We start from the raw sequence: 55724 nt of genomic DNA on the forward strand, positions 1-55724 counted from the left end.
TTACTTATTCTGACATCGGACCCGTACTTCTTTTGAACTACTGTGCACATTGTGTGTTTGTTCTTCCTACATTTGCTAGAGGTATAGGAGGAGGGTTGAGATCTCAAAAACATGTTTAACCCCGCAACATATTTGCGCCTGTCCAAAGTCATGAGCCTCTGGCCTTTGTTAGTCTTGTATGATTTTTAATTTCAGTTACTTGTGTATATTTGGAGTTAAAAATGACGTCAATTATCACTGAACTAGTATACATTTTTGTTAATGGACCAGCTGAAGCAAGTCTCCGGGTGCGTAGGTTTCTCGCTGCATTGAAGACCCATTGGTGGCCTTTGGCTGTTGTCTGCTCTTTAGTCGGGTTGTTTTCTCTTTGACATATTCCCCATTTTCATTCTCACTTTTATAACAATATATCGCTTCATTATTATAGTATAAAGGATATATAACAAAATAATATACTAAAATGGTATGTACAATATAATGACGATGAGACTATAATGCACTACATTTAGAAAACGAATTTGTTCAATATGCAGGTTGAAAAAATATAAAAGGAAACAAATTGAAGATTTACAAATATATATAGTTAATTCATCTTGTTAATCATCATCTATTGTTATTAAGAATTTTAAGAATAGTATAAAATGTAAAGTAAAGTGCACTTTGAGAAAGCTTCTAATCTCTATTCTAAACAAAACGAATCGCATTTAATTTACTGAACAAGTAGATTTGATAGGCATAGTATTGATTTCAGCCAGTTAGGTGTATATTGGCAATGTTAGTTAAGGCTAAAGAGACTATACTGATTAACTTTTTTTAAATGTGCTAAGTGATGTATTGTTTAAATATTAACAAAACTGCACTACACCACGCTAACGTAAGGCAAACACAGTCGATTTGCTCAATAATTCAACATAATATCCGTGATACATGCATTTTTAAATGAAGAATGAATGGAAAATGCAAAACTAAACATAAAAACGTAACTAAATCCATCAAATTGGATCAAGAAGACGATGCACGAACATGCTAAATAAAACTAAATCGACCACCAGGGATAAATTATTCCAAGCATAGAATTCTTAAAAGTGAAGTGATGAACGGGAAAATGTATTTATATAGTCAAGGAATGCGATACAACAAATAATTTAAAATATTTTCTTCAATCTTTCAGAGATACATATAATGGGTTTAGATTTTTGAATTGTATCTGTAGAATTCTTATAGAAACGGTATATCATATCCTTATCATTACGGTAACGCTGTTTATAGAGCCTGCAAATTTAGGTACAATTATTTTAAACTAATTGATCCTGAATAAACTTCTAAAAGTTATTAATTAAAACCCGTAGTAATCTTATATTAATATTTCCATTTCTATGAAGCAACATTCCAACATCGCCTACATAGGGAGTTTATATCTCCTATCATGATTTCCTTGATATAGGATTGCTGCTCACAAGGAAGCTATCAAACAAAGAGTTTCAAATGGTGAAGTTGAAATCATTCCTTCGTAAATTTAACGGACGCCATCACGAGTTGATTGACCGTAATGGAATAACCGTTTCACAGATGATATCGGTTATGTTCCTTGTGTTGTTCATACAATCGCGTTCTCTTTTCACCACGAATTTGACCTACCGAATTAGACTATTTACCGGGTTTGTAATAACATGAACAACACGACGGGCGCCACATGTGGAGCAGGATATGCTTACCCGTCCGGATCACCTGAGATCACCCCCAGTTTTTGTTTGGCTTCGTGTTGCTTAGTCCTTAGTTTTCTATGTTATGTCTTGTGTACTATTATTTGTCAGTTTGTGTTTTTTGTTTAGTCATGGCGTTGTCAGTTTATTGTCCATATATGAGATTGATTGTCACTCTGGTATCTTTTGTTCCTCTTTTATATATTTTATCGGTAATAAATCAAAGCGATAACAGTGTATACATGTTCAAATCCAGCAAATCTAGAGGAAAGAGACAAAATAAGGTTAAAAACACCAGATACAATCGCATCTACTCTAAAAGAGCGTGACTGATTGTGTAGATACACGGAACATTGATCACCATTGCCATGTAACTTCGCACCAAAGTAAAAACGTCACAATCGGAATAAGACAAAAGCGCTATACTTACAGATCAGTCAACTTTATTGCTATCTAGAAATTAAAGAGCGCGAAAATATGTCACTGATTTGAGACACCGACATGTCGTCTCGAGCAACCAGATCGTGATCTTGATCGTAACATTTATATCATGATGTTTTCAGTCATTTTCCCACTTTTTATGTTGAAGCAGTCTTTGTTAATGAAATAGTCCTGTTAATAGAGTACTACAGGAGTGTATCGTATTTACGAGATATGTTAACGGCAGACTATGAAGGAAAAGGAGAATTGGTAGTTTAAAATTAGAAAGATGGATCATCACACCAATCTGTGTAAATATCGCTATTGAGGTAAAAGGAAATATCAAATTAGTATCCTAACTCTCAAGTTTACTTTGATATTTGAGAGGTAAGCACTCAATCAAATGGGGGTTAATGAGTGACAGAATACCATCATTACATCTAATAGTGAAATTAAAGAACTTAGCGACTTATTCCCGAATGTGACTGTTTTGCTGAGTGTGAATTCGTATTGCTTTAAGACGTGGCACGGTACTCCTCCATCCCAAAATAATTTGTTGGGTTTTGATGTTGTGTTTGTTGTTGTCATCGGATTTTGTCAAATGTCTTAACGTTTGTATTTGTAAATCGTATTGTTTTATGTTGTATTCTTGTGTTGTGTTGGGGATAACTACTCATCCAGTTCATTTGGTAGATTTAATTTTGGATCAACGAAATTTACACTATATATTTGGTTTTCAGTTTGATCAAAGAAACACCCACAAAGCTAGATAATACATATAATTATCTAATTACTACTACAATTAAATATTAATTAGTATTTTAATTTTCACTGTTATTAATATAAATTAGATAAGTCATACAAATGTAATCTTGAATTTCATCCAAATTCTTTCTTAATTTTCGGAACACATTTTAGAAATTTAAATGTGACGTCACTTTGGGCGTTATATTGACTATGGCTAACAGGGCTGTGATTTTGCAATGTATTCGTTTTTATTCTATAGCTAGTCACCACTTCAGTTTAATCATGTATATCTATAATATAGTCATTTTATATAATTTACTGTTTGCAAAACTATTTATTATTCTTGATAATGATGTTTTTATCCCAGGCGGATAACCCTGGCCTCACAACTTTTTGGAATTTTTGGTCCTCGGCGATCTTCAACTTTGTAGTTGCTATGGCTTTCAAACTTTTTACATCTGAGCATAGTTTTGTGCGGTAAAGAGCGCGTCTTGCGTATAAAAATATTTTTTAACCTGTTACCTTTTGATGGCTATTATTCGTTTGTTTCTCTGTCCTATATTTTCTCCCATTTATCTGTTTATTTATTGTAACCCTGTCGTGTAATGTTGTCATTTTAATGTTATAATTAACACTGCCATTAAAGCGGGAGGTTTGGCATGCCACAAAACCAGGTTCAACCCACCATTTTTTCATAAAATGCCCTGTACCAAGTCAGGAAAATGGCCATTGTTACAATATGACATTGCTTTAGTTTAGAGAGATGTTTGCACACTTTCAAACATGTTTATATCCCTGTCATATTCTTTATGTGTGTCTATCCTTTAATTCAGTAAGTGTTTTAAAGTTTTTACTATCAAAATTGTTTTAGATCATGTTTTGTCAGGCCGTTGAGTTCTCCGTAATAAATAATTCACGTTTTTTTCTTTTATGATTGACTATACGTTACAGGGTTTGATTATTTATAAAGGCAATTCGAAGCCCTATAGTTGTTTTTACATCCAACTCATTAATACGTTATTTGATAGTTGTTGAATTGGCAATCATACCACGTCTCCGTATTTTTATATATTCTCGCAGCTATTCCTTACATATATGTATTCCATAACACATTCAGCAAAATCTAACATAATAAGATAAAACGGTTTGGCCATGATACAATAAATACATAAGAAAGATGTCGGAATAAAAAGGTAAATGAACGATGGATGGTTCATCGATGTAAATCTAAAACGTCTATTGGGGATGTCTGCATTGTGAATAAAGCTAACCTTTTTCATGGACAAAATTAGAAATGAATTATCCAGCTGAGAATAAACCGATCATTCAGATATAAACATTTATTTTTCTATGGTCGGGTTGTTGTCTCTTTGGCACATTCCCTATTTTTATTCTCAATTTTATTTTATTTTAATACATTTAATACATTTGAAGTACTATTCCTTAATCAGTGTATGTTATACGAGATAACAGCAGTTGATATTTAAAAACAAAATGCATTTGTATTATTTTCATAATTCTGAGAAATTGTTCTTGCAAGCTATAGAAATGATCCCCTTTTTATATTAGAAAATTAGCAAAATAGCAAGAGTGTTAAGTTCTGTATTTAACTATTCAAAATAAAGCCAATAAGAGTACCGACAAGGATCTAACCGCAATGCAAAATTGATAACATTGAAGATGGGCTTGATTCAAAAGAACAATAGGTTTTGACTTCACATAAGAATGATTTCTTTAAAATCTACAGAGAAATGTACTAATCATAATAAATTATTGAAGCATGCATTAAAGAAAACAAGATTATTATTTAAGATCACCAAAAGAAAAAGAATTTTATTTTTGAAATTCAAAATAATATCATGTCTATTGACAGCTTATATGTGTTTAATTTTGAAGACTGTATATATTGTCCTGTAGATGCATTTTAAATTTTGTTGTTGATGAAGTTCTGTCTCATAATCGTTTCTACATCACCTGCTTATATTCATAATAGCAAAAGACAGTTTCATAAAATATAAAAATAGCAAATCAAATCAGTAGACAACATATATCTATTAAGGAAGGCTTTAAATATAATTATACAAAGCTACCTGTTATTATAACATGATTCCTTTCATTTGTAACAAAAGTACATACAACTCTGTCTATCACTGACTTAAAGGCATCTGATGAATCCAGCTTGCCTTTAATTATTAACTCATTATGGAAACGATTGCAACATAAAACATAATGACTTAATATCCTTATTTCTGTTGTTGCCAGTTTAACAAATCTGTTAGTGACATGGCAAAGATGAACAATGCTAATACTGTTTAATTATTAAAGCTGAAGTGAAATTTAACATTCTATACATGTTGTTTGAATACAGATATAAACAGTCTGCTTACTCTTCCGGAACACCTGAGATCACCCCTAGTTTTTGGTGGGTTCGTGTTGCTTATTCTTAAGTTTTCTATGTTGTGTCATGTGTACTATTGTTTGTCTGTTTGTCTTATTAATTTTTAGCCATGGCGTTGTCAGTTTATTTTCAATTTATGAGTTTGACTGTCCCTCTGGTATCTTTCGACCCTCGTTTATACTGTTCAATTATTTAAGCTGAAATGACATTTGACATTCTATACATATCGTTTGAATACAGATATAATCAGTCTGGTCACCTTAAGCTTTTTTTCAACCACCTCCTATGATCTATGGTTGATAGCTGTCTCATTGGCAATCATAAAATCTCCTATTTCTTAAGTATACACGTACCGGAATGGCAATGGCAAAATGTAAAACAGAACTTAATGTTTCTGTAAAATATTGTGCAAAATCATTTTTATTTTTATTCATCTCATAGTTTTCTATATTTTAAAAAAGCACATTTGTATCATAGTATCGCAGAATTGAACGCAATTTTAATCAAGTATAGTCTTTGTTTTACGAATTCAAAGCTCAATTAAATCCTATTTTATATATACATTAATTGTATTTGATACAAACTGGGCTATTTTTACTTATATTACACCTGATCTTCCATCGTGTTGTATAATCTACTAGACTAATCCTGCCATAACGGAAGGTATAACTTGACACGGGTCAAAAGGTTAAAGGAGTAGGTCCGGTAAGGGCCGATTTTGGCCTCAAATTTCAGGTTCATCTGACGAAAGATTTTAGATACTTTTCAAACACTTAAGTGTCTATTTCAGCTGATTCAATTAGTTTATGTGTAATATTTTAACTGACTTACTAATTAAAAATGCTCAGATGCTAGTTTAAATATGAAAAATCATTCAAATATGCAAAAAATGTCACTTTTCAGATGGTTTTTGTAAAAAATGAAAGTGGCTGCATCCGTGTTCATCCTCAACCTTTATATTTGTTATGTATTATCATCAAACACAACTAACATTTCAATATTAAGAATGAACACTTTCATTTAAGACGGAAACCGTGTAACATTTAACTGAAATGCTAAAATTTTGAAGATTTAAGTAATTTAACATGACTTAATGATATTTGTGCATTGTATTGTCAAAAACAGCCAATATTTATTAAGCAGAAGCATTCTACTTTCCAATAAATAACTAACAGTTAACATTTTAACAATTTTGTAAAACTGCTATATTTCGGGCCCAAAAAGAGGTCTTACTGGACCTACTACTTTGTGATGTTTAAGAGATTAGATCAAATCGAAGTCGACCTCAGACAGAAGGAGAGCAGCAGATTAACCCGATAATTGCCGATAAGGAAATCGACAAGTAAATCAAAGATTTATTTTTGCTGTAAATATATTTTTTATACTAATTACTTTTCGAAAACAGTTCTCATTTATTCAAACCGATAAAATAATCGGATGAAAAACATCAAGTATATCTAAAAAGAATATTGTTCTATAACATCTCATTGAACCACGTTTTTGATATATAGGATAATTTAATGTTTCGAAGAATCACTAAAGTTCCATATATAGGAAAGAATAAATCTAAAAAATATTTCTTTCGTGTAAATTCTGGAACAGGACTCTTCCCAAATGGAATGTGACCCTGATATATTTATATAAATGTTAACATGAATAAAGAAACATTGATTCAGAAAAATGGAAGCTGACATTTTATACATATCGCTTTAATACAGAAACATACAGTCTCGTCACCTGAAGCTGTTTTCACCCACGACCTCCAATCTATGGTGGATATTTTTTCTCTTTTGAAATACTACAATCTCCAATAACACTTTCTGTTTCTATAAACTATGACATGTATGATGCAACAAGATTTTAAATTAATTGGAATATTATGTTTCTAATCTAGCACATTTACACTATAGAGCTTATGATATCGCATCAAACATTAAGGTGAATCGAACAATATTTTAATCAAGTTCAGTCTTTTATTTACACGAATTTAAAGCTAAATAAAATCCCTTTATATATTATTTACAGTGTTCTATACATTCCAGGTTGTCGTTCGGTGAATACTCCCAAAAGTTTCATGTGCTGTAAATAATGATACAAGTGTTAAACGACCTTGACTGGATTTACATCCCTCGCAGGACTGGTTATGCTGTAAATTCTTTGAGTGTAAGTATAATATGTACATTATTAATGAGGTTGAAAATTAACAAAACAATGCGAGCAAAAGTGTTGATATTTCTGAGAGAGTTGAACGTTTACAATAAAATTTGAACAACTACTTTTCGTTAAATCAATTCGGATCCGATTGCATTCTTTGTTAGATTAAAATATCACAAACGATCAGAATTAAGAACATTTGGCTTTTCGAAATTTTTTAATGCAAATGATGAAAGTTTCCCTTTTTCAAATGTAATGCAGTGCGTACAAAAAAAGTAAAATAATAAAAATACCGAATTCGAGGAAAAACATCAAAACGGAAAGTTCATAATCAAATGGCAAAATCAAAAGCTCAAACACATCAAACAAATGGATAACTGCATATTCCAAACTTGACACAAGCTCCCAAGTAGAAAATGGTGGATTAAACATGGCCCTATAGCTAGCCAAACTTCTCATTTGTATGACAGCCGAACAAAATTCCACTATATGACAACTATGTGTGAACAAAACAAACAGACACAAAAAGTCAAAATGTAAAAAAAAGGGTACAGCAGTCAGAATCTGTACTTCAAGACCATCATATAAAATATGTGAAATTAAACAAGGTCTTGGTACTTTTCGATGACCTTTTTTTTTCAGAAAAAGGACTAAACGTTCTTTGACATGACCCTGGTTCATAAACTTTCTACATAGACACTTTTTAGATTTTACAAAGTCTGAGTAGCAGCTGCAAGCTCTTGAATAACGAATAAGTTGGAAAATATTTATCCAATATGCGGGTGAAGTTGTTATATCGTTACTGAGGTTGGGAAAAAATGATAATTTCACTCAAATTAAAATCGTCTTGTTTATCTAACATTCTTGTACTGAGATGACCGCGTATGTCGAATTCGAGGTATAAGTTTTAAAATGAGACAGAGGAAGCCAAGTCTGTTTTTTCTTTAATTTCCTATTCTGTGGAGTACAATAATGGAATTCAATCAGAAAAGTTCGTGTTGTTAATGTAAAGCAAATCATCAATATATCTGAATGCAAAATGAGATGATCTGGTTTTTTTGATATTTTTGTTTTTGACAAATTGTCTGAATTTAACATTATATCAAATGTCTTCGTTAACGGCGTCTGCTACGAAAAAATCTGCAAAAAAAACATAGCAGTTCTTATTTTTACATAATAAAATATATAACGATTTTGCACAAAATAGTATATTGTTCACATTGCTAAGTTGTCAAAAACTGTATAATAGTATGACTGAATCTATTTAGAATTTGATACCATTGCGAATTCATGGTATTACTAAATCAACATCACTTTTATTTGTATTTGAAGGCTTTCATAATCGGTAATACAAATTTTACCAGCAAGAGTAATATTACCAACATAATACTTTATATATTTTAAAGACACTAACATTTTCAATTTTCTCAATTAAAAGTAGAACAAAAATCAGTTTTGAAATCATAGTGTATTTTTCTTCATCTTTTTTTCTTTATAAAGAGTAAGACTTATTTCGCTGAACTAGTATATGTTATTGTTTAAGGGCGAGCTGAAGTTGTTTGCTGCTCTATGTTCGAGTCATTGTTTCCTTGACTCCTTCCCAGTTTCCATTTTCTATTCTATTATAACTATGACAGTCTTTTTGACAGTTCTGTCTAGCCCTTTTTTATTTACGTTTAAATCATGCATGCGATAGATTTTATATAAACTAGTATACAAAATAATAGCAGATAGAAAACATCGAACTATTTTGCTAAAGAATCTAGTAATAATGCATTTCCTATAAGAGCACATGTTAAGAGATATATACTAACAGAATCAGATGTTAATGATGATTGATTGATTAATTGATGTTAAACGCAACTTTCAGCAAAAATTAGCTAGTTTGTGGCGGTCAGTTGTTATTCCTGGAGGAATCCAGAGTGCCAAGAGAGTCTAGCGGTGCGCGCACTTACCAGGAACGGGATTCGGAATCCGTACCTTAGTGTTGGCAGGCTAGTGTTACAGTTGTTGACTTGACTGATTGATTAGCGTTTGCTTTACACCGCTTTAGTGCACAAAAGCTAATTATCGCGGCGAGAGCTAATTTAAATATTTTAACAATGAACCACATAGATGACGCAGCAACCGAGGCCCCATCGGGTAAACAAACAGGTAAAATTTTACAATAATATCCTTCATATTTATTGTTTAAACAACAGAAAAAAATTCAAGTAAAATTAACTTTTACAATAAACAACAGATTTGTTAGCGATGTTAACAATTTTTATAATAATTACTTTATGAATACAGTTTCTATAAAGAGCCCATTTTTAATCGACAATTAATCAGATAAACATATCAAGTGTTGAAGGACGAAATATGAAATGCAATTAAATGACAAAAAAAAAAATATTCCCAAAAACGTCACAAACAACTATTAATTAGGTCAATTTGGCTTTGCAAGATAAATTAATTGCTGAATTTACTGTTTGAAGAACATAATAATATGAATAATAAAAAAACATAATTCAAAACAGTAAACAAAAAATCTAAGCTATAAGTATGTTATAATGTTACTAATTTGTGAATGAAAACTTTTAAAAGCAGTTCCTAGTTATACGGGTTATTTTAATATGACAAAGCGATTTGTTTTTAAGAGATCTCATACAAAACATTTGGACTTAAATTTGTGTAGGAAAATTTAAAATTTCAGTTCAATCTAGTCACAGAAGTAGGAAGACACACGACAAGATACGAAGACACTGTCAGTTTCATTCAAAAGGGCAGAAAAATACGACTATGCTTTTGAGAGAATTTTTTTGCATGCCATTTTTTTCTGTATGGGGTGGATGTGCTGAGTTTTTCATATGAAATGATCTTGTGATTAAATTTATAGAAAGCGTGGTGATTTCAAGTTTTTTTTGTTATTCCACGAAGTCTTCAGTAGCCATCTCTTTCATATTCCAACCTTGTCATCTCATTGTTAAAATTATTTGCTGCTCTGTTTCAAAGTAACAATATTTCTTAGACTTGTTAATTTACAAAATATAACTAACCGAACTAAAAAATGAAGAAAAAAAATTACCGGTCCCGGTTCTTGTATTTGAGATAAAAGCCATTGAAAGGAGTTGGGGCATTAAGGCGGAAAATGAATAGATTCGCTATATATTTTTCATACTTTTAACATTGGTAGCTTTTTTCTTAATAATAACCAGGATTTTTCAAAAATAACTTTTAAAAATACACGTTTATCATTAATAGGGTTATCAAATGACAAAAAGGGGTAAGTAGTGGTTTATACTACATGGCCTAAACAGAGTATTCCAAATATTTGACCTATCAGCGAAACCTGAAATAAAGTGCTTTCGTCTTTTTTATCCAACATAGCTCAAATGATTTTTAATAATATACCTTTATAACGACCAACAAAGATTTAAAATAAAATACATCGTTCTTTTGGTAATAACCCGATATACATAAGTATCTACAGTACAACAAGAACTACTTTTCAAACATACCAAGCTCATAATTTAGTATAATAGACGTAACAATATAAAAAGGAGAACTGGTAAAATGATAAAACTATCCAAAAGAGTTCAAATAACGAAGATAAAACCGTTTTAATCGAGAAAGTTACGTGACATCGAAGCAATGAATACAGACTGAAATATTGACATGCATTCCTTTTACGTGTTCAGTGTCATCTTTTAATTTAAAAGATTTGACGCCTTCTACAGAATCATTCATTACACCTGAACCTACTTTAATGTATTTAAAACAAAAAAGTTCTGACTATCGTCAATATAGCTGAATGATGCAGCATTTTATTGAAATTTTAAATAAATAGACTACAAAATCCGGCATGTAACTGACATAAAGAAACCATATTTTTTTCTAATTTGATACAAAAACCGGTTTCAACATTGAAACTAATATAAACAATTGTAAGCATTGTATAACAAAACGTTCCATCCGCCAAGCAAGCATAGATTTTATCTAAATTATATGGTCAGAATTATATAGAATTCATCAACAGTATCTAGTAATTTCGTTTGCTACTCGATATGGTTAAATGTTCTAACAGAACTCATAATCTTTTAGAACCAGAGAACTTCATTTATACCCACAAGCTTCTTACAATTACTCCCGAAGGTGGTGATCTTACATTTTACAGGGACCGATTTAAAATTTATACGGAACATAAATCTTTATCTACTCAGTTTAATATTATTATATATAGTAATTGCGATACAGGTACATAACCATAGTTATATATTCAAAAACAGCCATTATTTAGTTTGAGCTATCGGTAAATAAACTCATCATAGATACCAGGATTAAATTTTGTATGTATGCCAGACGCCCGTATCTTCTACAAAAGACGACACGTGCGTTTGGCGCAAATATTTAATTTCAATCCTGGTATATTTGATGAGTGTATTTACACCATCATAGTTGGTCAATGCAAAATGAAAGATTTCAATAATGAAAGCATGGTAACTTATAAATAATAAAACTGATCTAGTATATATATCAATCTCACGTTCAACGTAGAAAAGTACGGAATAAACAAGAATTATTTGCCAAAGGACGCAAATCTAGCAACAAACAAACAACCTTTTAATCAATTAACCAAACGGAGTATTGAGGTATCCCCAAGTATAGTAGAACAACATGCATATAGAATAGTTTTTTCCTAGTGAAATATAGACCATAAACTAATGACAATAAATGATTTTATTAAATTAAATGCTGACTTTGTTCTTTGATTTGCTTTGCATCATGATACAGAGCTAATATTTTCTTACGATTCTATTAGTTTCGTACGATGTACACGCAATCTTGAAATTATTACTTATCTATAGTAATTTCTTAAATTGGTTTCCGGGTAATGTAGTTCAGATTTCATTGATTTAAATGAGTTATATAGATTCGGGGACACGTTACGGAAAGGAAAAGAAAAATTATTTACGGAAAAAAAGGGTGGAATAAGATAATAATATGTGTATTCGATACCTGATCGATGAGTATATTTCGTCGGATACATAATTATCGAAAGCGATAATGGTCTAACTTAATAACTTAAAATCTATGTTCCTTTGGACTTTCAACCAAAGATGAAGAACTGGATCTTCCATCACTGTATTGGATGCCTAAACTACATCAGTATCCATACAAACAAATGTATGCTGCCGGGTCTTCCAAGTGCTCCACGAAACCTCTTCTAAATTATTAACATCTATTTTATCAGCAATCAAAGCCGGGCTTCAAAGTTATTGTGAACCTGCCTATTCTAGAGGTGGCGTGAATCAGATGTGGATACTTAAAAAGATCTTTTAGAGTACATATAATCTAAGTCTCTCTTATCTTGCAATAGTATTAACACATTTGACTTTTCTACACTTGACACAAGTATTCCCCATTCCAAACTAAAAGACAAATTGAAAGAGTTGGTAATGCTTTGTTTCATTAATAATAATGGCGAACGTATATACAAGTAATTTGTCTAAGGGTGGGATACATCCTACTTCGTAAAGCATCACTCTGATTCAACCAAAAATTCTCTGAAACTGACATTATCAAGATGCTTGATTTCTTGATTGACAATATATTTGTTACAGTTGGAGGACATGTTTTTCAACAGACTGTCGGAATTTCAATGGTAACCAATTGTGCCCCTCTTCTTGCCGACTTGTTTCTTTATTATTATGAAGCTGACTTCATACAGGAACTTCTTAAGACGAAAGAAAAGAAATAAGCAATATTTTTTAACTTTACGTTCCACTTTATAGATGATGTTCTCTCACTAAAAAATACAAAATTTGGTGACTATGTTGAACGAATCTATCCCATCGAACAACAGATGAAGGATACTACAGATACGGTTTAGTTTGCCTCATATCTTGATCCAAATCTAGCAATTGACAATGAGGATCGGTTGAAAACAAAACTTTACGACAAAAGGGATAATTTCAACTCCCCAATTGTGAACTTTCCATTTCTATGTAGCAACATTCCAGCAGCTCCTGCAAACGGAGTAAATATCTCCCAATTGAAACGATCTTCCCGGGCTTGTATTTCCTATCATGATTTCCTTGATAGAGGATTGCTGCTCACAAGGGAGTTAGTAAACCAAAAGTTCCAAATGGTGAAGTTGAAATCATTCCTTCGTAAATTTTACGGACGCCATCACGAGTTCGTAGACCGTTATGAAATAACCGTTTCCCAAGTGATATCGGATATGTTCCTTGTGTCGTAACTACAATAACCTTCCCTTTTCCCGAATGTGACCTACCGAATTAGACTATTTACCGGATTCGTAATAACATAACCAACACGATGCGTGCCACATGTTATTCAATATTAGAAATTCAATATCCAACCGGCTGCTAACAGTCGGTTCGATATTCAAAATTTAGTTGAAAATCATTAAAAGCATGATTTTCATAGTTAAGAAGACTGATAAGATACATTGGCAAGCGTTTAATGACCTCTTCAAGCTTTCGTATATTCTCGTTGTCCTAGAATATAAACCCTTTTCTAAGTTACATACATGTTTTTCTTTTTATGAAATATAGATTGTTATCAATAAAACACCTTCAAAGATGTTCTTTTATATATGAATTTTCTTAAAACAATAACTGATAGAAACATTTAGAAATATAAATAGAAATATTTATAGAAAAGCACACAAAAGAAATATATAGTGACTTTTTGGTGGGGTTCGTGTTGCTTAGTCTTTAGTTTTCTATGTTGTGTCCTCTGTACTATTGTTTTTCTGTTTTTCTTTTATTTTTTTGCCATCGAGTTGTCAGTTTATTTTCAATCTATGAGTTTGGCTATCCCTCTGGTATCTTTCGTCCTTCTTTTAATACCTTTACGTATTCCTGTTGCGAAATATGCATTATAATACACGATTCGTTTTATCGGTTTCTTTTTGACATATATGATCTGATATAAGTATATAACTGTCATATATCACTAGTCATAACTAATATTGAATAATATATAAGATGAGATACTTATAACTCTGTTCTCTTTACGAGTAATAAAAAAACTGATTATCAGGTTGTCTGTTTATTGACAATGTTGAACAATATGTTATTTACAATATAAAAATGTAGATAACTTATTAAAAATAAAAGTAAAATAACGAAAACACCCAATTCCAAACGAAACTGGTTACTGAAAATTCTTGATCAAATGGCGCAATCAAAAGATCAAATACGTCGAACTCATGGAAAACAACTGTCATATTGCTGACCTTTTGTTCGACAGAAACAAGTGGGTTTTGTTGTTTCACCTATAAACTGGAAGATAATATCTGATAAAGCCTTTCAGCGTCGTTTTGATCATTATGACGTCGGTAATATATCCAGGTCAAAGTTATTAAGATTGTCTACATTAAAATTCATAGAAGTTTTTTACTTGATTTGTCAAAATGTATGATGCAAGAAAAGAATAGGTCATCGGTATTTTTTCACGTAACAGGTTAAGCAAAATAGTTAAAATTTTAAATAAATTATGCACGGAAAACCAATGTTGAGTCGTAAAAAGAACACTACACCATATAATTTTCAGTCCCCGAGGGTATCATCAGCTCAGTAGTCGGTGCTTCGGTACTGACATGATTTAACAAACTTTACTAAAATTGTCTGTTTATAAATTTTGAAATTATTATGAAACTAAGGTTTCAACTCCCTCAGGCAAAGTTGGCTTTAGATGAATTTGGCTATTTATTTTAGTTTTTTTTTTACATAAAGCTCTTCAACGATTTTCGGTACTTATACATCTTCGGATTTCAAATGTTTGGCTTTAAGCGTTCCTGATGAAGGTAAATCCAGAAAGGCGCTTCGGACGCAATAAATTATAAAACGTGTTGTTTTCCATTTGTTTACATCACTGGGTCGATACCTCTGCTGGTGGACTATCAGTCCCCGAGGGTATCATCAGCTCAGTATTCGGTGCTTCGGTACTGACATGATTTAACAAACTTTACTAAAATTGTCTGTTTATAAATTTTGAAATTATTATGAAACTAAGGTTTCAACTCCCTCAGGCAAAGTTGGCTTTAGATGAATTTGGCTATTTATTTCAGGTTTTTTTTTACATAAAGCTCTTCAAAGATTTTCGGTACTCATACATCTTCGGATTTCAAATGTTTGGCTTTGGGCGTTCCTGATGAAGGTAAATCCAGAAAAGCGCTTCGAACGATATAAATTATAAAACGTGTTGTTTTCCATTTTTTTTCAGATAAAATATGAAAAAAATAGCTCTAATAATATGATTTTAAATAGGAAAACGAAAAAGATAGAGTCACCGCACACAAAAGTCTCGCACATGAACCACATACTACTCTCAAAATTTGCACATTTCACTATAATTCTGACCGATTGTTATCTATTTTAAAATCCAAGATGGAGGAAGACAGGTAAAATAAAGAGTGTCACTGTAGGTGGCACGGTAGTATTTCCTGGCCCATAAGGGATAATGATAGCCTTTTTAGAAATTTCACCACTTTCTAACACTGCAAAAAATTCTACATTCACAGTTAACTGAAGTACTTTCATTTTACTATTCAGAAATTAATTTAAATATGTATCATGACCGTTTACTTTTTTTTCTATTTTCAAAAACCTAAGGCCACTAGTACCTTTAGGTCTTTTATGGTGCAGTGAATACAAAATTAAAAAAAATTCTCAAAAATTCATTTTCATCTGTATGTAAAATTATTTCATATTTTTTTAAACCTGATTCATCCCTCAGTTTGGGAAGGTATGTTCAGTTGATACTGTATTTTTTGTCCAATCACATTGTTTAGATACATTTACCTAAGTAGGGTACACAAAAGAGCAACCTAAATTCTGGAATGCAAATACTACCGTCCCACCTTAACTAAGACATAACAAACTTGAAACCAGTCATGACACCTATGATGCATAGACTTCTTACTTTGGAACATATTACAATAAAGAATACTAGTCTGCACTCATTTCTTACCAACAAAAAATGAAACATTACACCCCTACCCCATCTGGCAGATTTTCACTTTTGTTTCATCTTACCATTTTTACTTAAGGATTGAACAAACCCCAAATATATGATGTTTCAAATCAACACAGAAGTCAAACATTGTGATTCAGGAGGAATTATTGGATTGCCAACTCTGTTTATGGTTAAGCTGACCGAAAGAAACAGTTTAAGCACCAAATCATGAAAACTGATATTAAAGTCCATTCCACATTTTACAGCATGCCTTATATTACTTTAAACATTTCCAGATTATGAGGGCAATACAACAAGAGTCTTTAGATTGCAGTTAACTATTATTCCAAAATCTGTTTGACAATACATGTACTAGAATACATCTCTAAGTTGACTGTTTGTCTATTTCTCATGTATGCATTAAGTTAAATTATGTCCCCTTACATAATCAATTTGCCTTTATTGTGCTTTTCACTGTCAGAAAATTTTAACAACTAATGGTATTTGAATGGAAAATGAATAAACCATTTAATCTTGCTGATATAACATCATAAATACATTCTTTGTCAAAAATAATGTCTAGTCAATGCATAGAAACACCTATTTCTATTTCTATTTTAGACAAATATGACAGCTAAACGAATAAGTAAGGACCACTTAACCACTTACTGATTCCCCAAAAGCTCCTACTGGTGTCATGTTACATCAGAACTACAAATTAAACCTCAAGAAAACTAGTATAGCTGTACTTGTGTTGAAAAAAATCAAAAATTATGCAATTTATTTATTTCGGTGAAAAAAATAGGATGTACATGCAACCAAAGAATGTCGCGTCTCAAATTTCAGTGGTTGCACACGTGTCAGACACTGCGAAAAGTTAACGCAAGCATTTATAATTAAAAATGTATTGCAAGTTACATAAAATTAATGAAGTTCTACTTTCTAGGTAAATTTTTACATTATTACCTACAGATCAGGCAAATACTACCGTGCCACCTGTATGTGACATCAGAAATCGGTGATGTGCAATTTCATCAAGAGCTGTGCAAAATGATACAGACAGTGGGCGACTGATAAAACCAATGAATACTCGTTAAAACAATGATAAAATGGTTTTTTCTCCCATAAATTTCTAGCACTTGTAATTGAAAAAAGTTGCCTTATATTCTATTGATTGTTATTTTCTAATATGAAGTAATATCGTGATGTTTTTAATTTTATGAGACATGTGAAAAAAAACCCAAGCGACGTAAGATGGATAAAATTACAGAGGCTAATCTGAAGGTCTTACAATAATCATCTTAAAGGATTTAGGTTCATTGGAAAGGTATATTATCGAAATAAATCATTTGTATAGCTGTTATACTTTCCAAAATATCATAATAATACACATGGCATATCAATAGAAATCCACAATGAAGGCCACCAGGAGATAATTATTTTATAATGCGATTTTAAAAGGGTATGCTATTTCCACTAAAATCCCACTTTTCGATGATAAAAAATGTAAAGTTTTCACCAACTCCATTTTGTCTGTATAAATAGATGAATATTCTACACAGTGTGTAGTGACCTTGAAAAAAGGATACGATAAATCTGACCTTGTGACTGCTATCTTATTTTTCAACATGTTAAGACATTACACACACAGTTAAAAAAATTGGCAAAAACGGAATCAATTCTTTTTTCAAGAAAACGATAAAATTTGATAGTAAAAAATAGTATATCCTTCTGAAAAAAAACCCAAACGTGAGTTTATTTCTCCACAAAATGCAATTTGAAGTCAAAACATTAAACACTTTAAAGGATATTTACGTGCAACTTATTCACAAGAAATACTTCTATCTAGATTGAGGGTAAAACATTTGCTTTATATTTTGAGTGTGCAAGGTTATATATATATATAATTTGCGATATATTTCAGTCTGATGTAAAATGTTAAACTAATTTCGTGATATTGCACCTTTACTTGCATGTAACCTTATACAGGCGTAATACAATGATCGAGTAACTACGATTGATACTTTTACAAACATAGCTTAAATATAATCTTAATGAGTATTGCAGCAGGTTAAGAAATTGTGCATGCATTTTGTGTGTGAATTGAAACTTGTACCAAATATGAAACTTTACCAACTCAACTTAACCATACGGATGATAATAATAAAAAAAAATCATTATTACATACAGTAATTGCGATAAATGTACATATTGATATCTATTTATACAAAAACAGCCGTTATCTAGTTTGTGATATCAGTATCCTTTGGAAAAAAGAACACCAATCATACTTAAACAGAATAAGTAAATCTACTTCTAATTAGTAGAAATTGGAAACCATTCTCCTTTTGCCCGTTCCAACCTTTTTCTTCACGGTCTTCTGTACTCCCTTTTACCACACTGTTTGATGTTTTCGCTATTTCTGTATCATTCATAGTACTTTCTTGAGTGTTTATTTCCCTCTGTATTGATCCCCTATATTCCTGTCAACACAAGACAAGCTGACCTTTAGTAGTTAATTGCTATGTTATTGGGTTTCTTGTGGAGATTTGTCCAAAAAATTAACAACATAGCTTTAATGGAAGCTTTTAAACTGTCTTCACAGTTAGTTTACTATAAAATATAATGCTGAAAGCTAAGTGACATTTAGTGTTAGAATGATGGGGCTTTAAACATCTCGATAACAAGAATGCTGATAACACAATGTTGATTGCTAAACTCCTATGTTTTTAACCTATTATGTTTGTTTGCAGTCAAGTCAGGATTATGACAATAACTTTTCATTTGTTTGTGTACATTGTATTTGATTTTCCTATATGATAAGAGACTTTCCGATTTGAATTAACCTTAGAGTTTGTTTTTTGTTTGTTTGTTATTTTCCTTTTTTTCGATCAAGATATTTCTGCAATATCAAAAATACAAAGATTTAAACACAAACCTTATACTTGTTCTTCACTTAGTGATACATTTTGAATTCGTTTATATATCATAGACTTAGATTTCAACAAACGCGTTTTAAATGAAAACAATTAGATCAGTTTGTCATTTTGAGTTTATAGTTTTATTATTTAAATGAATTCTTTTGGCGTATCAATACTTTTTAACTTTCCTTTTATGCAAATTTTCAAACTCAAATCCTTTCCAATAAAATTGCTCATATCATAGAAATAGAAAGATGTAGTATGAGTGCAAATGAGACAACTCTCCATCCAAGTCACAATTTGTTAAAGTAAACCATTATAGGTCAATGTACGAAAAGCAAGCTATATAAAGCCCCTCCCTCCCAAAAAAATAGATAAAATACTTGTGTAATACCATTCAAACGGGACAAACAACGTTCTAATCTATGTAAAAAAATGTTAAATTAATATAATTGTCTGATAAATAATCGTTAGTAATTTGTTTATAATTGCCAAACATATCCTTATTCCTATGTATCTTTATGATGATAGTTAAGCCAAGTGTTCATTGTCATCTTTTAACTAAATCCCAACCAAAGTATACTGACAAACAGACATGCAGATGCCGATATTAACTATCCACTTCTTCTCACAGTAAATAATGAATTCAAAATGTAAATTCAATATAGTTTTTCCCTATAAAATATAGAAAACGTAATGTATTATAAAAGTTTTATGTTATAATACAAACATAGACCACAGAAACCGATAGAACAGAGTTAGTGCGTCGCTTATAATTGTCCATAAATTTGTCAATGAAGCATTATCTAGTCAGAGTTTAAACAATCAAACCTGCTGATATATTGATTTATGTTACTTAGGATGAAACTTGACTATGATAGCTGACACAATTTTATGTACTACTTGACTTTCGCTTACCATAAAAGTTCATTATTCATTATTTCTCCATTCTCGTTTTTTTTAAAATAAAACAGACAGATAATTTTACACATGTCCAATTTCTCAACTCCTACAGCGTATAGTTTTTCACATCAATTAAAACAATCTATAACTATTTTCTTGTTTCGTTATATTAAGAATATAACACTTCAAATGCTGTCTCAATTAACTATTTCTAGTAAAACTATATTAACTGGTGTTTTTTAATTTCTGATGTTGAGTGAAATAGGATACTAAAAGTTGATTTAACGAACTCTGATAGCTTTTGGATGAAAAGCTTACGTAAAACTTGATAACAACGATTGCATATGGCAAATATGATCGATAAATGTGAATGACAAGGTCGTACAAACACTATTCCTCTTAAGAAATGGAGTATGCCGGATTCATATTCAGGACTGAAATTTTGTAGATTTTCTTGGTTTGAATGGATACCACTTTTTAATATGACATCTGTAATATGGAGTTATTCTTTAATAATACAAGCGATCTGCTTCCTCCTTCAGGTAAGAATTTACATCTAATACAAAATCGGATTTTATTTTTTTGGAATTGAAGAATAAGTTTATTGCAGTGAATGTACATTAAATATGTAAAAGGTAATTTTTTTGTTTTAAAATATTTATTTTCACAAAAATCAAAAAGTCATTAGATTATTAAATTTTATTATTATAAACGTTTTTGAATAAGAGAAAACGTTAATTGTAGTGAACATAGATTGTCTAGGCTACTTTTGTTTTCAGATATTCATATTATTAAAATGTACAAACCAGTGAGATTTCTATGAATTATTAAAAAATGTCACACTCGTTTCTTTATTGAAGTTCATGGAGATTCGTTACATATTTGCGTTATCTTTGAAGAAGAACAATATACATTTGATTAAGAATGGAAATGGGGAATGTGTCAAAGAGACAACAACCAGACCATATAACAGACAACAGCAAATGGTCACCAATAGGTCTTCAATGCAGCCAGAAATTTCCGCATCCGGAGGCGTACTTCAGCTGGCCCCTAAATACATATATATACTAGTTCAGTGATAATGAATGCCATACTAAACTCCAAATTATACACAAGAAACTAATGTTAAAAATAATACAAGACTAACAAAGGCCAGAAGCTCCTGACTTGGGACAGGCGCAAAAATGCGGCGGGGTTAAACATGTTATGAGATCTAAATCATCCCCCTATGCCTCTAGCCAATGTATAAAAGTAAACGCATAACAATACGCACATTAAAATTCAGTTCAAGAGAAGTCCGAGTCTGATGTCATTTAATTGTATGTTTGTCAAATGATTTACACTACATAAATAAACTCATCACAGATACCAAGATTGAAATTTAGTATATTCGCCAGACGCGCGTTTCGTCTACAAAAGACTCATCAGTGACGCTCGAATCAAAAGAAGTTAAAAAGGCCGAATTAGTACGAAGTTAATAAACTCATAATAGTTATAAATATAAACTGATTTCCGGTCTATCACAGTAAGTTTTCAGTTGTAATTGATTTGAATTTTTTAATATTCTTGAAAAAAAAGGTTCTCTTTCTTATTGCATTGATTATATTGCTGTTAGTTGCCTTTTAAAGTACTCAGTTGCATTATGTCAATTTGCTGAAAGCCAGAGTTAATCAAAAGTAATGCATTTGTTTTCCCACGTATCTAAAACCTTTTTCTCAATTTACGTTTCTGCTTAATTAATAATGAGTGTTACTTTCATTTTCAAATCTCAAGGTTGATATTTGTCTATTTAGAGTATTATCTGTTTTCTATGAGATGGAGATATTAGATAAAACAAATTTCTACTCGTAATGTTTAAAGCGTCTTACAATGTATATGGGGCGTTTGATATTAGAAAAAAGTAGAATCACAAAGAAATGAACTCCGAGGAAAATTCAAAACGGAAAGACTTTAATCAAATGGCAAAATCAAAGAATAAAACACACCAAACGAATGGGCAACAACTGTCATTTTCCTGACTTGGTACAGGCATTTGCAAATGTAGAAAATGGTTGATTGAACCTGGTTTTATAGCACTAAACCTCTCACTTTTATGAAAGAGGGACGAAAGATACCAAAGGGACAGTCAAACTCATAAATTAACTGACAACGCCATGGCTAAAAATGAAAAAGACAAACAGACAAACATAAGTACACATGACACAACATAGAAAACTAAAGAATAAACAACACAAACCCCACCAAAAACTAGGGGTGATCTCAGGTGCTCCGGAAGGGTAAGCATCAAATTGCGTTATTTTTACAACGATGCGTGAACAAAACAGACATAATCGGTAATCGGTAAGAAACAATCACAATCAAAACCAAGAGGTAAACAAAGACTCATAAAAACAAAGGACATTTACATCATCAGTTGTTAATAATAATTAAGAAACAACACGAACTCCACTAAAAACCGGGAGTGAAATCAGGTGCTCCGGAAGGGTAAGCATTTCCTGCACCGTATTCGGCACCCGTCGTGTTATTTCTTTGTTCAGTTCGGTAATGATGGAAGGTAATTATGACTGAGGAAGAATATCAGATATGATTTCTGACACACTTTTGTAATAATGGCCAATCAGCTCATGATGGCGAGCGTAAAATTTCTTGAGTGATGACCTTAATTTGATTGATTCATAGCCCTGTCTTAGCAAATTTTAAAAAGCAGTATTCCTCGTTCAACAAAATCAACGTACTTTGAGCTAGCTACAGAGTAACGTATCAATTGAGACAAATATACTCCATGTACTGGTGCCGCTGGGATGTTTCTACACAGAAATGGAAAGTTGACAATAGGAATATTAAAATTATCGCGTTTGTCATTAATTTTGGTATTCAACCTACCATCAGTAGTCATTTTGAGAAAAAGGTCTAAATATTAAGCAGATTTATCTGTGTCGGTAGTATCTTTGATTTCAAGTTCACTTGGATATATTAAAAGTGATCACTGAATCTATTATCATTAAGAGACATTAAATCATCATTATACCGAAAGGTGAAGGTAAAAGACTGGGCTAATTTCTCTTCTCCTTTCTGTACAAGACCTTGGATAAATTCGGCTTCATAGGAATATAAAAACAAATCTGCAAGTAGAGGAGCGCAATTGGTACCCATTGGGATTCCAATAGTCTGTTGGAAGACCAAACCTCCAAATGCAACAAATATATTGTAAATTAAAAAAAAAGTGCAGCATGGCAGTGATATCCTCGTCGGTATATTTTTTCCTTGACTCTGTATGATTTTTCACAAAGTAAGCTGAATTCCAGCCAAAAAAGATATGTAAAACGTCTAGTGCCCTTTCGGTAAAATAGTCAAAATATGGTGACAGCAGTATTGACTTATCATAATCAATTGACTACAATTTAGTTCATTTTTGTTGTTGAATAAAATAACAAAAAACAATAAAAATACAATTAATTTTTTCATCATTATAATTTTTGTTGCTGTTATATCATAGCAGACGCGTTGACATTTACAGTATGGTAAAAAGATTCAAATGACGTGAAATTGTCGTTTGAAAATACTGAACCTTCAATTATGTTGAGACAATAAAATTTATCTACAAACAATTATGGTAGAGTTTCGTACATATTTACAGAATATTCATGATGTTCATTGTTTTTAGATTAAAGATTTTTGATTATATTTTACCGTTTTCCCTTTACGATAGGATCAATATGCTTTTTAAAAAGATAGTTTTTAACCACATAAATGAATGGCTTGACAATTGCTATTAACGAAAGATATCAAAAGACAAGCAAAAACATATAAACTGAAATATCGGCGGTTGATTTCAGGTACACTGGAATGGTAAGCAGATCCTGGTTCATATGCACACGGTTGATTCTCATATAAGTATAAACCCTATGATAAGTCAAGAACATATCGGTCGTCATTTGTGAAACAGATATTCTCTAACGGTAAACTAACTTGTGACGGTTTCCGTAAATTTTACAAAGGGATAATTTCAACTTCACCGTTTGGGATTCTTGGTTCAATAGATTTGAGTGAGTGGTTAAAAGGAAATGTCTCATTGGCAATCATACCACATCTTCTTTTTTATATAATGATATATGTACGCATTTGAAGAAACAAATCTATTCAGTCAGCTCTTTGAAGTTATTGTTTCTTATATAGAAAGTAATCATGGATTGAACCAAAAAACTGATTGTTAACTAGTATCCAACGTGAATGTTTTGATCAGCAATCGCTGGTGCTGATAATACGTTAGGATTCGTATTAATTTTAATAAAAAAAAACACAGATGACTAAGTTTCGTTAATATATATATTTGCATGCATTGGTTCAATAATTTCTTTACATAATACTTAACACAAACTCTTGTTTGTATCTTCAACAAGTTAAGGGCTTCAGTGGCCGAGGCGGTTTTATAACTAGTGCTGCATACTTGTCGTTAATGAATTGACATTGCTTGAAAGATACAAACTAAGATGAAAAACTTATGATACCTATTTATCGACAAGCTCAATCCAGACTTTTTACAATCATGAATTTTACAGACCAAGTAAGGGAGTGGATCTTAAACATAACCTTTATATTTCTTGTATTCTGGTAGAATCCATTTATTACAAACAAATGTTTATATTGCGAATAACAACGCACAACATCCCAATAGTGAAAAATAAAATTTATATTCCTGGATTTAAAAAAAAAAGAATTTTTGAAAATTTAAACATATGTACAATCTTTTGTGTTCCGATCAACATAATCATAATTCTGTTGTGTTTTCCACATTTATGACACTGAATGCGTTTGTTAATTGGAAGGGTGATATTTTTTAACATCAATACAGTGACTGTTTACCATTTCAGAGCACATGACGAATTTTGCAATTCAATATATATTTTCTATATATAACTTTTGGACTAGTTTAAATCTCGGTCTATTTCTGAAATTTATTCTTACATACTTTTGATTTTTTAACCCTGTATGCTAACATTGCCTAGGTAAATTTTAATTTTTTTTTATGCACATTGAACGATAAATCTATGTGACGTATAAAATTTTCTGACGTCAGACACACAAATCAATGAATGTGTTTGTAGATACATGTTTTTGTGTTCTGTCAAATTGTTCCTTTTAAAATTGTTGTACAATGATGACTGATGTACCCATATTCTGACTTTTTATTTATTGTTTCTGTTTAGTTAACGAATCAATGTAAATATAACGGAAATTGATGAGACTGTCAAAGTGAGAGGGTTAACGCTATAAAACCAGGTTTAATCCACAATTTTCTACATTTAAAAATGCCTGTACCAAGTCAGGAATATGAGTTCTTATCCATTCGTTTTTGATACGTTTTGTTATTTGATTTTGCCATGTGATTATGGACTTTCCGAATTGATTTTCCTCTAAGTTCAGTATTTTTGTGATTTTACTTTTTATTTACTAGTATTCTGTTCTTTTCGACTTGCTCAGCTAATATACAGCTTCCAACAATCATAATATGATCCTAATTTTCCTTGAAAGCTTGGAGGTATCGGTCGGAATTCGGAATTCGATAATTGAATATTACATTACATATGTATATGATATCTAAACTTTTAAATTTTAAATTCGAGTTTCGAAAATACAATATTCAACTAGCCAATCGGAATACAGCTGTTAAATTTATCAAACTACTGCAGACAATAAAATATATTTTACTGATGAATAAATTTCCTTAACTAAACTTGTTAATGATCAATTGCAATTTTGCATCTCCTAAAGGAATAAGATAAATTAAAAAAAAATGTGTCTTTGTTTACACCACGACAAAGAATTAGTGGTAGTATTTCCTTGCAATTTGTTTTGTCATCAACATTTTCTGTTTTCAATGCATTGCACATTTCATGTAGTTTGTTTTCTAACATATGAAATTTGCGATTTCATCCTACTTTTAAAGATATAGTTGTATTAATAGCATTCCAATTTTCAAATTAAATCAAAATTCAATCTCCGTACTCGTCCATTTTTTATGCGTGGTCGCTTCATGGAAACCTTCAAACAGAAAAAAAAAACTAAAAAGGGAGTGTAGAGATTCGATTTTAATTCTATTGTACCACTATCTTAACACAATAATCTAATATCATCAATGTGTTTATTTTCTGGTGATCAATTATACTGATAAAGAATAACATTAAAATCGGACGTAGATTTTTTTTAAATAAAAAGGATTAGCATCAAAGCATGGTCTAAAAAATAACAAAGCTTGCACTGATAAGTTTAATGTGTTTGAAATTATAATTAAGAACCAAATTGTAAATGAATCTTGTATCTGAAGTGTTTGCTTTAAGGGGATTTGTCCAACCAAATATACTGATGAATGTCCCCCAATTTCACATCGCGGACAATGTGTGAACACTGGTGACCATTTGGTGGAGTGTTTGCCACCATTTGGTTTGACCACATCAGACTGTAATTTTATTTGAAAAATTTCAAGGAGAGTTCTAGAACTTTTGCCATCTAGTTTTAACTGTCCTGTCAGAATGGCATCGTATGCACAAGATTCCACTGAAACTGCAATCAAGATCACATACTTGCTCCGAGGTCTAAACATTATGTGTTATAGACAATATGGTACCTTTATTGTGATTTAGACTTTTGGTGGATAAAGTTAAACTGTGGCCGTTTAAGCGCCTGTTGTACCACAATGACACCATGTTCTGACTCTAGAATTACAGAATCAAAATTGAATAATCGAAACACACTTCGTTATGTAATAAATAAACTCATCTTAGACACAAGGATCAAATTCCGTATGTACGCCAGACGCGCGTCTCGTCCACAAGAGACACACCAGTGACGCTTGAATCAAAAATAGCCAAAAAGGCCATATAAGGTACGAAATTTAAGACCATTGCGGACCAAAATTTCAAAAGGTTTTGCCAAATACAACTAAGGTAATATATTCAAGTGGTAGAAAAGCCTTAGTAAATTTTAAAAATTCAAAAGTTTTGTAAACTGTTAATCTATTAATGTATGTTCCTGTTCTACAATTCGTTGTATAAATAGACAAAGCTAATTAAAGGAGTAGGTCCAGTAAGACCCCCTTTTCGCCCCAAAATATAGCAGTTTTACAAAATTGTTAAAATGTAAACTTTTAGTTATTCATTGGACTGTAGAATGCTTCTGCTACATAAGTATGGGCTGTTTTTGACAATACAATGCACATATATCGGGTACTAGCACCATTAAGTCATGCTGTATTACTGAAATCCTCACAATCCTAGCATTTCAGTTGAATTTTAGACGCTTTCCGTGTAAAACGAAAGTGACCACATTCGTGTTCATCCTTAATATTGAAATGTAAGTTGTATTTGATGATAATACATAACATATATAGAGGTTGAGGATGAAAACGGATGCGGCCACTTTCATTTTTGACAAAAAACATCTGAAAAGTGACATTTTTTGACATATTTGGTAGATTTTTCATATTTGAGCTTGAATCGGGCGTTTTTAATGACTAAATCAGTTTAAATCTTTCACATAAACTAACTGAATCAAATGAAATAGACACTTAAGTGTTTAAAAAGTGGTCAAAATCTTTCATCAGATAATCTTTAAATTTGAGGCCAAAATCGGTCTTTACCGGACATACTCCAAATTTATAACTGGGTTTTTACTATAAATATGAGCAACACTACGGGTGCCACATGTGAGCTATATCTGCTTACCCACTCCGGAGAATCTGAGCAGCCTCAGTTTTGTTGCGGTTCGTGTTTCTCAGTCTTCAGTTTTCTATGTTGTGTACTGTTGTTTTTCTGTTGGTCCTTTTAATCTTTAACTATGGCGCTGTCAATTTATTTTCGACTTATGAGTTTGAATGCCTCTTTGGTATCTTTCGACTTTTTTTTTCTGTACCGAACACACAATTTATTCGTCATTACATAGCGGGTTGGGACATTTACTACAGCGTAGCAGTTTTATTGTAAAAATATTGGTACCGTTATATCCTGTTGCTTGTCACAAACGATTATAAACAATCCAGCATATGATTTGTAATATGGCATTGTATCGATTAACATTTATAGACTGAATATAACAATATTTCAATTACCATTGTATTGTGAAAGAACTGTGCCTGTAATTTGTATTAAAGAAAAAATAATTGCGTTATAAATAAAATGATATTGTCATTGATCAAGATTTCCGACAGTTGGTATTTTTTATATGTTTTTTGACAAGTTGTGACATGGTAGCGCTAGATAAAGGATTTATATAGTTAGACTAGGTCTAAAACATTTTTGAAATCTGATATTAATTTTAGTTCACACTACACTTGTTCTAAATCAACCTCTGTAAAAGAAGGTTGTCTGTTTGTCTTTTCATTTTTAGCCATGGCGTTGTCAGTTTATTTTCGATCTCTGCCAATATATTCTGTAAATGAGACGGGATAGAAATTGCATAAGAATTAAATTCCATGATCTCTTAAGATTGTATTACCTCTTCCGATAAAGGAAAAAGTGATACTATCTAGACTTTTGTAATTCCTCTTCTATTGTTTGTCTGTTTGTCTGTTTTCTTCTTAGCTATGCCTTTGTCAGTTTATTTTCAATTAATGAGTTTAAATGTCCCTTTAGTATATATTTCATATTTCTTTCAGTTAACAGACAATTTGTTGTGGTGTTTCTATTTATATAATTGACATAAAAGCTCTTAGTGGTTTATAAGTTTGTAAAGTAGTTTTTCATCTTGATGTTTTCTATTAAGTTAAAAGGTATGTATGTATAGGTTGTTTGATCTTTTATCCTACTCTAAACTTAATATGATGAAAGTGAACTAGGTTTCTTTATGACATTGATTATACATGTATTGCTTAATAATCGCTTTTATGCATATAGTGGCATTATATAAATCTGCTGAGGACCAGTTATGTATTTATTTTTTCGAATCATTTAAAAACAAAAATCAGATTACGTTTGGTCTTTATTAATAAAGGGAGTGTTTTTTTGTTTTAGAAAACCTGATTATCAAAAGTTTGTTTATAAAGATTTTAGATTGATTTCCATAAGATATAGATATTGTGTCATAATATTAATGACTTTTGATATTATAATATAAAAAATTGAAAAAATCGTGCATAGGGACTTACAGATTTCAGAGAAATTGAAAAAAACAGTTCAAGAATTATCAATATCTTAAAGGAAAAATTTCGAATTTGATTTAAAAAAAAACACTATATAAATTGATCTTGAATTTTCATTGTCTCCAAAGCAAAGTTTGTTTTATTTAATATTAAGTTTTCTGTTTTTAGTAACGTAGACTAATGATTTTCTCTATATTGTCTATTTATATTATGTTTTCCCATGGTCCGTGTTTTATCGACAGTTGTTAATTATTATTTCATTTAATGTATCGATTTCAGCACTTATTTTTTAAACAATCGTTTGAATTGAAAACCGAGAACGATCATTCTTGATTCAATAGCGAAATTCGAGTTCTTGAGAAATATAACTAATAATTCGTTATCTCAACATATATCTATATTTACATGCCCATCAGAATGACATCTTGTGAATGAAACTATTCCTGTGTGACCCTTAGGCAGAAATACTCCATCCTTTGGCAGAATTGCACACCACCATGCGTAATTGGGGCATTTTGTACCCTAATTATCATTCAACAATTTTGTGGTAGAGATTGGACTTCGACCACTTTATCGACTCTTGTACCAAAAAGCCAACATATTGTATCAAATAACTGAAACACAATCAAAAGTTCGAAACACACTTTATTATATAATCAATGTTCCTGTTTCTGTTCTGCAATTCAATACTGTTCACACAGTATATGCATCATTACATAGCGTCGGGGACATTTAGCTACGGCGCAGCGATTTGTTTGTGAATATGATGATACTGTTGATTTTCTGTTGCATGTTACTAAATGTAAAATATATTCCGACATATTTATTCGATTTTTTAAATAATGATTATTATTATACATTGTGGAAGAACTATGCTAGTTAATAATTGCAGGGAAAAATTATTACAATAAATTTCAAATTAATATTTCAAAGGAGAAAATTTCCAAAAGCCATTAGTCTTTGACCTAGATTTCCAAGACTGGCGTATCCGGATTTAATAGAAATAATAGATATAAATATTTTATTGAAGTATGATAACGTTTTAAGGACGTACGACATTTGTTCTCTAGAGTAAAATTCATTATATAGACTGAGCTAACCTGATAAAGATTAATCCTTATATTCACACAAAACACAGTAAATCATCATCTAAACAACATTTTAATGAACTGTCTGATCCCAATGGTTTTACCATCACGTTTTGTAAAGTACAGATGTTAAGCTCGCACGTTCTGTTAAGGAAACGACATGATTAGAGGTTTTCTTCAAATTTCAAAAAAAGTTCAAAAGAATTTTCAATATCTTGCTATTTCTAATGACAAAGAAAATAGGTGATATAATCTAAACTGAGATGTTCCTATTGATATATTTGCAGAGAGGTTTTAGTTATATGTTTGTTTTATCCATATATACATCTTTAATTTCTATTATATTACAATTCGGTTGAAAACAAAACTTTACGACAACAGAGATGATTTCAGTTTTCCAATTGTGAACTTTCAATTTCTTAGTAGCAACATCCCAGCAGCACCTGCATACGGGGTATATATTTTCCAATAGAAACGCTATTCCTGTGCATGTATTTCCTATCCTTATTTTCTTGATAGAGGGTTACTGCTCACAAGGAAGCTATTAAACCAAGAGTTCCAAATGGTGAAGTTGAAATCATCCCTTCGTAAATTTTACGGACGCCATCACGAGTTTGTTGACCGTTATTGAATAACCGGTTTACAAATGATATCGGATATGATCGTTACGTCGTAATTACAATCCCCTTCCCTATCATAATTGTGACCTACCGAATTAGACTATTTACCGAATTGTTATAACATGAGCAACACGACAGAATCTGCTTACACTTCCGGAGCACCTGAGATCACCACCAGTATTTGGTGGAGTTCGTGTTCCTTATTCTTTAGTTTTCTATGTTGTGTCATGTGTACTATTGTTTGTCTGTTTGTCTTTTTTATTTTTAGCCATGGCGTTGTCAGTTTATTTTCGATTGATGAGTTTGAATGTCCCTCTGGTATCTTTCGTCCCTCTTTTATGTATGATTCTTTCTGATTTTTTAATAAAAAGGACCAACACGAATCGTGAGCATACCGTCTCCATTTACATACTATGGTTTCAAATTACTCACACTAGGTAAACACAGCTCTTGGCTTAACCCTCTCTAATGTCAGATTTGAAAAATAACTTTATGCGTTGCCAATAGATAATAACATTTAGACGTGGCCAGTGACAAAATCTTTTGACGTCGTCTCTTTGTATTATTTTTTTATATTGATTTAGCAAATTAGTTTCCTATGCGAACGACATTCATTGATAAAGAGAGTGACTAGATAAACAATTTGATGATGACATATTAATTTATTAAACTGTTAGTATTCAAATCTCAATCTTGTTGGAACAAGGAGGAATTTAAAGTTAACTGATAAAGTTTTAAAAATCTTTTGCATTTTTAAAACTATTAATGATACATTTACCCATTTACCTTTTCGTCTGTCGGCTCACGGGTTGATAAAGTGATATCATGACATAGCAGTCAGGATTCTACTTCGTCAAAATTATCTCCCCATTACGCCAGTTCATTTTCACAATCGAAGAAATGAAAGCCATTGTAAAGATGACGCGCTACCAATTTTGCTCTTGGAAACCGATAAATTTATCACATTGCACCATTACGATCCTTAAATGTCAGTTGTATTTTAAAAGACAAATGTATCAACTAGCCAATGAGCATCATGCAGTTAATGATCTTGTCTGCATTGATTCAACTTAAAAAACTATTGTCTGATCGGTTGTCAGGAGGAATTTTCGAAAATTTATAAACATTTAAAACAAATCTAATTAAATGTTTCAAGGAAGGGCATACTAGATTTGTTTAGTGGTTGAAGACTATAAAGCCTAGTTATCACACACAAAAAATAATAATTATTCGAAGATATGTATTTTCATCATCCAACTTGAAAGACTGTCGTCAAGTACTTTTAGTAAAAAAAAATAGCTAATCGAACACACCTACTCTGTTTTTGTGATTCATTAGATAGGTATTTCACTTGACCCATATATATATCATCTTTTAGAACTGTGATTTGTTTATGTTATAAAGTCAAGCTGTAGCTTTGATACATAAAAATGACAGAATCTGAAGCGAGACAATGTATGAAAAATTCTTGCTTTGTACGATAACAAGACAAAATATTCAATTCAAACACACCCTAACATAAAAAGGTGCACTCGATTTTCGCTTTTCGATACTATTGTTATCCATTTTTTGGAATTTTTTCTTGAGTCACATTATGGAAGGGCAGACACGAAAATTACTGAACTAATAGATTTTTATGTTTTCCGTCCGTGGTAAAAAAAATAAAAAAATCGGAGGTTATGCATTTTCTACATCCAACTTGAAAGATACCCATGTCGTCGACTTGATATCTAATTGTTCTGCTTAACTATGTACTAGATAAATTGAAAACTTATGAAAATGGTGTTTTTAAAATAAAACACTTCGTAATTGAGGAGAAAACTGTTAATTTGTTTGTTTCTATTAACTTTAAAAAAAAATGTCACTATAGTAAACATTACAGTACACATTTATCGCCTTCTCTGACAAAGAGCTTTGATTCTTTTGTTCTATTTCTACCGGGTTTTCGACTGATAGGGATGATAAAGGGTCTGATATGATAATGACATGTTACGCTCGTTTTGTCATATATTTCAGCAGGAAACATGCTAAACTTTTTAAAAAAAAGTTTGAAATGCACATTTATTTTATTTTATTTTTTTATAATATATATTTCTGTTTCTAATTATATTTGCCGGAATTTCTAGAATGACATTTAAACGCTTTGCGATAACTTTACAGAAAGCTATGCGATAATGACAGGATACAGTTGATATAAACCGGAAGCAGTTGATTAACCAGAAGCAGTTGATTAACCAGAAGCAGTTCATAACGAAAGTCATATCAAACGGCTAAGACAATTCATTTAATTTAATGAATAAATATATGTACAAACTAGTTTAAAGAGGGGGTAAATTATAACAGTATTTTCTATAAGTAAATGAAAAATGTATTTATTATATACTTCGTAGTAAAGACACGAATAAGGTATGCGCAATATATTCGTTGGAAATAATGCTGCATCAGCTAGCCATGATGATATTTGTGATTATATTGGTGTTTTAGATTAATGTGATATTGAAAAATCCATATGGTATTCTCTATAAGTATATCTGTTGATTTAGAAAATATGAGTTGAGTAAAAAGTTACAGTATATTGCTCAAAATAAAATTGAGTGTTGCTTTCAGAGAATTTTATAATATGCTTATCTTATAATGTGTAATTCATTACTAAGAATGTAAATAATAAACAAGAAACCGCATTTGAAACCGCATTTTAAGATGAAAGCAAAAATGATGCCAAAAGCATTTTCATATATATTTAAAAAAAAATACCGATAACAAACTTGTCATTATCATCGGCAGTATGACAGTCGCTGAAGAAGGGGAGGTAGAGCCAACTCCACAAGTGACAAGGAGAAAAGAAGAATGAATTGTGGAATATATCTGTGGTAAAAATATTTCAAAGGACAGAATTGATTTCGTCTATGTTGTTCTAATGCACACTGATGATGTGGTTATTGATATGAATAACATAGACAGACATCTCTAATATCATCAACTATATAGTTGAAAATAGTTCGTCAATAATATTTTATTTGAAAGAAACATCATCATTAATGCTTTACAATAGGTTCTATGTTGTTCAAATTACATACTAAATTTTATATAAAAGAAATGATTACTGTTTTTCAAGGTGCATGGGTATAATTGGTCCTCAATGCTATTCAACTTTGTACTCTATTTGGCTTTTTAAACATTTTATGATTCGAGCGTCACTGATGAGTCTTTTGTAGACAAAACGCGCGTCTGTCGTTATTATATAATTTTAATCCTAGTATATATGATGAGTTTATTTGCAACCATTGGGTCGATGCCACTGCTGGTGGAGATTTATTTCCCCGCGGGTATCACCAGCTCAGTAATCATTGATATGTTCATCATTATAAATGAACTGTTAACAAAGTTTGAATTTTTGAAAAAATCAGGCTTTTCTACCTCAGGAATAGATTACCTTAGCTGTATTTGGCAAAACTTTTAGGTATATTTGGTCCTCAATGCTCTTCAACCTCGTACTCTTTTTGGCCTTTTAAACATTTTTTGACTCGAGCGTCACTGATGAGTCTTTTGTAGATGAAACGCGCGTTTGAAGTAATGATAAAATTTTAATCCTAGCATCAATGTATTACAAGCTGGAAAATCTTCGTTAAATTTGTAATACTTATTCTATTTTATAAGTAACAAATATCAATTAAATCGCCCAAGGAGAACCCACTTCTTCAATATTTTCAATAATTATGTTAGATATTACTAAGATGACACATTTAATCCTTTCTCATTGATAGTTTTCTTTTCCTTGTTAGAAACATTCTGTTGACTAATTGATTTAAAGTTTATATTTATCAGTTTATGATAGTGATTTCAGTAAATACGGTTGCTTAATTGACAGCTTGGTTTATTTCCTGGTGACATTGGAACATTTTCATATTTTGCACATACTTAAATAAAGGCAACAGTAGTATACCGCTGTTCAAACTCATAAATCCATGGACAAAAAACAAAATCGGGGTAACAAAGTAAAACTGAGGGAAACGCATAAATATAAGAGGAGAACAACGACACAACACTACAATGTAACACACACAGAAACGGACCAAGCATCAGACAAAATCCCACGAGAATAACAAGTATAACATCAAAACCAAATACAAGAATTTGGGATAGACAAGTACCGTGACACGTCTTATCGCAATGTCAATTTACACTAAAAAAGAAGAGAAAAAAAAACCGACGCAACGTTAAATTGTAACACACACAGAAACGAACTATAATATAACAATGGCCATATTCCTGACTTGGTACAGGATATTTTTAAAGGAAAAAATGGTGGGTTGAACCTGGTTTTGTGGCATGCCAAACCTTGCTCTTTAATGACAATGCTAAATATAACATTGAAATGACAACATAATATTACAGTACTACCATACAAATAAATAGGATTATTTGTATCCATTTATTGATACTTATTCTTACGGCTTTGGTAAGGATGTGAAATGCTATATATTGACAACATCTTATTTTGAAGAGTTACAAGGAATAATTGCATTCGGAATTAAACGGACTAAAAAGCGTTTTTATTTTTATATCAGGCACTTGTACTCTGTAATACGGCAGTATATGTTTACATTATTTCCATTAAGATGATATTTTGGGCTCTTTAAACCCTTTAAAAAATTGAAAAGAGTATTTGTATGATTTTGTTTGGAGATCTTGATTTTTTATAATCTAATGTCTTCTTTTTTTCTTTGCCGGGTCTTTGCACTTCTTATAATAGTGTTCCCAAATATTCGTGCGTCGATAATTACTAAAATAATGTCGACGTAACACGTCTTTGCATCACATTAATATACCACATCATCTGCAGTCTTCCTCTGAGATATTAAACTGATATAAACAACATTATGAAATCTATATCTTATCAACATAGATGTTCTAGATAACCTTTTTAATACTTCTTTCTCATACAAATTTGTTTTTTTTAAACACTTATTATGTCATCACTCCCAAACACATCGTTTCATTCGTTTGAAAAAACTTAATGATAATCAGACATCAAGTAAAAGTATAGCTGAGTTATATAACAATATAGAATCATTAAGAAAAACCACAGCTTTATATAATTCAGATCTAATCTAAAAAATTTGCAGTTGATTTATTATGTTGGTTAAGTGTTGTCTTTGATTGTTTTTTTTCTCCCTTATAGTACAACACACATTATAACCATTTACAATTCTATCTTTTGGACAAAAAACAAAACATTTGTTTACATCATCAAAAGTTGCAGTGGTACGAACTTGATTTAAATTTCACCTGAAATTATTGCATGTTTTTTTGGTTGATTGAGCGCAAAAAAAACCTGTTTAACCCCGTCACATTCTTTAGTTCACTCCCATGAGCATGTAGTTTAGTTGGTTTACGTCTGTCATAATTGTATTTCATTTTTTTGTTATATATGAGACCGTAAAGATTCTCAATTGACTTGTTTCATATTTTTCATGTCAGGGCCTTTATAGGCGACTGTACGACATCGTTTTTTTCCAAATGTTGAAGTCTGTACGGCTGCCTATAATTGCGTACATCCTCTTTATTTAACTCTGGAGGATATTTGTCTCATAACCTATCATATCTCCTTATTTTTATATCATTGATGCTTGATTTGTCTTGAATTATTATCTATCTCACGTTTTTTTTTATCATGAAATTGCAAATGCGGGCGTATATCAGTCTGTCCACATTATACGAGCTGTAATGAATAGTACATTAAGTTGTTTATGGTATCTGTTTGTCTGGTCTTAAATATTCTTACTTTGAGAAGGTTTGAACATATTTCTGTCCTCGAGATTCTCGAAAAAGTAATACATATGATTGTTATCTTGGTGAACATTTTGAGGCATATGTTTAATGATGATCTAGACGAAAGGATCCGGTTTTCACTTTTCTGTTGTACATGTATAATGCTTCATTCTCAAAGCGTGCTCTTTAACTAATTTAAGGAGTAATTTTCATTGTAATGATATAGACACTAGTATCTTTTACAGCATTGTAGCGTACTGCCGGAAGTCTTTCAAAACCTCACGAACACTAATTAATATTATGTAATGGTATTAAAAGACCGTTAAATATTTTGTCTTCCTTCTTCAACTCCCGTCGCTTAAAATATCTAATCGATATGACTTGCTATAAAATGTGAAATGTATTGGAATTCTGAGGATATTTAAAACGATAACATGTATCAAACAATTACATTAGTAGTACAATGTTACTGTGAAATTATCTGATTTGTACTCTAATAAATTTATATCAACCTTTTAAAAGCCTTTTTATAACGTTATTGACTATGTTGTTCTGAATATTGCAACCATAACAAATATTCATCTTATTTATATATACGTCTTTCAATAAACACTTGTTAACATTGTTAGTAGAATATGATTGTATTCTTAAATTTTTCTGACCAAATATCATTTTCTGTTACATGTTCATATTAGTTTGTTGCGGGTCTACCCGTTGTCAGTTGTAAATACCCAGGGGTTTTCTGTATACACTATTCATATGAGAGTATATTTGGTAAATATGTATTATATTCCAATTTATAGTAAACGAAGAATTTATGAGGACTGTCGCACCAGCTGAATTTTATACTGTAAGCACATGTGTTTTTGAACCATTCTTAAGTAAAGAAGGTTTTTAGTTTTGGTACAATTTCTCCCAAACTAACAATGTCTAAAATTCAGTCATAGTTTTACATGGAATATGAATGAAATGTAGTGTATATGAAAATATTTTCTTGAAAACAACCGAGCCAATAGAGACAATAACACTATTATAACATAAGAGGTGAATTTTAAAGTGAACGTTCAGTAACATCTTCAAGAATCAGTATATGAGTTAAGACCAGATATAATTAGATAGCTCACGGTAAGTTGTGAGTCGGACGAAAAACTGGTCACTATAATATAGAAAATGGCGCTGAAAGTTGCTTTATGCACACACAAAGTAAAATCACAAAAATACTGAACTTAGAGGAAAATCAATTCGGAAAGTCCATAATCACATGGCAAAATCAAATAACAAAACGCATCAAAAACGAATGGACAAAAACTGTCATATTCCTGACTTGGTACAGGCATTTTCAAATGTAGAAAATTTAATATATAGAAAATAATATATTAGGAAGTGTGGGGTTAACGTCAAATTATGTAGCAAATCAACAACGACAGATATCCTACATTTCCTATCTGATAATAACTGTTTTGTACGCTCGATTTATATATTAGTAAATCGGATGTCATTAGAATGTATTGTAACGACTCAATCTAATAAAAAATTGAAAAAACCCCGGAAATATTGAAATGGTTTGGAATATTTAAAAGAGGAGGTTCAATTATTACAGTATTTGAAAGGAAACAGACAGCAAAGATCAGCAAACATGTAAATAAATTCCATTGCATTATCATTGATAGTGTACGTAGTACATCTAGAGATCAAATGTTCATTCAATTTAGTTCATTTTCTTACAATTAGGTAAATCTATTTCTTTAGATATTTTTTGCAATATAGTTTCATCCATATTTAAACGAACGTTTTTTTTGTGTTTTTTCTTTACAGAACCAACACCGGAAGTAAACAGTACATATGTAACAATAACTGGATTGGTTGTGTTTGGATTTCCTGTAATGACAATGACTATATTTTGTATTCTACGAATAAAGTTAGAAAGAAAGAAGCGATATAGAGGATTTTATTTAGATGACCGAATAGAGTAAGTTATTACACTGTGTTTCAATACCAGATGTGATATGTTTACAAATAGTTATAAATTATCCCAGAGACCAAAGGACGTGGACAAAGGTCATTGTCTTTTATAAATTATCCCACAGACCAAAGGACGTGGACAAAGGTCATTGTCTGGTTTCATATCAGCAAAACTACATGTATCTTCTCTTGCTCAATGTGCAACATTCTCACGTAAGAAGGCGTGGGTTTACATTGATTTATATTTTGTTGATATGTGTGCTCTATGGAGATCGAGTTCCACAGGGATAATTAAATCAGACATGTACTAATACAACAAAAAAACGATGAATACCCATACATAAGAGCTTACATACTTATTATTAGTTTCACTTCGTCTCTATAAAACTCATCGGTAGCGCTAGAACCAAAATAATAGTTGTATAAACTGAGGCCAAATCAAATACTCAAAAAAAAAAGTTCGAAAAGTTGTACCAAACTGGGCTGATGTTATCTATGCATAAAGGTAGGAAAAAGCATAAACATAGGGTAAATAACAGTGAAGTTGGCTTCAAAGCATCCTCGAGGGTTCTCTCAAATAATGAATATTTTAACTTTCTTTGAATTGCATTTATATTGAGGTATTGTTTTGAATTTGATTAAATGTATTTAAAAGTTTTTGATGATTATTTTGCCTAGTAAGATCGATTGATTACCGATCATTGCACAGAAACGTCCTAATTTAAGAAAATCAAAAAGACGCACAATATCCTCGATAAATAATACATGTTCATGTCTATTGCGGACTTATCAGAATGATTATATACTATAATACTGAATATATTTACTGTTATAGTGTAACATATTATAAATTGTCAGTGTTACCAAAAAGAAAAAAAAAAACGCTAACACGACTCATTGCAAAAACATCTTATTGATAAATTCATCTGATAAAACCACAAATAAAGTTCACCATTCTTTTAACTCTATATATAAAAAAAATATATCTTTGTACTTATAAAAGACTGGATAGTGAGACCAGGTTTGGTATTAGATAATTTCCCGCTATCTTTATTATCTGTCTGTAAAGGAGAAAATTAAATAGTTTTCATGTTTATTAATTGTTATTACTTATCGTGACAATCTCACAATCTTTAAAACAATTTAGCACTGATGGTAATATTCCTCTTCAATGTGGATAAACAATGTATTGAGAATCTCCTTTTTTAAAACTCTTGGAAGTATACGTTCCATTCTTTAAACAACCAAATTGTTTACAATCAGGCAAAACTTCATAATTCATGATAAAAAAAGCCATCTTCACAGTTTCTCTAATTGGTGAGAAGTGAAGACACTGAAGGAGAGTCATATTGTCTTGAATGTGTATGTATAAGATATCGTCTAATCATGTCTGAGTGGCGTAAGCGATGAAAATATGTGACGACATAACGGTTATTCTTTTAGACGATGTTTTATAGTTATGGATTTGGAATGAAATTTTTATAGCACTTCTAAGCAAATATAATTAGTAAATAATTTAAAGACACTTTTAAAATAAAAACGTTTGGTAATATTAAAACGGTTTTATTCGACTTTGTGAGAAGTAACGCATGACTATTTCTGATAGAAATGTTTGTGGTCATGTATTGCGATCGGATCGGGATAGTATATTTCTTTCAGAATGATTATTATTCCTCAATTATACAGTTCACTTATGTATAAAAAAAATAAAGTATTTCAAAATAAAGTATTGCACAGTGTTGAGAGCCGAACAGTGACCTTAGTTCTTAATTTTTGTGTTATTTGGTCTCTTGCGGAGAGTTGTCTAATTAGCAATAATTCCACATCTTCTTTCTTTTTTACACGGGATGACCGTGAGGGCATTTCGGTGTATTGCTGTCGCATTGATTACCATTACGTAACGTTCGTGTTGGGATTGTAGCCGATCTATACACATGATAAATACGCGGACATTATCGAGTGCAATTTAACATTCATTATTGCTTGTTATAAATTTTTTTCAAATGTGCTCCTTAACATATTCTTTTAGAAAATAAATTAATAATATGAAAATGTTTTGTCGTTAGCAAAACATATATGTGTCAGTAAAAAATCTTTAGTATCTTAACACACTAACAGAAAAAGTGTGTTAACGCATGCGGAAGAATATCTCAAGAACGTTTGCAATCTCCCATGCAGAGTTATCGGTCCTTGCTCTCTCTCAAGGACCGATAACTCTGCATGGAGATTGAACGTTTAGCGGGAAAATATGAAGGCCTACTCAAATACAATCTATTAGAAAAATCGAATTATTAAAGAAGAGTGTCCATCATGCACTTGCACTGTACTACTATTAACTTAGTAGAATAGAATGATATACAAATGAATGAAAAATTATATATATATGTAACTGTAGTATACAAATATTATTATAATATATATCAACAAACCAGAGTATACTGATGAGGTTGAATTCCCTGTCATTTATTTATCATCCACGCACGAACGAAAATTATCTATACATTAACCTCACTTTCATTTTAAGAGATGTGATTTTTTTCTGAGACAAGTGCTTTTCATGAGGTTGATATTTGGTCTATTGACTTTTGAACTATATGAAAATCAGTTTGTTTCTCAAAATTTGATTAAACCACATATTTACAGAAAATAAATGGTTGTAATAGTTTCATTCCGTATTAAAAAAAAAACACAACGTAATTGGAGACAATTATTTACCTAAACCAATTGTACTTATATCACGGTGGGAATGGTTGTCCTGCGAGAGAACGTACTGTGCTGGTGATTCGGTCCTGACGGGTGCTGGTGATCAATGAAAAAATGTAAACAAAGACGAAAATGATGATTTTTGACGTTTTCACTCATAAAAAATGGAAGAAAACAGTTGAGATTTTTCCATTTCGTTTCTTATGGGTTCATATATAAACCATTAAAAAATTGACCGTCTATACTGTTTCAGTAAGCGTAACACAAAAATGCTCATTTTCAGAAAATCTCGAACTGAAAAAATAAAACAAAAATGCTCATAGAGTCCGCTTTCTATACCGCAATCCACACGACAAAACAATTTTGTGAAAAAACATTGCAATTTCTTAAAATTTAGCATTTTCTCAATTTATTCATGTCCTGATACTGTGCTGGTGGGTCCTGTCATTGTGCTGGTGGGTCCTGATACGGTGCTGGTGATTTTGGATAAGAAGTTGGTCATATTTGAAACAAATGTTACAAAATCAATAAAATTGGGCAGATAATTGTTGCCAACAGGATCTATGACTCCTATTTTAGCTCTTGTGCATCCATTTGGCTGTTTAATATGTGTTTTCAAATGATCTTAACTTGTATTACATAATAACATAAAAGGGCAACATCTTTCGTCCAATATCAGAGAACAATATATAGTATCTAAAATAAGTTAAAAATTCCACAATACTATATAATTCATTTTATGTGTCAATTTGTTCGAAAAAAGTCGAAAAGAAGAGAGTTTAAGTTAATGTCATGATTATCTGTCGCTTTCTAGATCTATGCTTAGCATTTATTTCAGATGACATGGACTCCTCACCCTGATGACCCTGCTGCCTTTCATAACTTCATCCGTATACATATATTAATAGATAAACGAAAGGCTGCAACTGGTATTTTTGTATTTAAAATGATTCGGTGTAACGAGAATATTTGTGGTGAATGGAAACTGTGAGGGTCAAAATCTTAAATTGCTTATAAATGTTGCTGGACCTAGTTTCGTTATCTGATCCGAATTTTCTGAAATGTGCAAGGTAGATAGACATTTTGATTTGTTTACTCGGTAATGAACCCTTGTGTTGATCCCATGCTAAACATAACAAAAATCTCTGTACAAAGGTCTGTGAAATTCTCTTTTTTCTACTAAATACAATAATGAACTATAATAAATAATAATGCTTTGCAAGAAGTTTCCCCTTGATATATGCACATTTCGTAATTGACATTGTCATAAACCGTACACGAAAAGATAAAATATTGATATAAGTACTTAATTTGCATCTTTGAACCCCCACCCCGGCTTGTTTTTTAGGAGCCTGGGGTGTCTAAAATTGGTCGGTTACAGACAGCCGAGTACGCATTTTACTTTCCAGGCGTGTTTATGTTTTTTAAATATAAATTAAGGCTACATTTTAATATAATAATTCTATGAATTCACAATATAAAAAAATGCAGAAAAAAAATTAAATGAAGTGAAATATCTTAGTAAGGAGTCATAACTACAGAGATGGTGTGTTTGACACACAAAACTTAAAAGCTTAGTGATATTACCAATATTAAAATAAAAGTGTATTTTAGTTGGGTATTTTTTCCATTTACTCATTTTCAATTATAATCAAGGCACATTTGATTTTTATTCATGAAAAATATTTAAATATAGAAAAGTAGGACACATTGTTCACTTCCTCCCCCGTAATTCTTTATCAAAAATATTTATTTTGAAATGAAAAAGCTAAGAAATCTTAGGTTTTTTAGTGTTTTCTAGGTTATCTCGTCTTCATTCTCTGACATATTCTAGCTTGCCCTTTCATAAAATAGTGATTTTTTTAGTGTTTTATCGAAATTTCGAAAAACAAATACCTGATAACCGCTTAGACAAAAAAAAATATGTTGGAAAAATCTTACAGCAAGTGATTCTTAATAGCTATAGCCTCGGTCACACCTTACCGGATAGCTCGAACGGACGCCTAACGGATAAAAAAAAAGTTATCCGTTGACAAAATTTGTATCTGTTGGGAGTCCGTTGGTGTACTAACGAACATGTAACGAATGCCAAACGGACACACAACGGACACTGAACGTACGTGAAACGGATACGTACCGGACAGAATGGACGTCGAACGTACATCCAACGGACGAGTACCGGATAAAACAGACACCTAACGGAAGCGTAACGGATAAAACGGATGAACAAAATAATCTGAAAATTAAAGGCAATAAACCATCTAAAAATTAAAGGCAATAAACCATGAGAAATTTCAATTGGCATTTGTCCATTTTACATCCGGTAGTCATCCGTTTTATCCGTTATCCTTCCGTTAATATCCGTTTTACATCCGTTTTATCCGTTAGGCGTCCGGTAGACATCCGTTGGTGAATTGGTCTACCGGATCTCCAACGGATGCATAACGGATACGTAACGGCTACAAAACGGACGAGTACCGTACAAAACGGATGCCTAACGGACGTTCAACGGACATTTTATCCGTTGGACGTCCGTTCAAAGTTTGAACATGCTCAAAATTTTCCACCGGACAGAACGGACGTCAACGGATAAAACGGACGCTTAACGGACATGCAACGGATATGGACGGACGCCTAACGGATAAGAACGGACGTCCAACGGACATGAACGGATTGAGAAAAAGGTATCCGTTAGGCGTCCGTTCGAGCTATCCGGTAAGGTGTGACCAAGGCTAATATAAGATACATTTTTCTTTTACAATCCACCTTTAAAATTTTACGGGAAACTATTCCAAGCTTTCACTGTAACCTCGCTCTAACTTATCCCCCTCCCTCCCCCACCCTCCCCCCCAAAAAAAACACCAAACAAACAAACCCGCAATACTATTATCATTCTTATAGTCAACACTCAATTGTTCACAAACAAATGTGTTTTAAGCTGCTAAAGACATGATTCAAACGCTCAGAAAGTCCTTTGTTCTATATTTATGCAAAACCTTTCACATTTTTATTTTATGGGTTATTGTTGAAGGTCGTACGATGACGTATGGTTGTTAACACATACTTCCTTTGGTTTCTTATGGAAATTTGTCCATTGACAACAAACATACCACATCATCTACATTATATTAAGTATTGTATAAATTACAACGTATTTTTGGTGATCTTGCAAAATGATCGTAATCCCGAAAATCGTAAACATATTTTCTTATCTTAAAAGGGGGCAAGAAGGGTTCCATTAACAGGCCAATAAATAAGATTACAGTTAATTTCAATTTTTTTTTTTTTAAATAGGGGTATTTTTTCTCTCATAATAACAGTAAACAGATTCACAACAATGTCAATTTCAAGAAAGCAGACAACAGTTAATTGGTCAACAACAGTACAGCATCAATGCTCTTGAATATATGCCACTTTTAACTAAAATATAAAAGCACAGAACCAGGACATAGGAGCACAGAACCAGGACCGTTTTTCTTATCACCAGCACAGCGTCAGGACAATTCCGTTTAACGAACTTGCCCGACTTTTGCAATATAATATTGTTGTAATATACTTTGCATGGTACTTATGACACATCAGAGAAAAATTAAGCAACAAAACAGTCGTTTTATTGCCGTTCTGATACAATGTAAACAAACCCACCAGCACAGAATCAGGACCCACCAGCACCCGTCAGGACCAAATCACCAGCACAGTACGTTCTCTCGCAGGACAACCATACCCACCGTGTATATCATGATACCAAATTATACATGAAAAAGCATGCAACGTTTAGCACAGTAAATATCACTTTTCTTCAGGCAAATATGTGTTTTATTCAAAATGCAATTTATATAGAAAAAACACCTAAAAGATTTCTCTTTCTAACATTATCCCCAAAAAAAAAAAACCCTCAATTTCCACAAATTCCCAAAAGTAAAATAAATAAATAAAGGAAATATTTGACAATGAGCAGCAACATCGGTGTTGAAAAAATGTGCTGTGGTAGTTCTTCATAAGATTTTTTTTTAAAAATTAATCCCAGCTATAAATAATTAGCGAGGGAAAATTTTATAAGATATCAATTCGTTGTCATGGTGCAATCCGGGGTGTACGGAATTTTACACCGGGATAAATTTTAGTACACCCAGATTGCAACAAGATTACTTTTGATTTTCATTCACAATTTTTTTCAAAAGATACTGAATGGCAGATGTGATAATGATCCTCTTAACAAGGATTACTTTTTTTTAAGAAGATGATCTTCAAAGCGTTAAGCTTTACTGATATATTGTTGTATTTAATGGAAGACTATCAATCCTGATGGTATCAGGAGCTTAGTAGTCAGTACTTCGATAATGGCATGATTTATAGCTAAACTTTCTAAGATCGTCGTTTGTATTTATGAATTATAAACTAAGGTTTCAAAGCCCTCAGGCAAAGTTGGTTCAAAGTTATTTGGCTATTATCTTTTTTGTCGTTTTTCTCGATATTTTCTTTTAAATTTGATTAACATATAAATCTCATAAAAATTTTATTAACCAATAAACTTCATGAAAAGATTAACCTATAAATTTGACAATGTTCATGAATTCGACCTTCAACAACTATTGTTAGCGTACTGTTCACATCAAATGAAATGCTTTAGTAGTTTAAAAACAATTTACACCAATAATATGATTAAAATATTCAACAGTACATGTGAGTTTCGCCAAGGTAGTAAAAATTTAAAATATCATGTAATAAATGGTATGTGTTCGGGCCGCTTTTCTTTTTTCTTTACCAAGAAAGCTAATATTCGATAATTGAAAGCCAAGGATGTAAAAATAGATAAAACTTTCAAATTGTATCATATCAAAGTTTCTTTTTTTTGCAGTGGGGCAGCCGCACAGTGTCCAATGATACCAAATATAGAAGATGAACAATACGGGACATCATCGTCGAGTGATCTAGAAAGGGCACACACTTCAAGACGATTCCTGACAATGATTCTTAACTTTATAAGAATGGACCAATCAACGAGCACTGAAGAAGTAGACTTAAAAATAAGCTCATTAGATTGTCAAGTATGATGAACGTATGCTGTATGATATTTAATACATAACATTTGTATTTATTTCATTTATACATCATTGCTATTGGTTACGTAAATAAAACAATCATACGACGCAGAAAACTTAAAATGGTTTAAATGATACTTTTGTTTAATAATATTTTCCGATTGTGAATTATGAAATTGCAATCGAAGTAAGGTATTACTTGATTTATTTCACTTGACTGGGCGGAGTTTAACCGGTTCGTTCATTATAGACCAGTCCATCTATTAACAGGTATTTCGGGATAAATTCACCAATAAAGTGTCTAGGTATTCGTCCCATATCTCACATTCAGTTCTTTTGTATATTCGTTTGGTGACACTGATAAATGATTAGAAATCAAAAATAATTATAACGGCATTCATCCGTATCACACACATCTTCAAATAGACTGTCCCTATGCAAATAAGAACTTAAGCTCCGCCCTATCAGTTGAAATAACATTGTTCATTGCTATATCAGAAATTGGTATTTTACCTAAAAGTCAGGAATATGAAAGTTGTCCATTCGTTAGATGTATTGGAGCTTTTGACTTTGCCATTAGCTTAGGGACATTCCGTTTAGAATTTTCCTCGGTGTTCGGTAATTTTTTTACTTTACTTTTTATGCATCAGTTGAAATTAGATGTTCTATAGACTTTTTGCAGTGTAATATTTTTGTAAAATGAACAAAGATTTACTATATCTTCTTCCTTGTTTTATAGTATTAGTATTCATTTGTATCATTGGCTCAATTTTAAGATCCTTTCGTTTGATTTAATCCATGAAAATCTAGATACAACGATAAACAAGTAATTTACATGATGAATACTGTGTACATATTTCCATATTTATATGCACGCTAAATGTAAATATCTTTCTTAAACATTGTTAAAATAAAAGTGACAAGAATACTGAACGTATTTCAATTTCAGTAAACGTTATTCGTTATCTGCATGTTCTCATTCACTGTTTATTGCAGAGATGGAGCCGTACACACACGTATCATTGTACAACAAAAGTCCTTTGTTATTTATCGATGTTTGACACATATAAATATGTCTGCTCATATGAAGTAACATGCATAAATCATGTATGTCAATTACAGAAAACTGCCGTTGTCCACTTTTTCTCATTCATTTGACACTTGCATATTCCAGACATGCGCACATTATGCATGAAAATGTAAGTTGTCGTTGTTCTTACGATGCTATCAGGTCCTTATTACACTTCTACAACGATCTTGCTACGTTTATACCACGTTACCAACATATGCAACCATTAGGCAGAAATGTCCAGTTCTTGGCAGAATTGCTCTTGAATCAAAATGACAACATGTTCTGCCTATCAAATAACAGCAACAAAATAAAAAGTTCGAAACACACTTTAAAATATAATCAGTGTTCCTGTTCTGCAATTCTATACTGTGCACAATGTATTCATTATTACACAGCGGCGGGTACATTTCGCTACGGTACAGGGATTTTGTTATGAATATGACGATACCGTTTAATTTTCTATTGCATGTCACTAACTGTTAAATACATTCTAAAACGATTTTGATGTTTTAACAATTCATTTGATAGTTTACCATTTATAGACGAATTACAACCATCTCTATATTCATCATTACACAGCAAAGGGTATATTCCCCTACGCCGCAGCAATCTTGTTATGAAGATATTGAAAAACGTTGATTTTTCTGTTGCATGATGCAAACTGTTGCAAACTGTTAAATATATTCCGTTATATTTAGTCGATTTTTGAAAATTCATTGGACAGTTGTACATTTATAAACGAATACAACCATATCTTAATGATCATTTTATTGAGGAAAAACTATGCCTGTAAATTATATTAAGCGAGAAATGATTATAACAAAACTCAATTCAAATGAAAAATTTCAAGGATATAAAACTCATCAAGTATTTATCAATTTCAACGTAGAAAAGTACTAAATAAATAAGAAGTATTTGCAAAAGGACGTTAATTTAACAACAAACAAACAACCAATTAGTCAATTAACCAAATGGAGTATTGAGGTATTCTCGAGTAGCATAAAACAACATGCATGGAAAATTGTTTTTCTTAATAAAATAGACTATAAACTATTGACAATTAAAAACCAATCGTTTAGAGCCCAATTGAAGGTCTTTTCACAAGTAAAAATCTATTTCGATAGTAAAATATTTAAAATCAGTCTTAAATGTCAGCTCCTATTGCTTTATGATGTAAGAATATAAATTTAGAGCAAAGGTCAAAATCTAGAAAGTCCTATTTACCTTGACCACAATTTCAAAATGACAAACCAAGGACCTTAAATCAAAATACCCTAAGTCTTTAATATGTATGATTAATGAGTTATATCACTTTACGTATAAGTCTAAATGTAAAAGGGTCGAAAACTCCCATTTATTGTATACGCACCCTTTCAAACAAAATTCATAAGTTACGACATGTCACAACTCACAATTTAGTAAAAATAATTTGTCAAAATGTTATACGGTTTTTAAAATAAGTGGAAATAACCCCAAAACAAAATTTAGAATATGACCTTGACCTTTAACCTTGATCTAATTTTCATTTTTTTAGACCAAGGACCTTAAATCATAGACCCTAGGTCTCTATCACTTATGGTTAACCAGTTAGAAACGCATCTTGTTAATATCAAATGCATAAGGGGAAATAACTCTCATATGGAGTCTCCGGAAATCTTCGGTTCAAATGAATATCCTAATCCTGAAGAAGTAGCAAGCAATTTGGTAAAATAAATTTGTCGTAATCTTTTATTGTTGCTAAGTAGAAGTGGTCACAAGAAAACAGTGTTTGGGGAGATAACTCTTACAATGTAAATTATTTTGTTACGCAATTGTCAATTTTAAAAGCGTATAAACTATACGATATTTTATTTCAAATATGTAAGCGACATTTTATAAAACAACAACACTACCCAAGAAAAAAATTAAGCGGAAGAAAAAAAAATAAATTAAAAAGGCCTTTCCACCAGTTTATATCTATTTTGATATTAAAATATAAAAAATCAGTCTAAAATGTCAGTTCATATGGCTTTATGATGTAAAGATATGAATTTAAAGCAAAGGTCAAAATCTAGAACGTCAAATTAACCTATGACCTTGACCTCAATTTCAAGGTCACAAACTGAGGATTTCAAATCAAAAGACCCTAGTCTCTAATATGTATGGTTAATAAGTGATATCACTTTAATCATAATTTAAGATATGATAGGGGCTAAAACTCCCATTCATTGTTTACGCACCCTTTCAACTAAAATTATTTAGTTACCACATGTCGCAACTAACAATCAATACAAAATAATTTGTTGATATCTTATAAGGTTAATGAAAATGAGTGAAAATAAGACAAATTCAAAAATTAGAATATGACCTTGACCTTTACCCTTGACCTAATTTTCATTTTTTTGGACCAAGGACCTCAAATCAAAAGACCCTGGTCTCTATCACTTATGGTGTTCCAGTTTAAAATACATTTCAAAATTTCAAATAAAAAAAGGGAAATAACTCTCATATGGAGCGTTCATATTGCTTCGGTCGAAATTGGACAAATCATGCGAAGGATATAACGAGCAATTTTATAAAATAAATTTGTCGTAATCTTTTACGGTTGCGAAGGAGTTGTGATCACAAGGAAAACAGTGTTTGGGGAGATAACTCCTACAAAGAAAAGTATTCGGTTACGCAGGGTAAATTTCAAAAGCGCATAAACTGTTCGATATCATATACCAAATATCTAAGCGACATATTGCAAAACAAATGTTTATCGCAAGAACAAAATTTGGCGGAAGAAAAAAAATAATCAGAAGAAAAACAATAGGTCTTTCCACAGAAAAGTGGAAAGACCTAATAATCAGAACAAAATCAATAGGTCTTGCTACGAAAAAGTGGAAATACCTAATAAATGATTTTATTAAATTAATTGCTGACTTTGTTCTTTGATTGGCAAATCAACCACATTACTTGCTTTGCATCATGATACAGAGCTTAGATTTTCTTACGGTTCTATTAATTTGGATACGATATACACACAATCTTGAAATTTTTACTAAACTATAGTAATTTCTGAAGATTGGTTTCAGGATAATGTGGTTAAGATTTCATTGATTTAAATGAGTTATAGAATCGGGGATACGTTACGGAAAGGAAAAGTAATTATTTACGGAAAGAAAGGGTTGAATAAGATAATAATATGGGTATTCGATACCTGATCGATGAGTATATTTCGTCGAATACATAATTATCGAAAACAATAATGGTGTAACTTAATAACTTGAAATCTATATTACTTTGGAATTGCAACCAAAGATGAGGAACTGGATCTTTCATCACTGTATTGGATACCTAAACTACATAAGTATCCTTACAAACAACAGTATACTGCCGGGTCTTCCAAGTGCTCCACGAAACCTCTTCTATATTATTAACATCTATTTTATAAGCAATCAAAGCCGGGCTCCAAAGTTTTTGTTAACCTGCCTATTCTACCGGTGGCGTGAATTAGATGTGGATACTAAAATGATCTTTTGAAGTACATATAATCTTAGCCTCTCTCACCTTGCAATAGTATTAAAACATTTGACTTTTCTATACTTTACACAAGTATTTCCCATTCCAAACTAAAAGACAAATTGATAAAGTTGGTATTACTTTGTTTCATTAAAAGAATGGCGAACGTATATACAAGTATCTTGTCTTAAGGAGGGATACATCCTACTTTGTAAAGCGTCTCTCTGATTCAAGCAAAAATTCGCTGAAACTGACATTATCAAGATGCTTGATTTCTTGATTGACAATATATTTGTTACGTTTGGAGGACGTTTTTTTCAACAGACTTGGAATTTCAATGGGAACCAATTGTGCCGACTTTTTTTTTATTACTTTGAGTCTTACTTCAAACAGGAACTTCTTAAGACGAAAGAAAAGAAATTAGCAATATCCTTTAACTTTACGTTCCCCTTTATAGATGATGTTCTCTCACTAAATAATACAAAATTTGGTGACTATGTTGAACAAATCTATCTAATCGAACTACATATGAAGAATACTATAGATACAGTTTAGTTTGCCACATATCTTGACCTAAATCTAGAAATTGACAATGAGGGTCGGTTGAAAGCAAAACTTTTCGACAAAAGAGATGATTTCAGCTCCCCAATTGTGAACTTTTCATTTTATGTAGCAACATTCCAGCAGCTCCTGAAACGGAGTATATATCTCCCAATTGAAACGATCTTCCCTGGCTTGTATTTCCAATCCTGATTTCCTTGAGAGAGGATTGCTGTTCACAAGGGAGCTATTAAACCAAAAGTTCCAAATGATGAAGTTGAAATCATTCCTTCGTAAATTTTATGGACGCCATCACGAGTTTGGTGATCTTTATGAAATAACTGTTTCACAGATGATATCGGATATGTTCCTTATGTCGTAAATACAATTTCCTTCCCTTTTCACGAATGTGACCTACCGAATAAGACTATTTACCGGATTCGTAATAACATTATCAACACGACGGGTACCAAATGTGGAGCAGGATCTGTCTACCCTTCCGGAGCACCTGAGATCCTCCCCAATTTTTGGATGTATGTGAAGTTAGCAGCCGGTTTAATTTGGTATTCGATATTCAAAATTTAGTTGATAATCATAAAAAAAATACTTGATAAAATTATGAGCATGATTTTCATAGTTAAGAGGACTGATAAGATACATAGGTAATCGTTAAATGACCTTTTCAAGCTTTTGTAAATTTTCGTTGTCCTCGAATATAAACATAGTTTCATCGTTTATTAAAGAAAACTCAGCCGCAGAAGAAAAAGAAATACATAGTGAATATTTTTTGGGGTTCGTGTTGCTAAGTCTTTAGTTTTCTATGTTGTGTCTTCTGTACTTTTGTTTGTCTCTTTGTCTTTTTATTTTTTGACATGGTGATGTAAGTTTATTTTCAATCTATGAGTTTAACTAATTGTACAATATATAAAATCAGATACTTATAACTCTGTTCCCTTTACGACTTATAAAGTACCGATTCTCAGGTTGTTTGTATATTGACATTGTTGAACATTAAGTTATTTACAATATAAGAATGCAGATAACTTGTTAAAAATAAAAGTAAAATAACGAAAACACCCAATTCCAAATGAAACTGGTTACTGAAAGTTCTTGATCAAATGGCAAAATCAAAAGATCAAATACGTCGAACTCATGGAAAACAACTGTCATATTGCTGACCTTTTGCTCGACAGAAACAAGTGGGTTTTGTTGTTTCACCAATAAACTGGAAGATAATATCTGATAAAGCCTATCAGCGTCGTTTTGATCATTATGACGTCGGTGATATATCCAGATCAAAGTTATTAAGATTGTCTACATTAAAATTCATAGAAGTTTTTTAAATGATTTATCAAAACGAAGTTCATATAATGCAAGAAAAGAATAGGTCACCTTTATTTTTGTCTATGGTTAAGCGAAATAGTCAGATTTTGAATAAATTATGTACGGAAAACCCAATGTTGAGTCGTAAAAGAACACTACACCATATAATTTTCAGATAAATATGCAAAAAATAGCTCTTATAATATGCTTTCAAATAAGAAAACGAAAAAGATAGAGTCACAGCACACACAAGTCTCGCACATGAACCACATACTAATCTCGAAATTTGCACATTTCACTTTATTTCTGACCGATTGTTATCTATTTTAAAATACAAGATGGAGCAAGACAGGTAAAATATGTGGCATCAGAAATCGGTGATGTGCAATTTCATCAAGGGCTGTGCAAAGGGATACAGACAGTGGGCGACTGATAAAACTAATGAATACTCGTTAAAACAATGATAAAATGGTGTTTTCCCCCCATAAAAAGACATACACACAAAAACAAAAGATGCCGTAAATCGGTTATAATACAGGCTTTTACGAAAAAAGTTGCCTTATATTCTGTTGATTGTTATTTTCTAATATTAAGTAATATCGTGATGTTTTTCATTTTATGAGAAATGTACAAAAAAACAAGCGACGTTAGATGGGTCAAATTACAGAGAAATATATCAGCGGCTAATCTGAAGGTCTTACAATAAACATCTTAAATGATTTAAGTTCATTGGAATTTTATCGAAATAAATCATTTGTATAGCTGTTATACTTTCCAAAATATCATAATAATACACATTGCATATCTATAGAAATCCACAATGAAGGCTACCAGGAGATAATTATTTAGCAGATTTTGACTTAAATAGTTACATATCGAAATTGCTTCTTAAAAATGCGTTTTTAAAAGGGTATGCTATTTCCACTAAAATCACACCTTTCGATGATATAAAATGTAAAGTTTTCACCAACTCCATTTTGTCTGTATAAACAGATGAATATTCTACACAGTATGTGCCCCGAGAACACAGTTATTTCGTAGTACATTTCTTTTAGACAATAAATTCAAATTAAAAAAATCGCACCTGCTCTTTCTCAAAAAGATTTTTACAGTGTAGTTTACTACCAGTGATATCAAAATTATAGAATCGTCCACCAGCTCTAACTCAAAATATTGGCAATTCTGTGTTAAGGGGGTGTAAAATTCAGTTTCACAGCTTCAGACGTGATAAAATTTGAACTTTTCGAACTGGACCAAATCACTACTTAACAAAGATTCAGCACCCAAATTTTTTTAACATGTAATTACATCCCCCTACTTAATATTTCATGCATTTAATATCAAGAAATAAATTGGGAAAGTGTATCAAATATAACATGCAAGTTATACACTGTTTACACTAGGGACTATATTCGTCCTTGGACCATGTAGTGACCTTGAAAAAAAGATACGATAAATCTGACCTTGTGACTACTATCTTTTTTTTCAACATGTTAAGACAAATACACATACAGTTAAAAAAATTGGCAAACACGAATTCGGTGAGCCATTTTCAATTCTTTTTCAAGAAAACGTTAAAGTTTAATATTAAAAAATAGTGTATCCTTTTGAAAAAAAAAACAAACGTGAGTTTTTTTCTCCACAAAATGTAATTTGAAGTCAAAATATTAAACACTTTTAAGGATATTTACGTGCAACTTATTCACAAGAAATACTTCTATCTAGATTGAGGGTAAAACATTTGCTTTATATTTTGAGTGTGCAAGGTTATATATATATATATATATAATTTGCGATATATTTCAGTCTGATGTAAAATGTTAAACTAATTTCGTGATATTGCACCTTTAATTGCATGTAACCTTGTACACGCGTAATACAATGACCGAGTAACTACGATTGATAACTTTTACACACATAGCTTAAATATAATCTTAATGAGTGTTGCAGCAGGTAAAGAAATTGGGCATTCATTTTGTGTGTGGATTGAAATTTGTACCAAATATGAAACTTTATCTATTCAACTAACCATACGGATGATAAAAAAAACAAACATTATTACATACAGGAATTGCGATAAATGTACATATTGATTTCTATTTATACAAAAACAGCTGTTATCTAGTTTGTGATATCAGTATCCTTTGGAAAAAGAACACCACTCATACTTATACAGAATAAGTAAAACTACTTCTGATTAGTAGAAATTGGAAACAATTCTCCTTTTGCCCGTTCCAAATTTTTTTCTTCACGGTCTTCTGTACTCCCTTTTACCACAATGTTTGAGGTTTTCGCTACTTCTGTATCATTCATAGTACTTTCTTGAGTGTCTATTTCCATTTGTATCAATCCCATATATTACTGTCAACACAAGACAAGCTGACCTTTAGTAGTTAATTGCTATGTTATTTGGTTTCTTGTGGAGAGTTGTCCCACCAGTAATCATACCGGTACCACATTATCCCAATTTTTTTCATATTTATGCCATTGACTAAGTTTAGCTGCACTGTAAAAAAAGAAAACAATTGGTTTTTCTTGTAATACAATTAGACTTTAGTTTTTCTAGTATAACAATTCGCCACTAGTTTTTCTTGTATTAAAAAATTCCCTTGAACAAATAAAAACACTTTTATCGATACAATTCCTTCTTCGTGTTTTGATATTGTCTATTTGGTTAAGCTTATTTCCCGTAATCAGAAAAGAAAGGGAAAATTTTCTATAGTATAACAGTATGATTGCTCGTCAACACAAAATTAACAACATAGATTTAATG

The 55724-nt window shown here is 31.4% G+C and overlaps 1 protein-coding gene across 1 annotated transcript; it reads left to right on the top strand.

Annotated features, from left to right (window-relative positions):
- Positions 1–20478: 20478 nt before the first annotated feature.
- LOC139510510 (uncharacterized) lies at positions 20479–47525 on the top strand. Its single transcript, XM_071297084.1, has 3 exons — positions 20479–20755; positions 38642–38795; positions 46350–47525. The coding sequence occupies exons 1-3, from the start codon at positions 20710–20712 to the stop codon at positions 46543–46545; spliced, it is 396 nt and encodes a 131-aa protein (XP_071153185.1). The 5' UTR covers positions 20479–20709; the 3' UTR covers positions 46546–47525.
- The last annotated feature ends 8199 nt before the right edge of the window (positions 47526–55724 follow it).

The sequence above is a fragment of the Mytilus edulis genome, chromosome 2 (genome assembly GCF_963676685.1).
Source record: "Mytilus edulis chromosome 2, xbMytEdul2.2, whole genome shotgun sequence".
Taxonomy (NCBI): Eukaryota; Metazoa; Mollusca; class Bivalvia; order Mytilida; family Mytilidae; genus Mytilus; species Mytilus edulis.

Bases quoted from the DNA above. Each gene is read 5' to 3' on its own strand.
- LOC139510510 (XM_071297084.1), top strand. From the start codon at position 20,710: ATGGAGTTATTCTTTAATAATACAAGCGATCTGCTTCCTCCTTCAG. The intron at 20,756-38,641 runs GTAAGAATTTAC...TTTTCTTTACAG, and splicing joins CGATCTGCTTCCTCCTTCAG to AACCAACACCGGAAGTAAAC. The intron at 38,796-46,349 runs GTAAGTTATTAC...TTTTTTTTGCAG, and splicing joins TATTTAGATGACCGAATAGA to TGGGGCAGCCGCACAGTGTC.